The sequence below is a fragment of the Salmo trutta genome, chromosome 4 (genome assembly GCF_901001165.1).
Source record: "Salmo trutta chromosome 4, fSalTru1.1, whole genome shotgun sequence".
NCBI classification, from domain to species: Eukaryota; Metazoa; Chordata; class Actinopteri; order Salmoniformes; family Salmonidae; genus Salmo; species Salmo trutta.
The window spans coordinates 25097988-25159557 of NC_042960.1; the positions used below are offsets into that span (position 1 = coordinate 25097988).

Below are 61570 nucleotides of genomic sequence, written 5' to 3' on the forward strand. Positions count from 1 at the left end.
AGAAATAGGGATGAGAGACAGAAATAGTTAGAGATGTTGAAATTGATTGATTGAAAGACTGATTGATCTAATGAGTGTTCCTATCCTACCTAGACTAAGTACGCTCTATTCCAACACCCACACTAGCGCACTAAAGTTGCGTTTACACAGACAGCCCAATTCTGATCTTTTTTTCACTAATTGGTCTTTTGACCAATCAGATCAGATCTGAACAAGATCTAATGTGAAAAGATCTGATGTGATTGGTCAAACGACCAATTTGTGGGATAAAGATCCGAATTGGGCTGCCTTTGTAAACACAGCCTACTTAGAAGGAAGCAGACATGCATTTTAAGTGGCATGCTAGAATAGCCATTGGAAGGTAGCCATTGTTTTTCTGTTAATCGGAGCAATCCCTCACCTTCTCAGTGACATACTGGCAGCGCTTCAGGTCATGGTCTCCGTCTGGCAGGATCTCGGGCTCCACGATGGGCACGATGCCATGCTAGAGAAGGGCACAGAAGCATGGCAACCAACGTCATGACTACAGAACAGACAATAAAATCTTATTGGCCGGGGGGCCTATGCCCGGCATATCAATGGCACCGGATTTGGCTACTTGGCACTCAAGCTAATATGGCTAAAATAACTACAACTCCTTGATAAGTAATTATAGTGGTGATATTGTTTTTTGAAGCAGAGATGTGAAACATTTATAATAAAAAAATTACAATTGTGGAGATTGAGTGGGGAATGGCCAAGTGTGTGCCAACTCATTTTATGTGTGCAATATGTTCACACATGTTCAATGTATGTTTCTTGCTCTTTATGTGTGTGTGTGTGTGTATATGTCTCACCATCTGGCAGATACTGGCGTAGCGGGCCAGCACATTGGCATTCTCCTTGATGGCCAGCTCTGAGGGGGTGGTGTCAGTGATCTTCAGCACACAACGCCACTTAGCAAAGTCAGCTCCGTCCTTTTTGTACTGGGCACACCGCTCGTACAGCCCATCCAGACCTGAGGGAGAGAGACAGAGAGACATACAGAGAGAGCGAGACAGACAGGCAGAGAGAGAGAGAGGAGGGAAAGAGAGGGGATGGATATGTGTAACATTATGAAATAAACATGACTCGACACTTTGTTCCAGTTTTTCTTCAAACAATCCCCTGAATAATATCTGCATTCATAGCAAAGTTGAGCTCAATACTACAGGTCAAAGGTTACTTAGCCCCGGCCCACTGTTGTCTCTCACCCTGAGTGGTGGTCTCTCCGTTGGTCCCGGCCAGGGGGACGACACCTTTGTCCACCTTGATGCCCACCACCATGTCCCTCTCCTTGATGAGCTGGGGGAACAGCTTGCCGTCGTCTGTCTTCTGGTACAGGGTCTCATGGAAGAAGATGACTCCGCCGATGCATGGCTCTACGCGGTCGGCCGTGAAGAGGAGCTGGCGGTAAAGACGGCGGTTCTCCTCAGTGTTCTCAGCATTGATGCTTTGGAAGCGCTTGGCCACGCTGCCTACAGGTGGGTTGGAATGGGGTTAAATATTAATATATATAAATGTAAAATATTTATATATTCAGACCCCTTCCCCTTTTCCACATTTTGTTGAGTTACAGCCTTCTGCTAAAATAGTTTTTTTTTTTTTTTTTTAAATCATCATCAAACTACACACAATACTCCACAACGACAAAGCAAAAACAGGTTTTTAGAAATACCTTATTTACATAAATAGACCCTTTGCTATTTGAGCTCAGGTGCATCCAGTTTCCATTGATCATCCTTGAGATGTTTCTACAACTTGATTGGAGTCCACCGGTGGTAAATTCAATTGATTGGACATTATTTGGAAAGGCACGCAATCTTGGTTTCATCAGACCAGAGAATCTTGTATCTCATAGATGAGAATCCTTTAGGTGCATTTTGGCAAACTCTAAGCGGGCTGTTATGTGCCTTATATTGAGGAGTGGCTTCAGTCTGGCCACTCTATCATAAAGGCCTAATTGGTGGAGTGCTGCAGAGATGGTTGTCCTCCTGGAAGGTTCTCCCATCTCCACAGAGGAACTCTGGAGCTCTGTCAGAGTGACCATCGGGTTTTTGGTCATCTCCCTGACTAAGGCCCTTCTCCCCCGATAGCTCAGTTTGGCCGGGCGGCCAGCTCTAGGAAGAGTCTTGGTGGTTCCAAACTTTTTGATGATGGAGGCCACTGTGTTCTTGGGGACCTTCAATGCTGCAGAAATTTTTTGGTACCCTTCCCCAGATCTGTGCCGCGACACAGTCCTGTCTCGGAGCTCTACGGACAATTCCTTCGACCTCATGTCCTGGTACTGGGCCGTACGCACTAACCTCTGTAGTGCCTTACGGTCAGATGCCAAGCAGTTACAATACCAGGCGGTGATGCAACCGGTCAGGATGTTCTCGATGGTGCAGCTGTAGAACTTTTTGAGGATCTGGGGCCTGTCAGGAAGTCCAGGATCCAGTTGCAGAGGGAGGTGTTTAGTCCCAGGGTCCTGAGATTGCGTCATCTGTGGATCTGTTGGGGCGGTATGTGAATTGGAGTGGGTCTAGGGTCTCCGGGAGGATGCTGTTGATGTGAGCCATGACCAGCCTTTCAAAGCACTTCATGGCTACCGATGTGAGTGCTACGGGGCGGTAATCATTTAGGCAAGTTACCTTCGCTTCCTTGGGCACAGGGACTATGGTGGTCTGCTTGAAACATGTAGGTATTACAGATTCGGTCATGGAGAGGTTGAAAATGTCAGTGAAGACACTAGCCAGTTGGTCCGTGCATTCTTTGAGTCCACGTCCTGGTAATCCATCTGGCCCCGCGGCTTTATGAATGTTGACCTGGGGGAGAGCTTTGTATGCATCTCTGTGTGTGGAGTAAAGGTGGTCTAGTTTTTTCCCCTCTGGTTGTACATGTGATATGCTGGTAGAAATTAGGTAAAATGGATTTAAGTTTGCCTGCGTTAAAGTCCCCGGCCACTAGGAGTGCCGCTTCTGGACGAGCATTTTCTTGTTTGCTTATGGCCTTATACAGCTGGTTGATTGCGGTATTAGTGCCAGTATCAGTTTGTGGTAGTAAATCGACGGCTGCGAATAATATAGATGAGAACCCTCTTGGTAGATAGTGTGGTCTACAGCTTATCATAAGGTACTCTACCTCAGGCAAGCAATACTTCGGGACTTCTTTAATATTAGACATCGCGCACCAGCTGTTATTGACAAATAGACACACACCCCGCCCCTCGTCTTACCAGACGTAGCTTCTCTGTCCTGCTGGTGCATGGAAAATCCCGCCAGCTCTATATTATCCGTGTCGTCGTTCAGCCATGACTCAGTGAAACATACGATATTACAGTTTTTAATGTGTCGTTAGTAGTATAATCTTGATCGTAGGTCATCCATTTTATTTTCCAATGATTGCACGTTGGCCAATAGAACGGATGGCAGTGTGAGTTTACTCACTCGCCTACGAATTCTCAGAAGGCAGCCCGACCTGCGCTCCCTTTTTGTCCGTCTTTTCTTCACGCAAATTTGGGCCCATTCCCGAGACAGCAGTATATCCTTCGCGTTGGACTCTTCCAGTTCGAGTTGAGTAATCGCTGTTCTGATGTCCAGACGTTATTTTCGGTCCTAAGAGACGGTAGCAGCAACATTATGTACAAAATAAGTACAAAAATAAGTTACAAACAACGGGAAAAAAACGAACAAAATAGCACAGTTGGTTAGGAACATGTAAAACCTCAGTCATCCCCTCCGGCGCCATTCTACACGCCATTCTACATGACATATCTTTGATATGCCATGTATCTATGTAGGAGTATCTATGTAGGATATGATATCTATGTAGGATATGCCATGTAGGAGTGTGTTTAGCGGGTGATCTGATCCGTGTGTGTGAACTCATCGGCAGTCCCCTACCTGTGGACTCATCGGCAGCAAGGATTCCTTTGCCGGGAGCGACGATCTTCTGAGCAATATCACTGAGCTCCTTCTTCTGCTCCGTAGAGAGGAATGGGAATGAGTGAGGCATTGTGTTTCTGAGAGAGAGAGAGAGAGCGAGAGTGCAAAAGCGAAAGGGGAGGTGGGATTGAGGGGGGGTGAAGGAGAGAGGGGGATGAATGAGGGAGACATGGAGGGAGAGAAATCATTGTTATAAATCATTCTGTTGAAAGGATTATAGATTCAGTGTTTGTAGCATGGATGGTTTATCGCCACGGACTCAATCAACTGTCATAGCAGCATCATAAGGTATAGGCCTGGGCCTATGCTAATAAATTACCTATGTGTATTATGTTGAATAAATAGATGAACATTGGTAATCATAACCATACTGACATTCTTGACAGCCCTCGCTAGCTTAGTGTCTATTCCAAGCGGTTATCATGTAGCATGGCAGCCACTAGTGCGCTTTATAGATCTCCACTATCTTCTGAGCTTGACGTGCATAGCCGGTAATCACATGCGGAGCCAGAGGGGTGTCCGGGGTGGCACTGGACACCCCTGACATCTGATTGGCCACCCCGGGTGCCACCCCAAAATTTCATTCGCTACTGGCAGTTTGATGCTGATTGACAACTCATTTCACCTCTTGTTGAAAGAAGCATTTATTTTGACTTTTTCAAATCGAGGAAGAGAGAATATTAACGTTGGTTGCGAGATACAGAAGAATAAGAAGAAGAACATACAGAAGAAGAAGAGAGAATATTTCCAAAGCTCCACAAGCTTTATTTGAGATTGGCGAAAGCATTATATTTGAAGCAAGTTTTAAAGTTTAGCATCAGGTTTAGGTTTCCTGAACAACTTTTACGAAAGTTGAGTTGCTGTGTAAGTTAACGTTAGATCGTTGGCTCCATTAACAGACAGTTAATCAGATAAGAGAGATCGGTTCCCAATTTAGCCAAACATTATGTTTACATCTGTGCTAGTAATACACGCATATACAGTGCAGTGTTGTAAGTTACAGTATACGAATGTTTAGGGGTAACTAGTAGGCTACAGCTGTCAGTGTTCAGCAAGTTAACATTCAGCAATTTGAAATCCATTATCTCAGATTTTCGTACTTGAACTCAAAATGAACAATTGTTATTATAAATCTGTTAACGTTACTTAAAAGATCACCACAATTTGCAGATAGCCTGTTTGCTATCGTAAAGCTGTATGAAATTATAGCTAGCTAAATTACTTACTGCAGAGTAGGGCTAGCTATGATCTGACTAGTAATTTAGGCTGGCAGTTGATTTTAAGGTACAGTTATGATAATGGGGATTTGTAATTAAGATTGGAATAAAATGTGGGTAATTGGATGCTTAGATGTAGACTGTCTTATTTGTGTATAGGGTCAATTAAACATGAAAAGAAAGGGAGATATCAGACTTATGTTTAAAGAAGCACAAACAGACTGATCAGGTGCAAAACAGACCCCAGCCCTTGCATCACCACCGGATCCCAGAGCAGCTCCCTACCTGAGGCTAGTCAGAGTCAGTTGTGGTCAGACTTCACAAGGACCCAGTCTTCCACCACATGCCCAGTTTATTTTCAGCTTGTAATAGATGATTTTGTCAGATTAAGCCTCACTTTAAAATGTTGGTTGTTAATTCATGTGTGTTCTTATTTTGATGGCTGTGGCATTTTTATTTTGATTATACACTAATGGTTCTTGTGTTATTTTAATGTATTAGATGTATCAAGTAGAGGTTGCCCGATTAATCGGCATGGCCGATTAATTATGGCCGATTTCAAGTTTTCATAACAAGTGGTAATCGGCATTTTTGGACGCCGATTGCGGCCGATTACATTGCATTCCACGAGGAAACTGCGTGGCAGGCTGACCACCTGTTACGCGACTGCAGCAAGGAGCCAAGGTAAGCTGCTAGCTAGCATGAAATTTATCTTAGAAAAAACAATCAATCTTCACATAATCACTAGTTAACTACACATGGTTGATGATATTACTAGGTTAACTAGCTTGTCCTGCGTTGCATATAATCAATGTGGTGCCAGTTAAGTTATCATCGAATCACAGCCTACTTTGCCAAACAGGTGATGATTTAACAAAAGCACAATCGTTGCACGAATGTACCTAACCATAAACATCAATGCCTTTCTTATAATCAATACACAGAAGTATATATTTTTAAACCTGCATATTTAGTTAAAATAAATTCATGTTAGCGGGCAATATTAACTAGGGAAATTGTGTCACATCTCTTGCCTTCATTGCACGCAGAGTCAGGGTATATGCAACAGTTTGGGCCACCTGGCTCGTTGTGAAGTAATTTGCCAGAATTTTACATAATTATGACATAACATTGAAGGTTGTGCAATGTAACAGCAATATTTAGATAAAATATGGAACGGTTCCGTATTTCACTGAAAGAATAAATGGCCTAAAGGCTCGTTTTTCTGTCTGTTTATTATATTATAATTAAGTCTATGATTTGATATTTGATAGAGCAGTCTGACTGAGCGGTGGTAGGCAGCAGCACGCTCGTAAGCATTCATTCAAACAACACTTTCCTGCGTTTGCCAGCTGCTCTTCGCAATGCTTGAAGCACTATAGTGCCTATAAGAACATCCAATAGTCAAAGGTATATGGAATACAAATGGTATAGAGAGAAATAGGCGACGTGTCATAATTCCTAAAATAACTTGCAGCTGAACTTGAAAGGGGTTCCTTCGTTATTTTACTGTTCATGTCTTCCATAGAGAATGTCTTGATCTACTTCAAATAAGGTCTGTGTTTCGTGCTTAAACCGCCTCGGCATTTTGATACTCGTGTAAATCTCACTAGGATAAGGTAACGTTTGTCAACATATTTTCATAAATCCACTCTACAATTTGTTTTATCTTCGCTTAATATTTAGCCAATATTGATCAGTGTTACCTTGTCCTATGGATATCTACACAGTTATCAAATTGGCAAGGTAGTGTAAGCCTACACGAAACACAGACCTTATTTGAAGTAAATCTAAAAATATCCTATGGAATGAATGAAGGAACCGCTTTTCAGATTTTGCTGGAAGGTGTCATGGGGATTATAACTCACACTTTGGTAGTCAATTCGTACCACGCTCATTATTAAAATAGGATTTCCTGCATATAGAAATTACAGTTTCTGTTTTCAACATTCATCACAGGTCATTTAAACTCTATTTTTATTATTCAAACAGTTGAGAGTATTTGTGTCTCCTAAGCAGACTCTTCAGTATCCTTGTCACTTCAGAGAGCTGTGTGTGTGCGTGCGTACGATTATATTAATTTCACAGATGGCAGAGAAAAGCAGAGCACCAGTGTGGGACTATTACATTGAATTGGCACCAGGGAAAGCAAGGTGTCTTATTTGTGATAAAGATGTAAGCATGGGGTCAGCAAATGCTAAATCATAAAATACCACCAACCTGTGGAATCACCTTAAGAACACCCATCCAAAAGCCCATAAGGAATCACCTTAAGAACATTCACCCAAAAGCCCACAAGGAATCACCTTAAGAACACCCATCCAAAAGCCCATAAGGAATCACCTTAAGAACACCCACCCAAAAGCCCACAAGGAATCACCTTAAGAACACCCATCCAAAAGCCCATAAGGAAGCAATGATGAAAAAAGCAAACGCAAATTCTTCACAAGGAAAAAGTGATACAGACAGTTCACAGACATCGCAGGCTACAATCTTTCAACTTTTTAATAAACAAGCAAAATGGCAGGACAAAGACCCAAGGACCAAGAAGATGGATGAAGCAATTACTGAGATGATTGCCACTGACAACCAGCCATTCACAGTGGTGTCTGACGTTGGTTTTCAGAGGCTGATTATTCTTGCTGAACCCCGGTACAGGATCAAAGATGAAAAATTATTTTGCACAGAAATGATAGACAAAACACAGTTGTGATGAAAGTGAAGAATCTGGTGGCACCAGTGAACGCTCCACACATGGCATTCACAACTGACTGCTGGTCAGGCACCACAGAGTCCCTGATGAGCCTTACTGGACATTTCATTGGCAATGTCTGGACAAGAAAGCAGTTTGTACTGAATGTCAAGACTATGACTGGATCACACACAGGAAACTACATCAGAGAGATGTTTTTGACCATCTTGGAATACTGGGAATTACACACAGAACGTGTAGTGCTGGTCCTCAGGGACAGTGGGGCAAACATGGTGAAAGGTATGAGACTGGCAGAGCTTCCAGACTTCAGCTGCAGTGCACACACCATACAGCTTGTAATCAATGCCTATCCAGTCAGAGAACTAGCTAGACATTATTGGCATGTTGGAGAGCTGTGCAACTTACTTTGACCACTCTGTACTGGCCAAACAGAGGCTGAGGGCCATTCAGGAAGAACTTGGCCTTTCCAAACACAGCATAATGCAAGCAGTTCAAACTCACTGGAACTCAACACTACACATTTTGGAAAGGATGTTTGAACAGAGGCGTGCACTGAACGTGTATGCAGGTGAATACGGACACATCAGCAGTTTGTCTGCTGCACAGTGGCACATTGTCTCTAAACTAATTGAGACTCTGGCACCTGTGGAGGAGGTGACACTGGAGATGAGCCACTCCAACTCTACAGCCGCATGCATCATCCCCAGTGTGTCAGTGCTGAAGCTGATGCTGCAGCTGGAGGGTTCTTCTACTCAAGGCATCAAAACTTTATGGAAGACCATGTTGGACAGTCTGACAATTAGGTTCTCCAAGGCCGAGGAGACAAAGTGCCTGGTGCTGGCAATTGTCCTGGATCCGCATTACAAAAGCTATGCCGTCACCTCAGGGACAGCAATAGAGAAAGCAAAAGAGTGGCTGAAGGAGGAGTCTGACCTACTAAGGAAACCAAATCCCAGAGCCACAGCAGATTGGACGAATGAAGAGGAGGACCCAGATCCAGGTGCAAAAAGGCAAAGAGTCCGGGCAGATCAGCCACCCAGTCTGGTGGACAGCCTCTACGCTAGAATCCTTGGAAGCCAAGAGGGCAGGGCTGAAGTCCAGTGCAGTTTTGAAATTGAGTTGGAACGTTACCTCACAGCGCCTGTCACTGACAGAAAGAGCAGCTTGCCTTTGGAGTGGTTGAAGCAGAATGAGGACAGACTTCAAACACTCACTCCACTGGCAAAGAAGTTTCTCTGTCCCCCACCTTCTTCGGTCCCAAGCGAGAGAGTGTTCAGTGAGGTAGGGATCATTTATGATAAGCGGAGGAGCAGACTGACAGGGGACCATACAGACAAGTGCTGCTTTCTGCACTACAACCTAAAACTTCTTAAGTGGGAATATTGAAGACCCATGGTTCCTTTTAACATATGTTCTCATGTTCTGAGCAAGAAACTTAAACGTTAGCTTTTTTTACATGGCACATATTGCACTTTTACTTTCTTCTCCAACACTGTTTTTTTGCATTATTTAAACCAAATTGACGATGTTTCATTATTTATTTGAGACTAAATTGATTTTATTTATGTATTATATTAAGTTAAAATAAAAGTGTTCATTGTTCATTCATTGTTCATTCAGTATTGCTGTAATTATCATTATTACAAATACATATGTATAAAAATCGTCCGATTAATCGGTATCAGCTTTTTTTTGGTCCTCCAATAATCGGTATTGAAAAATCATAATCGGTCGACCTCTAGTATCAAGGGATGACACAGAGACCTCTGGCTCTGAGCAAGACAGTGAGCCAGAGCTGCCAGGAGATGTCATTGTGCCCCTCCCAACTGAATCAAGCACCAGATATGCTGTTCCAAAAGGAACCAATGGTAGGCCAGGCCTATACTTTAAACTACACATTTTAGTTAGCAGCTGTTAGTATCTAATCTTGTGGATCCCTTAATTATACATTTCCATAGAGATATGACACATTATTTAACGTGTATTTCAGACATTTCAAGATCCAGAGAAGAGGGTTCTCTTTATTTTCTGAAAACATTTTGGATGTTCAGACCCAGATTGTATATTCATGAAAACAGAGTGACCGAAGTCTCTCCAGTATGTGAGTACAGTGTGTGTGTGTGTGAGTGATTGAGTGAGTGAGTGTGAGAGAGAGAGAGAAATAAATTGAGCTGCAGTTCTGAGGTAGAGACACCAACTATTTATAGTAAGTTAAAGAATTCTAGTGAAGTAACCTTTTTGGACCACACTATCTGCCACATTGAAGAACTCTGGGTTAAGTGAATTATCACTTCTACCTCTAATCAGCAATCATAGGATTCATTCATGCTCCTTAGATGCCAGGTTAGGGTTACACACTCATTTTCTGTAGCCTTGGCCACCCCCTGTATAAAGCCACTTCCGGTAATACACTCCCCCAGCGACCGGTTTGTACATGGCTGAAAAGGCTTCAATTTCGTTCTTTACTAAATTTAATGGCGAGAAGGCGAAAAAAAGGGTGAAATAGACCTACTACGAACTTGTCGCCGAGGGACACGAGTGTATTACCTACCCCAGACGATAGAGTAGATATAACCCACTAGCAGCTGCCCAGGCTAGTTATCATGATGAGACTCCAATATAACCTTGGTCTGCCTATGTGCGCCATCGGAGGAGACCGTATGATTTCTCAAATAAAAGCATCTCAAATATGCTGGTGAGCATTTCAACCGTGAAAAACTCATTATACATCCAAATCTTCCCTTATAGCCAGTGCGTTGCGCTCTAGATTTTTCACATGCCGTACGTACGTGAGTGATTCGCTTTTGGCATCCGTTGATGTAGGCGTGTACACGATGTTCTGATCGTCTTTTGGTCAGCGCTTGTGTGATATTTCTGGATTTATTTGCGCGCTATGAACAGTTTACATAATATGCGCGTTATTACATCCCCTGTGAATTTGTGGCAAGCGTTACTTCCGCGTCTGTTCTTGCCATTGCATCCGTATGACCTTGTAATACATTGGGAGTTGCCGATAGGAAGTCACACAGTAAGTGTAATCCTTAAACAACTACAGACATAAAATACGACATCATTCATACATCATATTTATACATACACACATGTATTACCTATTCAGCTTGAGGCTTATAAATACAATAATACAGTAATATCTGCTGAAAATGACATCATCTATCATAACTAAGGATTAGTTGATGGAAAAGAACTTACTAGTTTATCTGCGCGATAGATAATAGAGCAAAAGCTGTACGGGTCTGAGGAGGAAGCGATGCGTTCTGTTGCAATATCAGGCAATGAAGGAGGATGTCTAGTATTGTTAAACGTCAAGTGACGAAAAAGAGAGCCTTGCCTCAGGCCACGTACAGAGATTGTCCAATCAAAATGCACCATGAAAGATTGACATATCATTCTAGCCATAGTCCGGAGAAAACGGTTTTTTTCTGTGACGGTGGTTGGCTCACTTCATTTTGAGTACTGGAAAAGAAAGAAGGCGTGTTTTGGGAATAACGGGGTGGAAAAGTGATAATGTACGTGACGGATCTCACGTGCATAATGCATGCTCTATACGTGCCCCTATATACAGCCACAGCAGAAAGGCATTGCAGTGGTGCCGCTGTGAGTCACGACTGCACCATAGATGCGGAATTATCCTCAATCTAGACCTACTATGAATGAATAAACCTATTCAATTGAAACCTCAGGGGCGTTATCAACATCAACTGTTGCTGCAGATTTGGCTTGAGACTGTTCATGACGATGATAGTTTACGTGGCGTAAGAATAAACCTTGGTCATAATAATCAATTAAATTGAATTACTAGAACTACTATATACAATACATACAATATGATTATACATACAAGATGTACGGAAGACTACTGGCAGCAAAGCTATTCAAAATACGTCCTATTATAGATTTACTGTAGCCAGTTCTAAACTCTCTGAATGCTCAGTGTTGCATCATCATCGTCTCCATTCATTACTTAATTGTCACCCTCTTTCGAATTTCATTTCTAACTCTGCTCTCCTTCGCTTCCTTCACCCATGTCACCCATCCCTCCCTCCATGATACTGGTGTGGAACATGATGTGCTGGTTTGGTTTGGCCATGTTCAGCCTTACATGTTGACCAGACCAGACACGTCGTGTGCGCGAGCGTCGCAAAATAAATGTAGAAATCCATGTTATTGAATTATTGCACCCACACTGCTCGCGCGTGCCAACGAGCGTCTGCAATGCCAAGGGCTAAAATAGAAGTCTGTCACGACTCCCGCCGAAGTCGGCTCCTCTCTTTGTTCGGGCTGCGTGACCGCCGAGCGGTCGACGTCGTTCTAGCCATCGCCGCTCCATTTTTCATTGTTCCATTTGTTTTGTCTTGTTCCCTGCACACCTGGTTTACATTTCCAATCACACTGCATGTATTTATTCCTCTGTTCCCCCCCCATGTCTTTGTGTGAAATTGTTTTTTTTTGTTACGTGTTTCGTGTGTACGCGCCAGGCTGGGTTTTTCCCAGTTATTTCCGTGGTTTTTCCACGAAGGATGTTTATTGTAAAACATTTGATCATTTTTGTGACTGTTTCGCGCCTTGCACTTTTACCTTTGGCTGGAGGTTTTGACGCAGTGGCATCTGTCTGTTTTATTGCCTCTGCCTAAATAAAGTGTGCGCCTGTTCACAACTCTCTGCTCTCCTGCACCTGACTTCTCCACCAGTAGCGCACACCTTGACAGAATTTCACACCAACCATGGAGTCAGCAGGAGCAGGAGCCCCGGTCAGAGGAGTCGAGGAGCGCATCCAGGAACACTCGGCAATGCTGCAACATCTCGGTGCCACAATGGATCGCGTTGTCCAGACCATGGACTGCTGGGAGAGACAGGAAGTCTATCCAGCGCCTCAACCAGCGCAACCGGGGTTACCTCTACCCGTCCCTCCTGGATCCAGTCCCAGTGGGATGCGTCTCTCCCTTCCCAGGGAGTATGATGGGACGGCAGCACGGTGCCAGGGGTTCCTATTACAGCTGGACCTATACCTGGCCACCGTTCACCCAGCTCCCTCGGGAAGGGAGAGGGTGTCCGCCCTTGTCTCCTGCCTCTCGGGGAGAGCTCTGGAGTGGGCAAACGCCGAGTGGGGAGAAGGAAATGTGGCGTTGGACCACTTTGAGGAGTTCACCCATCGCTTCCGGGCCATCTTTGACCATCCACCCGAGGGTAGAGCGGCAGGGGAACGGCTCTTCCACTTGAGGCAGGGGACGAAGAGCGCCCAGGAGTTTGCCCTGGAATTCCAGACCTTGGCCGCCGGAGCAGGATGGAATGGCAGGGCCCTTATCGACCACTACCGATGCAGCCTGCGCAAGGACGTCCAACAGGAGTTGGCCTGCAGGGATGCCACTATCACTTTTGACCAACTGGTGGATCTGTCCATCCGGTTGGATAACCTGCTGGTCACCCACGGACGTCCAGAGAGGGCTCTGTCGGTTCCATCTTCCAGCACCCCCGCTCCGGTGCCCATGGAGCTGGGAGGGGATGCGCTTAGGGAGGCTGGAGGAGGGGCCTTCACGTGCACCATTTGTGGCTGCAGAGGGCACACTGCCGGTCGGTGCCGGGTTGGTTCCTCTGGGAGTCGAGGCAGCAGGCAGGGCACTCTGGCGTCACCCCAGGTGAGTCTGCACCACTCTCATCCAGAGTCCTCTGTTGTCCACCTGTTTGTACCTGTTTGTTTTCCTGAGTTTTCCCCGCATTCCTAGCATAAGGCGCTCGTTGATTCAGGCGCGGCTGGGAATTTTATCGACAGAGTGTTCGCCCTTAGTTTAGACCTTTCCCGGTACACGTTCTGGACAGTCGACCATTAGGGTCCGGGCTAATCAGGGAAGCCACCATCTCCCTGGCCATAGTGACACAGGGGGGGTCACGAGGAGAAAATCAGTCTCTTCCTCATTGACTCTCCTGCGTTTCCCGTGGTTCTAGGCCTTCCCTGGTTAGCTCATCATGACCCCACCATTTCATGGCAACAGAGGGCTCTCACAGGGTGGTTGTGAGAGTGCTCGGGGAGGTGTGTAGGGGTTTCCGTTGGTGGAAAGTCCAGACCAGGTCTCCACCGTGCGCATCCCCCCAGAATATGCCAATTTGGCTCTCGCCTTCTGTAAAAAGAAGGCGACTCAATTACCACCCCATCGACGGGGGGATTGTGCGATAAATCTCCTAGTAGAAGCTGCACTTCCCAGGAGTCACGTGTATCCCCTGTCACAAGCGGAGACGGCGGATATGGAGACATATGTCTCTGAATCCCTGCGTCAGGGGTACATTCGGTCCTCCACTTCACCCACCTCCTCGAGTTTCTTTTTTGTGAAGAATAAGGAGGGAGGTCTGCGCCCGTGCATTGACTATCAAGGTCTCAATCAAATCACGGTGAGGTACAGTTACCCGCTACCTCTCATCGCCACGGCGATTGAGTCAATGCACGGGGCGCGCTTCTTCACTAAACTGGATCTCAGGAGCGCGTACAACCTGGTGGGTATCCGGGAGGGAGATGAGAGGAAGACAACGTTTAGTACCACCTCAGGGCATTATGAGTACCTCGTCATGCTGTACGGGTTGATGAATGCTCCATTAGTCTTCCAATCCTTTGTAGACAAGATTTTCAGGGACCTGCACGGGCAGGGTGTAGTGGTGTATATCGATGACATTCTGATATACTCCGCTACACGCGCCGAGCATGTGTCCTTGGTGCGCAGGGTACTTGGACGACTGTTGGAGCATGACCTGTACGTCAAGGCTGAGAAATGCCTGTTCTTCCAGCAGGCCGTCTCCTTCCTAGGGTATCGCATTTCCACATCAGAGGTGGAGATGGAGAGTGACCGCATTTCAGCCGTGCGTAATTGGCCCACTCCCACCACGGTAAAGGAGGTGCAGCGGTTTTTAGGGTTTGCCAATTACTACCGGAGATTTATCCGAGGTTTTGGCCAGGTGGCGGCTCCCATTACCTCACTGCTGAAGGGGGGTCCTGTACGTCTGCAGTGGTCGGTTGAGGCAGACAGGGCTTTTGGGCACCTAAGAGCTCTGTTTACCTCGGCTCCCGTGCTGGCCCATCCGGATCCGTCTTTGGCGTTCATGGTGGAGGGGGACGCGTCCGAGGCTGGGATAGGAGCCGTGCTCTCTCAGCGCTCGGGCACGTCACCAAAGCTCCGCCCCTGTGCTTTCTTCTCGAAGAAGCTCAGCCCGGCGGAGCGGAACTATGATGTGTGGGACCGGGAGCTGTTGGCTGTGGCTAAGGCTTTGAAGGCGTGGAGATGTAACAGTGTAGGTTCCGTCCCTCTCTTCGCCCCAACCTGGGCTCGAACCAGGGACCCTTGCACACATCAACAACTGACACCCCACGTAGCATCGTTACCCATCGCGCCACAAAAGCCGCGGCCCTTGCAACGCAAGGGGAAACCCTACTTCAAGTCTCAGAGTGAGTGACGTCACTGATTGAAATGCTATTAGCGCGCACCACCGCTAACAAACTAGCCATTTCACATCGGTTACACTCACCCCCCCTTTGACCTCCTCCTTTTCCGCAGCAACCAATGATCCGGGTCAACAGCATCAATGTAACAGTGTAGGTTCCGTCCCTCTCTTCGCCCCAACCCGGGCTCGAACCAGGGACCCTTGCACACATCAACAACTGACACCCACGAAGCATCGTTACCCATCGCGCCACAAAAGCCGCGGCCCTTGCAACGCAAGGGGAAACCCTACTTCAAGCCTCAGAGCGAGTGACGTCACTGATTGGAATGCTATTAGTGCGCACCACCGCTAACTAACTAGCCATTTCACATCGGTTAGAGACATTGGCTTGAGGGGGCTAAACACCCTTTTCTCATCAAGACTGACCACCACAACCTGAAGTACATCCGGGCAGCGAGGAGACTGAATCCTCGTCAGGCAAGGTGGAACATGTTCTTTACCCGTTTTGTGTTTACTCTGTCCTACAGACCAGGTTCCCAGAATATGAAGGCAGACGCACTGTCCAGGCTGTATGACACAGAGGAGCGACCCATAGATCAGACTCCCATACTCCCGGCCTCCTGCCTGGTAGCGCCGGTCGTGTGGGAGCTGGATGCGGACATTGAGCAGGCGGTTGCGTACAGAGCCTGCTCCCCTCCAGTGTCCCGTCGGGCGTCTGTACGTTCCGTCTGCTGTCCGTGACCAGTTGATTTATTGGGCCACACGTCACTCTCCTCTGGTTATCCGGGGATCGGTCGGACGGTGCGCTGTCTGACTGGGAAGTACTGGTGGTCCACCTTGGCTAAGGACGTGAGGGTTTATGTTTCCTCCTGCTCAGTGTGCGCCCAGTGCAAGGCTCCTAGGCACCTGCCCAGAGGTAAGTTACAACCCTTACCTGTTCCACAACGACCGTGGTCACACCTGTCGGTAGATTTCCTGACCGATCTTCCTCCCTCACAGGGTAACACCGCGATCCTGGTTGTTTTGGATCATTTTTCTAAGTCCTGTCATCTCCTCCCTTTGCCCGGTCCCCCTACGGCCCTACAGACTGCGGACTTGTTTACACACGTCTTCCGGCACTACGGGGTGCCTGAGGAAATAGTGTCTGATCGGGGTCCCCAGTTCACGTCGAGGGTCTGGAAAGCGTTCATGGAACGTCTGGGGGTCTCGGTCAGCCTTACCTCGGGTTTTTAGTAAACCAGGATGTGGGTTGGTTTCTGAGGTCCTATTGCCAGGACCGCCCGGGGGAGTGGGCAGTGCCCTGGGCAGAGATGGCCCAGAACTCGCTCCGCCACTCCTCCACTAACCTCACCCCCTTCCAGTGTGTATTGGGGTATCAGCCGGTTCTGGCTCCTTGGCATCAGAGTCAGACCGAGGCTCCTGCGGTGGACGACTGGTTCCGGCACGCGGAGGAAACATGGGACGCCGCCCATGTCCACCTTCAGCGCGCCGTGCTGCGCCAGAAAGCGGGTGCAGACTGTCAACACAGTGAGGCACCGGTGTTCGCACCGGGGGACCGGGTCTGGCTCTCGACCCGAAACCTGCCCCTCCACCAGCACTGCCAGAAGCTGGGCCCGTGGTTTGTGGGGCCATTCAAAGTCCTGAGGAGAGTGAACAAGGTGTGTTACAGGTTACAACTTCCCCCCGATTACCGTATTAACCCTTCGTTCCATGTGTCTCTCCTCAGGCCAGTGGTGGTTGGTCCACTCCAGGAATCTGAGGTGCGGGAGGTTCCTCCACCCCCTCTGGACATCGAGGGGGCCCCGGCGTACTCCGTTCGTTCCATCCTGGATCCGAGGCGTCGGGCCCCCCGCCCGACGCCTTCAGTACCTCGTGGAGTGGGAGGGGTACGGTCCGGAGGAGAGGTGCTGGGTTCCAGTCAGGATGTGTTGGACCCTGAACTGCTGCGGGAGTTCCACCGTTGCCGGTGAGGCCGGTGTCAGGGAGGGGGGGGGGGTACTGTCACGACTTCCACCAAAGTTGGCTCCTCTTCTTGTTCGGGAGACGTTCGGCGGTCGACGTCACCGGCTTTCTAGCCATCGCCGCTCCATTTTTCATTGTTCCATTTGTTTTGTCTTGTTCCCTGCACACCTGGTTTACATTCCCAATCACACTGCATGTATTTATTCCTCTTTTCCCCCCATGTCTTTGTGAAATTGGTTTTTGTTACGTGTTTCGTGTGTACGCACCAGGCTGGGTTTTTCCCAGTTATTTCCGTGGTTTTTCCACGAAGGATGTTTATTGTAAAACATTTAATCATTTTTGTGACTGTTTCGCACCTTGCACTTTTACCTTTGGCTGGAGGTTTTGACGCAGTGGCGTCTGTCTGTTTTATTGCCTCTGCCTAAATAAAGTGTGCGCCTATTCACAACTCTCTGCTCTCCTGCACCTGACTTCTTCACCAGTAGCGCACACCTTGACAAAGTCATTCCTATTTCTGACGCAGATCGCGCTGCAAGTCCTGCCTCTCCCATCTCCTCATTGGTTATACCCACGTGGGTGATTGAAAGACGAAATGTTTTGCCGGTCGTCGTGGTAATACTATGAAAGTGTAGATGCCAATCACCATAAGTTCAAAGATGAAAAAGCCTGGAAGGAGGAGAGATGACTAGAAACGATTCAGTTGGCCGTTTTATGTGTGGATTAATTGTCGGAGTAGAGGACCTTGTGCATTTCAGGTAAAATAACAACTCAATGTTTATATCCCAGGACAAATTAGCTAGCAACAGCAAGCTAGCTAAATAGAACAAATTATCTAGCAAGTGCAAGCTAACTAGCTAAATTGCCATACATGTTTAATGCTTTTCGACCTGTCCCCAAATTAATGTCATTGGTTCAGAGTTTGTTTTGATATTTTAACAAAATAAATGTATGCACGATAGCGCACGATGGCGCATGCGTGCAGCCGGTTTGGGTTCCGTATTAGCCTCCATTGGTGCAACGACTTGGAACACAGCGAAGGGTTCACATTCAGCACCATCATTACACATTGGAACAGCGTTTCCTAAAAATTTCAGAAACTGCATTGGTAATATTGAATTCAGTCTGTGTGTGATGTGACCTTCCTCTGGCACAGTCAGACCACCATGTTACATAATACACCCTGGCTCACTGTGCAACCCAGAGGACCACAGACTGACTGATTCTGGTTCCACAAGGGACACACTCTTTTCAAGGCATTTTGACGAAGTTATTTTTGTAGCAGGTTAGGAGAGCATTTTTGCTAACCCTAACTTTTTACCTTACCTTAACCTCAGTCTCCTAATCTTGTACGTTAATTCTCCTAACATGCTGTGTAAATTCTCCTAATCTGATACGAAAAATTTACTTCGGAATCGAAGTGCTGTGAAAAGAGTATTTCCCGTTTCCACAGAGGACGAAAGGTGGAGTTTGTCAAACACCAGAGGCCAGAATATAGCAGATTTAATGGGAGCGATCCTTGAAGTATCGCTGTTCCTGTCACGTCCTGACCAGTAAAAGGGGTTATTTGTCATTGTCATTGTTTATTTTGTTCAATTAAGAAGATGAGCACTTTACCCGCTGCGCCTTGGTCCAATCCTTACGACGCACATGACAGTTCCTCATAATGTATATTCTGTGTTCTACTAGTACATTCTACTGTTCCAATGGAAGGTCAGGTGGTTTGTCAAATATCTGCTAGGTCTATAGGATAACACCATAAGCCTGATTAAACAACAGTACGTTTAATACCAAGTGGCATATGAAAGCTTTCCTGTCCCACATCAGGATGACTCAGTAACAGCATGAACTTAATCTCATATCTATTAAATAGAGTTGCCTCAATGCTGCATAGTAACAAGGGATTTTAACCAGTTTGGGAGAAATATCTTAATTACATGTAACAGCTAAAAGTTAATGAATGCAACCAAAGTAATTATAACATACTTAGTAACTACCGGTACATTTTTTGCACAATAAAATGCAAAGTGTTGCTAAATATTGGAAAACAACATCCGGATAAGCAACATGGCAAATCAAATCAAATTGTATCACATGTGGCGAATACAACAACCTTACTGTGAACTGCTTACTTACAAGCCCCTAACCAACAATGCAGTTTAAAAAATATGAATAAGAATAAGAAATAAAAGTAACAAGTAGTTAAAGAGCAGCAGTAAAATAAATGGCAAGACTATATACAGGGGGTACCGGATACAGAGTCAACTATATACAGGGGGCACCAGTTAGTCGAGGTAATATGTACATGTATGTGGAGTTATTAAAGTGACTATGCATAGATAACAGAGAGTAGCAGCGGCGTAATAGAGGGGTGGGGGCAATACAAATTGTCTGGGTAGCCATTTGATTACATGACTTGGAGGTAGAAGCTGATAAGAAGCCTCTTGGACCTAGACTTGGCGCTCCGGTACCACTTACTGTGTGGTAGCAGAGAGAACAGTCTATGACTAGGGTGGCTGGAGTCTTTGACACATTTTAGGGCTCTGACACCGCCTGGTATAAAGGTCCTGGACGGCAGGAAGCTTGGCCCCGGTGATGTACTGGGCCGTACGCACTACCCTCTGTAGCGCTTTGCGGTCAGAGGCCGAGCAGTTGTCAGGATGCTCTCGATGGTGCAGCTGTAGAACCTTTTGAGGATCTGAGGACCCATGCCAAATCTTTTCAGTCTCCTGAGGGGGAATAGGTTTTGCATGCCCTCTTCACAACTGTCTTGGTGTGCTTCGACCATGTTAGTTTGTCGGTGATGTGGACACCAAGGAACTTGAAGCTCTCAACCTGCTCCACTACAGCCCCATCGATGAGAATGGGGGCATGCTCGGTCCTCCTTTTCCTGTAGTCCACAATCATCTCATTTGTCTTGATCACATGGAGGGAGAGGTTGTTGTCCTGGCACCACACGGCTAGGTCTCAGACCTCCTCCCTATAGGCTGTCTCGTCGTTGTCGGTGATCAGGCCTATGACTGTTATGTCATCGGCAAACTTAATGATGGTGTTGGAGTCGTGCCTGGCCATACAGTCATGAGTGAACAGGGAGTACAGGAGGGGACTAAGCATGCACCACTGAGGGGCCCTCATGTTGAGGATCAGCGTGGAGGATGTGTTGTTACCTACCCTTACCACCTGGGGGAGACCCGTCAGAAAGTCCCGGATCCAGTTGCAGAGGGAGGTGTTTAGTCCCAGGGTCCTTAGCTTATTGATGAGCTTTGAGAGCAATATGGTGTTGAACGCTGAGCTGTAGTCAATGAATAGCATTCTGACATAGGTGTTCCTTTTTTCCAGGTGGGAAAGGGCAGTGTGGAGTGCAACAGAGATGGGTCTAGGATTTCTGGTATAATTGTGTTGATGTGAGCCATGACCAGCCTTTCAAAGCACTTTATGGCTACAGACGTGAGTGCTACGGGTCGGTAGTCATTTAGGCAGGTTACCTTAGTGTTCTTGGGTACAGGTACTATGGTGGTCTGCTTAAAACATGTTTGTATTACAGACTCGGACAGGGAGAGGCTGAAAATGTCAGTGAAGACACTTGCCAGTTGGTCAGTGCATGCTCGCAGTACACGTCCTGGTAATATGTCTGTTGACCTGTTTAAAGGTCTTACTCACATCGGCTGTGGAGAGCGTGATCACACAGTCGTCCGGAACAGCTGGTGCTCTCATGCATGTTTCAGTATTATTTGCCTCGAAACGAGCATTGAAGAAGTTTAGCTCGTCTGGTTGGCTCGTGTCACTGGGCCGCTCTCGGTTGTGCTTCCCTTTGTAGTCTGTAATAGTTTGCAAGCCCTGCCACATCCAACGAGCATCAGAGCCAGTGTAGTATGATTCGATCTTAGTCCTGTACTGACGCTTTGCCTGTTTGATGGTTTGTCAGAGGGCATAGTAGGATTTCTTATAAGCTTCCGGGTTAGAGTCCCGCACCTTGAAAGCGGCAGCTCTAGCCTTTAGCTCAGTGTGGATGTTGCCTGTAATTCATGGCATCTGTTTGGGGTATGTACGTACAGTCACTGTGGGGACGACGTCATCGATGCACTTATTGATGAAGCCAATGGCTGGTGTGGTGTACTCCTCAATGCCAACGATATTTTGGAGATTATTGCGATTATTTTGTTTTTTAAAAACCCAGAAAGTAAGCGATTGTAATCTGAATCAAGAACAAAATAATATTTGTAAAGGCCAAGACATTTATTTCTGTTTTTAGAGGGAGAGAAACGCTGGGCCAATTGTGTGCCGCCCTATGGGACTCCCAATCACGGGCGGGTGTGATACATAATAATAATAATAATGCTTTTCTCCCTTCCACATGTTAAAAGTTCCAATTGATAAATGTTTTTATCAATTAGGATATTTGAGTTTAACCACAATATTTGTTGTATTATTTATTCTGTCTTTTCTGCTGGATTAAACCAAAATTGCTTACAATAGGCCATAAGTATACAGCAGATCGCCGATTGGCCTCACTTTGATTATGCTGTAACAACATACTGTAGCACCATGACCAGGATCTTTATTTATTTAAGTGAGCAGATTAGGGCTTTCAGGAGGAACGGAAAATCTACTGGAGACATTTCAAAAATACTGGTAGACTTGTGGATTTTGGTCACGGAGAGTACTATTCGCAAACACTATCATCAGATGCCTGTGCTATGCCGAACGCGAAGCACAGGAAAAGGAAGAGGTACAGTAGGCGACAATACTGTAAAGTAGGCCTAATAATGCAAAAAATAATGCTTAAATAAATCACTGTTGCCTCCTTTTTCAGGTATTATGGCTCGAGATTTCTTTGAGGAAGAAATCATCAAGATATATGCTGGACCCTATGTCAGAGAGGTGTTTCTGTTTTCTTCTTTTCTTTATTTCTGTTTTTAGAAGGAGAGAAATCAAAAGCCTACCATCACCTCATGGGTCTCCCGGTCGGCACAGGTATTGAACCAGCATCTGTAGCTGCGCCACTCGGGCACTGTACAATGTGATTGGAGCAAAATAATCCTAACATTTCCACACCCTAATTGTAGTCTAAGTTTCTCTTAGATTAAAAACCTTAGTGTAACAACAGTTTTAACAAGTAATACTGACAAGTAGTAACAAATAAGTGTCAGTTAGAGACAGAGTAGCGCCTTGGGACCCAAAAGCATAACCAGTGCTCTAACTCCCCCTTGCGCTGGTCTGGAGCAATGAAGTAGTGATGCAGGCTACCGTACTAAACCACAAATTACCTCTAAATCCCGCAGCATAATAGCAAAACTTTTAGTTGAGCAACCACTGTATGTGAAACAATGCTACAACCATTACATTATGAACCACTAACATGTAAGTTGACATTGACTAAAACCAACTAGACTAGAGATAACTAGCACTTAGCCAAGCTAAATTTGGTTAACATAAATCTAGCGAACAGTTAAACGCTATTTTCGTACCAATACTAACACATTTTATTGTGACATCACAAATGTACATATATTACCTAAGGTAAACTGAGCCTTTGTTCATAGAAAATAAAACAAGTTGGATCTAAAACGTTGTTGAAAAAAAGTACAGAAAGTTTGGACGCCATCTTAATCCCTTCTCTTAACCCAGGAAGAGTAGCTGCTGCTTTGGCAGCAGCTAATGGGGATTCATAATAAATACAAATACAAATCCCTTCTCTTACATGTAAACTATTAGCAACCTAGCCTAACTCCATTACTTACAATGGGGAAAATACCAAACAGTTTTTTACTTGGTTAAAACTCCCTTCAATTGCCTTCAAACATCACCAAACTCATGGACTATGTAATTAACCATGTTATCTCAATATTTTGAGTCAAATTCCACTTTTGCACATTACATACCTGAATTAATAGGGTAAAATGATGAGACATAAAAACGTTAGTTTTCAGTAGTACTCATTCTCCAAGATTGAAGAAGAAATCTCCAAGACCTCACGATCTCACTAACGCACTCCATTGATGTCACAGCTTCCCTAGCTGTTACATCTGCTCCTGCAACACCCTCTACTGCTCATCCTGTGTCTCCTTGCTGCCACTCCCCCAGTGCTCGCTCCCTCTCCTTCTCCCTCTCTCTCTGTGATTGTGTGGGCGGAGACAGGTGTGCTGGAGTCAGACCAGATCCCCACCAGCTGCAATCTGTTCCATAATCTAGACCTCTACAAATACTCAGTCCTGCCACACTGCCAGATCGTAATCTCTGCTCATTCTGCCCGCTCTGACTCTGGTCCCTGTCTCCAGTCCCACGGCTCCTCATCCTACTACTCTGCCCTGGATTCCCCACTTTACTGCTCCCTTGGATTCCCCTCCGGACCTGCTTACCCTGTCCCAACCCTTCTCACTCCAGCCTCAGCCTCCGCACCTGGTTTCCTGCAACCTGCCCGAGCTTCCCCTGGCCTGCACTCCATCTTCCCCTTGTGTTTCAATGACTACCTTGGTTACTTCATCTCAGTCTCCTCGTCTGAGAGGATTATTCTGCTGTCGCCATAGGAGAACTCCTTATGGTTCCAGGTTGAACTCGTTCTGTGTCTAGGAAGAACCCTTTTGGGCTCCATTCCACAGAGGGTTCTACATGGAACCAAAAAGTGGAACCCCTTTCTCAAAAAGTGTACTCAACAAGTTTAGCCTGTTAAGTATACACCATTTCATTCTGTACTCAAACATCTGCCTGGTATTCAAGATGACACGCAACATAGCACCACCACCTTCGAAGGTTTTCATCAACCTCTGCTCAGACTTAAATAGTAATGTTCCAAGAACCTCCACCAGGGGTGACTGTAGTATCCTCAAACGGACAAAAAGGAGACACAAGAGGGCGCCCCACATTTTAGATCCCAAGAGTCTTTATTTTCATACTGTATGCTCTCACTCTCATCACTATCTCCTTTGCCGTCTTCTAATGTCTTTTCTTGGAACTCCATCTATACACAGACACACACACACACACAATACTGTAGCATCTTGTTTACATTTTTCATATTTTAGGTGTCCAGCTTTAGCCTTGGATGGATCATGTTGCAATGACATGGGCACAGAGGTATGTCCTTTTCAGTGTGGTGGCAAATTAGTTGAACAGGAGAAGAGGATGTGGCTGCTTGTGGAGGGAGAGCAGTGTGGGTGGTGGGTAGAACAGCTACAGTGACGCTGATTGGTTGCTCTGGCTCATCACTTCTTGACTAAAAGAAAGATAGATTTAGAAATAAGTTAGACCTTGCCATAGTTCAACAGCTGAAAAGCCTTCATTAACATAGTCGCAGAGATAGCAAGACATACAGTATTCTCTGAATGAAGTAGCCTACCCATCCCCATTTACAATTTCATTCATCAATTAAATAAATTATACTATAGCACATTCAATGACATTATTATTGTAGACTATAGGTTACTCCTGTATCTACCTTGTACAATACCGTAATCATTAAATTAAGTAGCGTACCCATCCACATTTCCAATTTCACTTATCAATTAGATTAATAATACAAGCACATACAGTTACATTATTGTAGAATAGGCTACTCCTGTATCCACACTATATTAGGACACCGTTATGATTTTGTTGGTCTTGTCAAGCATGATTTTAAGGTCTTTGATCGAAGTTGCATGTTGTACCTCGTTCCCTTCTTCAGTGAAAAGTAGTTATGCATCCCCCATTACAATTCAGTTCGAGTGCGAATGTGTAGGCCTAGTGACAATGGAAAAATAAACCCATAGCTCCAGCACACAATGGCATGTAGAGATAGTGTATTACAATGTAAAATATGTATATATCCTATAGCACTACGTGTGTATATTTTCATTTACAATTTAATTCATCCATCAAATAAATAATACTAGCACATCAAATTACGTTATTATTGTACACTAGCCTACTCTCCTATCGACACAGTAAATAATATTGCCTACGTGCTTTTGACAATATATAATCTACTCGTTATCAACAAAAAGTAATTATTTTCAAATAAATCAAATTTGCCTTATCAACACAGTAGGCCTAAATATTTCCTAACGATATCACAATGTAAATATAGCCTACTTACTACTGAATTGGATCAAGGACATATTGGTAATTCTTTTCATAGTTTCCTTACAGACTATCTGGGGCAGACACTCTCGAAAATTGCGTCTGCCGCTAGTAAAAAAAACAAAACAACTGAATGTCCGTGTTGCCGCCGAGCTCTCAAATACCGTGCCCGTCTCTCACTCTATGAACGGTCCCTACCCTGGGACTACCTATAGATTGGAAATAATCTTTTCTAGGCAATTAGCAATAGCAGTAAATACACAATAGCTCAAGGTGGCTACTTTGGAATGTCGGCTTGCATGGGAAAACTGTACATTTCTAACACTTATGGTTGAGATTTAATTAATATAAATATGAACTATGCACCTTATGACTTTCATTAACACGTAGGCGTTGGTATGACGACATGTTAGTACACGCAGGCGTCACGTAGACGTTAGTAAGGCATTGGTATCATGTCATGTCAGTTAGACGTTCAATGGTAGGCAACAGCCACATGGTGGTACGGTTGCCTAGGCTTAATTTCATAGTTTTATGCATTCTCCACACTAATCCTCACAAGAACTTACTCAAGAGAAGGATGCACTCGGAGCATGACAGTGTGGAGCATGGTTGTATGCATATTGAGTAACACCCATGGTTTAAAACCTGTTCGGGATAGGGGGCAGTATTTTCACATTCGGGTGAAAAGCGTGCCCAGAGTAAACTGCCTGCTACTCGGGAGATTTGGATATAAAACACTCTGAAGTTTCTAAAACTGTTTGAATGATGCCTGTGAGTATAACAGAACTCATATGGCAGGCAAAAACCTGAGAATAATCAAACCAGGAAGTGGGAAATCTGAGGGTTGGAGTTTTTCTTTCTAATCCCTATTCAAACTACAGTGCCTGTGGGGTCATATTGCACTTCCTAAGGCTTCCACTAGATGTCAACAGTCTTTAGAACCTTGTTTTATGCTTCTACTGTTACTGGGCAGAGAATAGGAGCTCAGTCAATCAGTGGACTGCCTGGGAGCAGTGAGTTGTTTACTGCGTGAGCACACAGGCGTGCCTCTCCTTCTTTTTCCTCTGTAATGAATACGCTATTGTCCGGCTGGAATATTATCGAAGATTTATATTAAAAAGACCCTAAGGATTGATTGTAAACATCGTTTGACATGTTTCTACGAACGGTAATGGAACATTTTGACTTTGTCTCTGGTTTTACGCTCGCGCATTTTGCCTTTGGATAGTGATCTGAATGCGCAAACAAAAGGAGTTATTTGGACATAAATATGGAGTTTTTCGAACAAAAATAACATTTCTTGTGGAAGTGGGAGTCCTGGGACTGCATTCCGACAAAGCTCAGCAAAGGTAAGTGAAGATTTATAATACTTTTTCTGAGTTTAGTTGACTCCAGAACTTGGTGGGTAACTGTATAGCTTGCTTTGATGGCTGAGCTCTGTACTCAGAATATTGAAAAATGTGCTTTCGCCGTAAAGCTATTTTGAAATCTGACACAGCGGTAGCATTAAGGAGAAGTGTATCTATAATTCTTTCAATAACTGTTGTAAAGTTTATCAACGTTTATGATGAGTATTTTTGTAAATTGATGTGCTCATTCACCGGAAGTTTTGGGAGGCAATACATTTTCTGAACATCCCGAGCCAATGTAAAATGGGGTTTTTGGATATAAATATGAACTTTATCGAACAAAACATACATGTATTGTATAACATTGAGTCCTGGGAGTGTTATCTGATGAAGAACGTCAAAGGTTAGTGATTCATTTTAGCTGTATTTCTGGTTTTTGTGATGCCTCTCCTTGCTTGGAAAATGGGTGTGTGGTTTTCTTGTCAAGTTGATGTCCTAACATAATCTAATGTTTTGCTTTTGCCATGAAGCCTTTTTGAAATCGGACAATGTGGTTGGATTAACGAGAGTCTTGTCTTTAAAATGGTGTAAAATAGTTGATTGTTTGAGAAAATTGAATTATGGTATTTTTGTTGTTTTGTTGTTTTGTATTTCGCGCCCTGCTATTCCATTGGCTGTTGGCTAAGGGTCCTGCTAGCGGAACTCCTGTCCATAACAGGTTTTAACTAAAACACCTTTCTTTTAGGATAGTATGTTCTTTTTCAGATATTTGCATGGTAGTGTTTATATTTTATCAGTGTCAGCAGTTATTTCTTTATTACACAGCACTGTAACTGCAGTTACACTGCAACATTACTGTAGTAAAAAAAATTATTTTGGATGCAGTATTTGAAGCATACTGCAGTTATACTACACTCTAACTACAGTAAAACTGCAGTTATACTCCACACTGACTGCAATCTTTTTTCGTAAGGGTATTTAGTCAACGGAAGTAGTACGTTTTATACATTTAGACTACAGTTGTTTGGTTTGTTACAGGTTTGTTGTAATAGAGTACCACAGTATGAGTCATAATACCCATAAACCTAGCAGTCTAGCAGGGAAATGGTTCCGGAAGAGCACAAGGTTACAATCTAGGTGCTCTGGAACGCACACTAGGAATAGGAGGCGGAAAGGAGCAGAAGTCTATGGTGGTGCATTTGTAGCTAAGACCAGCTGACACAAGCGTAGTCAAGTTTCAGTTTTTCTATCAAGATATCATTTTGCAGGTCTTGTCAGAGGAGAGTAATGATGAGGTTCAGTTCGGTTCCCAGTGTTGTACTGAGAGAAGTGGATTTCAAGGTGTTGGTGAAAATAAATGAACAATGTGGAGTCACAGCGGTGAATCCGAATGCGTATTTGTAGAGTAAAGTAGGAGAGGTCGTGTCTGCTAAAGTTCTTTGGGATGGAAGTTTGGTGGTGGTGTGTTTCAATGCTAAACAGTATGAGAAGGCACTCAAACTCAAGTAGGTATGTAAACATGTGGTTGATAGTAGCCTGCCGGATCAAACTGGATGGCAGTGGGTGAAGGAAGTTATTGCAGGAGTTCCAGAAATTGTTAACATGAAAGAAATGAAGGACCACTTGAAGGGAGGCTCTCTTATTGAAGCAAAGCGTCTCCAGATGACACGAGAAGGAAAGAAGGTGGATAGGTTGTCAGTGCTACTAAACTTAGATGATCTGGTACTGCCAGAAAAGTTAGTATTGGGTATATGAGTTACTATGTGTGAGCATAAGTTCCGAAGCCATTGCGTTGCTATAACTGTCAAAGGTTTGGGCCTGTGGCGGCAGTGTGTAAAGGCAAAGGGAGATGTGCGAAGATGTGGGGGAGCACATGGGGAATGTGGAGAAGGGGTACAGTTAAAGTGTTGTAACTGTAGTGGGCATATTGGGGTTGTTCAGTGATGAAAAGACAGGTGGAAGTGCAGCAGGTGAGGAGTGAGAGAAAAATCTCATATGCAGAAGCAGTGAAGGTAGTTCACGCAAAAACAATCAGGGCACCTAGAAGAACAGGTATTCCAGGGCAGATCGGTATGCAGGTTGGGCATGATATGGGGAGCTTAATGGGGGAGAACACAAAGAATGGTAGTAGACATAAGGAAGGCTGTTATATTTGTGACAGCAGCAATCAAATGCACAGAAAAATTACAATCAAAAACTAAGAAGATACAGATCATAGTGGAGCATGCAGTGAGGTATCTTGGGATCACAGGACTGACATGGGAAAATGTACAGTATGACCTCAATAAGATTGAGAATCAGTCCAGCCAGGAATCATATATTGGTTAATTTTCATTATGGTATTAATCCTTCAATGGAATGCCAGAAGTTTTATGGCTAATGGGCAACAGTTCAAACCGTTTCTTGAGGAGTTACCAGCCAAACCTGATTTGATATGTCTCCGGGAGAAATAGCTTAAACTTACTCTAGATTTTGTGTTACAAGGTTATGTTGCTGTCCGTAGAGATAGGGTGGCAGGGGGAGGAGGAGGGTGTGCTACCTCCATAAAGCGGGGAATCCCACATAGGTGTGTGTGTGGGGGGGTGTAATAGGGAACTTTTGCAACCCGGGTAAGAGAATAGAGTTGATGGCCCTTGGGAATGTAGATGGTCATGGAGATGTCAGGAGATGTCTCAGGTTGATCTCAATTCAGATATAGAAACAGTGAATGAAGAATTAAGAGGAGCAATAGTAGGGGCCGCAAGGAAGGTGATTCCTATGGATACAGGGGGGAGAAAGAGTTACGCAGTTCCCTGGTGGACTATAATATTTATTAAATGTCTATTTTAAGTTTCATATGTAATGCTTTGGAGGGATCGATACGTATTAACTGGGTTGACATTGTCTTAGTCCCCAGTAGATGGCGCGCTCCGTCCATAATAAGACTAGCACCTGAGACAGCATAGACAGGGAAACAGATGCAGTCTCCATTTTGCCTACTCACAAATTGGTTTAGAACGTCATCGTTTGGGATATCAACAAAAACTCCACTGGGAGTACAATAAATTGTCGCCTTTCATGTTTAGTTAACAGAAAATCATGTTCAACATTCATTAGTTCAGGGTATGAGGTTTATTTCTAAACGCATTACCAGGGTGGAGGAAATCTTCCAAGGGTTTATAGTTTTATTGGTTAGGGGTAAGTCAAGTCCCATACAATGCTCTAACCTTAACATACCTCAAATGATCCATAAAGGAACCACTCGGAACATTTCTCAGAATACTTTTTACACCACTTACGTACATCTACGTGTGGGTGTGCAAGATGTATATTATTATAATTTTTCTATTCTTACTTCATCAGATCATCATAATAACCCATTATACTCAATATTATGTTACTTTATCTCTAGTAACCCATTATACATTTGTGTTACATCACAAATTCCTCCTTCAGACTAGTGTTCTATTCATACAGGGGTTTAGATATTTACACTAGTTCTATTTGACAGCATATTCGGAAATAGTTCTCTCTTCTTTGATATCTCTATACATAATAACGTTATACATCAAACTCCACTGTTAAGACATGTTATCGTCATATAATCAAAATGAGCCATGTCACCCTCAGATGTTATCCTCGTTATTAATCGAGACATGTAATCTAAACATGTTAACCTCATTACTAATCGAGACATCCCCTAAAAAAAAGAGGTCAGCTACAGGACTGTTTTGCTAGCACAGACTGGAATATATTCTGGGATTCTGCCAATGGCATTGAGGAGTACACCATATCAGTCACTGGCGTCAATAAGTACATCGATGACGTCGTCCCCAGAGTGACTGTATGTACATACCCCAACCAGAAGCCATGGATTAGAGACAACATCCGCACTGAGCTAAAGGTTAGAGCTGCCGCTTTCAAGGAGCAGGATAAGTTGTGAAGAGGGCATGACAAAACCTATTCCCCCTCAGGAGACTGAAAATATTTGGCATGGGTCCTCAGATCCTCAAAAAGTTCTACAGCTGCACCATTCAGCTGCATTCAGCTGCACCAGCCGTTTGGATAAGGGGATTGCAAATATAAATGACAATTATTTTAGATCTATTTTACCTTATGATCGCCAGAGACAAATGTGAAAAGTCATACGGCAGCAAACTGAAGCATATCAACATATCATAGTGGAATGCTCTGCCACCAGAGGTTATGCAAACAAAAATCAAGTTTTAAAAAACAATTAAAAAAACATATTGTATCACAGCGCCTCTCCTTTCTTTAAAGATATAATTTAACTGTACTGTATATAAGAATATGTACAGTGCCTTCAGAAAGTATTCACCCCCATTGACTGTTTCCACATTTTGTTGTTACAAATTAGCATTAAAATTGATTTAATTGAATTGTTTTGTCAACGATCTACACAAAATACTGCAATGTCAAAGCGGCAGAAAAATTCTAACATTTGTAAAAAAAGATATATATATATATTGTTAAAAATAACGAATATCTTGATTATATAGGTATTCAACCCCCTTAGTTAATACATGTTAGAATCACCTTTGGCAGCGATTACAGTGGGATCAGAGCGAGAGAGAGACACAGCTGCATCTGAGCTCCCACATTTTTCAGCATGTTTTTACAAAAATATCAATTTAGAGTTCTATGAACTTGGATTTTTCAGCAACGACATATACAGGATACTACCCTCCACAACATAACCTACCCTCCAAATCAAAACTCCCACCCTACAACCTGATTTTGGATAAAATTACCTGGAAGGATTCCTACTACCAAAGATTCCTATTAGATTCCCATGCTCTGGCAAACAAACAACAGGAACCTGAAAACACCATCCAACCTGGAAGTGAGTGAGCAATGTTTAGTCTGAAGCCATTTTGAAAGCCAAAAAGAAAAATACATTACAATTATATATTTTACTTTATAAAGCTGTCTTAGGTCAGTTAGGATCACCACTTTAAGAATGTGAAATGTCAGAATAAGAGTAGAGAGAATGATATATTTCAGCTTTTATTTATTTCATCACATTCCCAGTGGGTCAGAAGTTTACATACATTCAATTAGTATTTGGTAGCATTGCCTTTAAATTGTTTATCTTGGGTCAAACATTTTGGGTAGCCTTCCACAAGCTAACCACAATAAGTTGGGTGAATTTTGGCCCAATCCTCCTGACAGAGCTGATGTAACCGAGTCAGGTTTGTAGGCCTCCTTGCTCACACACGCCTTTTCAGTTCTGCCCACACATTTTCTATAGGATTGAGGTCAGGGCTTTGTGATGGCCACTCCAATACCTTGACTTTGTTGTCCTTAAGCCATTTTGCCACAACTTTGGAAGTATGCTTGGGGTCAGTGTCCATTTGGAAGACCCATTTGTGACCAAGCATTAACTTCCTGACTGATGTCTTGAGATGGTGCTTCAATATATGATGCCATCTATTTTGTGAAGTGCACCAGTCCCTCCTGCAGCAAAGCACCCCCACAACATGATGCTGCCACCCCCGTGCTTCACGGTTGGAATGGTGTTCTTCGGCTTGCAAGCCTTCCCCCTTTTCCCTCCAAACATAACGATGGTCTTTATGGCTAAACAGCTCTATTTTTGTTTCATCAGACCAGAGGACATTTCTCAAAAAAGTACGATCTTTGTCCCCATGTGCAGTTGCAAACCGTATTCTGGCTTTTTTATGGTGGTTTTGGAGCAGTGTCTTCTTCCTTGCTGAGCGGCCTTTCAGGTTGTGTCGATATAGGACTCATTTTACTGTGGATATAGATACTTTTGTACCTGTTTCCTCCAGCATCTTCACAAGGTCCTTTGCTGTTGCTCTGGGATTGAGTTGCACTTTTTGCACCAAAATACGTTAATCTCTAGGAGACAGAACGCATCTCCTTCCTGAGCGGTATGACGCCTGCGTGGTCCCATGGTGTTTATACTTGCGTATTATTGTTTGTACAGATGAACGAGGTACCTTCAGGCGTTTGGAAATTGCTCCCAAGGATGAACCAGACTTGTGGAGGTCTACAATTTTTTTCTGAGGTCTTGGCTGATTTCTTTTGATTTACCCATGATGTCAAGCAAAGAGGCACTGAGTTTGAAGGTAGGCTTTGAAATACATCCACATGTACACCTCCAATTGACTCAAATGATGTCAATTAGCCTATCAGAAGCTTCTAAAGCCATGACATCATTTTCTGGACTTTTCCATGCGGTTAAAAGGCACAGTCAACTTAGTGTATGTAAACGTCTGACCCACTGGAATTGTGATACAGTGAATTATAAGTGAAATAATCTGTCTGTAAACAATTGTTGGAAAATTACTTGTGTCATGCACAAAGTAGATGTCCTAACCGACTTGCCAAAACTGTAGTTCGTTAACAAGAAATTTGTGGAGTGGTTGAAAAACTAGTTTTAATGACTCCAACCTAAGTGTATGTAAACTTCCGACTTCAACGGTACCTACTGCAGCCCTCATCCTCCACATACAACACCCATTCTACCAGTCACATTCTGTTAAAGGTCCCCAAAGCAGACACATCCCTGGGTCATTCCTCTTTTCAGTTTGCTGCAGCCGGCAACTGGAACGAGCTGCTACAAACACTCAAACTGGACAGTTTTATCTCCATCTCTTCATTCAAAGACTCAACCAAGGACACTCTTAATGACAGTTGTGGCTGCTATGAAATCATGTAACCAAAAAAGTGTTAAACAAATCAAAATATATTTTATATTTGAGATTCTTCAAATAGCCACCCTTTGCCTTGATGACAGTTTTGCACACTCTTGGCATTTTGATTTCAATCAATTCTTCCCATTAACTAGTACAGTCAAGACCAAATTAAAACCAAATATAACTATACATACATACATACATACATACATACATACATACATACATACATACATACAAAAAGTATGTAGACACCCCTTCAAAATAGTGGATTCGGCTATTTCAGCCATAACCGTTGCTGACATGTATAAAATCGAGCACACAGCCATGCAATCTCCATAGACAAACTTTGGCAATAGAATTGGCCTTACTGAAGAGCTCAGTGACTTTCAACGTGGCACCGTCATAGGATGCCACCTTTCCAACAAGTCAGTTTGTCAAATTTCTGCCCGGTTAGAACTGCCCCGGTCAACTGTAAGTGCTGTTATTGTGAAGTGGAAACATCTAGGAGCAACAACGGCTCAGCTGCGATGTGATAGGCCACATAAGCTCACAGAACGGCACCGCCGAGGGCTGAAGCGCATAAAAATCGTTTTTGGTTGCAACACTCACTACCGAGTTCCAAACTGCCTCTGGAAGCAACATCAGCAACTATTCGTCATGAGCTTCATGAAATGGGTTTCCATGGCCGAGCAGCCACACACAAGCCTAAGATCCACATGCGCAATGCCAAGCATCGGCTGGAGTGATGTAAAGCTCGCCGCACTTGGACTCTAGAGCAGTGGAAATGCATTCTCTGGAATGATGAATCACGTTTCACCATCTGGCAGTCCGACGGACGAATCTGGGTTTGGAGGATGCCAGGAGAACGCTAGTGAAGGGAATACTAGACGATTCTGTGCTTCCAACTTTGTGGGGAAAGCTCCCCGTGTACAAAGCGAGGTCCATACAGAAATGGTTTGTCGAGATCGGTGTGGAAGAACTTAACTAGCCTGCACAGAGCCCTGACCTCAACCCTATCGAACACCTTTGGGATGAATTGGAACGCCGACTGCGACCAAAACCTGAATCGCCCAACATCCGTGCCCAACCTCACTAATGCGCGTAGCTGAATCGAGTAGTAGAGGCTGTTCCATATTAATGCCCATAAATTTGGAATGAGATGTTCGATGAGCAGGTGTCCACTGGCCCCCCATCTGAATGTCCACCTGCCATGGCCATGCTCCTTCTCGAGCTGCGCTTCCTCCCACAATGCGATTGCCCAGGGGAGGCTGTCCACACGCTGAAGGGGACAGAACTTTGGTACAAGGGGTGGGGTAGGGTGGGATTAGGGGTAACATACTTCTCCCCGCTTGCCCCCCTTTTGTCACACACAACACCAATATTCCTTCAACACAGTTTATACAAATGCTAAGAGGAGCCTATAATTTACAAACAGATCAGGGCCGGCTGAGGGTGTACTTCACTCATCACAACACACCAGTTGCAGTCATGGCACAGTCTGCATACATTATTCAACAGTAATAACAGAGCAAAGCCCAGACAGCATTAAGCATAGGGTAACCTGTTCACCTTACTTTGAGCTTTACCTGTCCTCAAACCTGTGGAAGAGAAGTGAAAGAAAGCAAATGTGAATTTCCTGATGATCACCTCTGTAGTAAAGGGTTTCTTTACCGAGAGATATTAAAAAAGTAGAACCTTGTTAGATCTTTTTTTATGTGGTTTTAGAACTGAAGGCGATGGGATATAGTGGATCAACCTTGCTATTGCACATCAAATCAATGTGTTACAAAAGGTATTAGCTCAGCGTTTATCACTTTTTTTATATCAAAATGAGGTCACAGGCAAGAAAAGTTTGGGAACCCCTATATGAGCCTACTGTAATAGCCTATCAGCATCTACAAGCTTAAAAGGAAGTGAAAAAATAATAGGCTTACTGGTGAGTGACAAAACAATCTAGAACTGGTTGCCTGGATTCACTATCCCGTTTCAAAATCATTACATTGTTAGGAAAAAAATGTTCGGAAAATAGAATTGAGTAAAAGCCTACTCAAATTCCCAACTCCGTGTTGTTCACATCAAGTCATTGTTCTTCAAAGCGAGCAGAACGGAAGCGTTGGTCTTTTGCTGGGTGAATGTAGTATCCAGTGTACAAAAGGAAAGATCTGCTGAAAAACAACATATTGGGATAAAAAAAAAATGTTTTAGCTTCTTATAACTAATGCAATACAGTCCATAACCGGCACAGACTGAGAAGAGCTGTTGAGGGAATGAAACCAAAAAACTTGAATTATTTCAGAATAACTGACTATCCGTGACCGCTAGTTGAGTCCGTTTCCGGGTGAATCTCAGAAGAATGTGGTTGAACCAGTACAGGAGGCAGGAAAGGAAGGGATAAGGGGGGAGCATGTGTAATTACCTGCATATTCTAACTGAGCGGAATTAGCCAATCAGAACTTTCTGCTCACTCTCCTCTTAGCAAAGAGCAGAGGTTATCGATAAAACTTGGCCAAAATACAGGCCTAAGGATAACGAAACATGTCATGAAATTTAACTAGTCTCCCTGTGTCATCTTCACTTTGATTCTGTGCTAGAGGTTTCTAAATTACGTGCTTTTCCTTTAGGCTGGGAGAGTTGTGTGCAGGCCACACCCGGTTAAAGGGATACTTCGGATTGCGCAATGACTGGTCTACGGATAACGCAATGACTGGTCTATGGGTAACACTGCCTTCAGAAAGTATTCACACCCCTTAACTTTTTTTTCTCCACATTGCTGTTACAGCCTGAAAATAAAATGGATTAATTGAGATTGTGTCCCTGGCCTACATACAATACTCCATAATTTCAAATTAATAAAAAATGAAAATCTAAAAAAGTCTTGAGTCAATATTTCTTCAACCCTGTCTTATGGCAAACCTAAAGTTCAGGAGTAAACATGGACTCACTCCATGTGCAATAATAGGGGTTAACATGATTTTTCAATGACTACATCATCTCTGTACCCCACACAATAGAGATAATTGTAAGGTCCTGCAGTTGAGCAGTGAATTTCAAACAGATTCAACCAAAAAGATCAGGGAGGTTTGCCAATGCCCCGCAAAGAGCACCTATTGGTAGATAGGAAAAAAAGCAGACACATCCCTTTGAGCATGGTGAAGTTATTCATTACACTTTATCAATACACCCAGCCACTACAAAAGATACAGGTGTCCTTCCTAACTTATGTTGCCTTAGAGGATGGAAACCACTCAGATTTCACCATGACTTTAAAACAGTTTGAGTTTAATGGCTCTGATATGAGAACGTCTCAACAACATTGTAGTTACTCCACAATACTAACCTTAAATGACTGAGTGAAAACAAGGAAGCCTGTATAGAATATAGATAATCCAAAACATGCATCTTGTTTGCAATAAGGCACTAAAGTAAAACTGCAAAAAATGAGGAAAAGAAATGAACTTTATGTACTGAATACAAAGTGTTGTTTGGGGCAAATACACCACTTGGTATCACTCTTCATATTTTCAAGGATGGTGGTGGCTGCATCATGTTATGGGTTTGCTTGTTAATCGGCAAGGACTAGAGTATTTTTTTTTTTTAGGGATAAAAAGAAACAGAAGAGCTAAGCACAGGCAAAATCCTAGAGGAAAACCTAGTTTAGTCTGCTTTCCAACAGACACTGGGAGACAAATTCCCCTTTCAGCAAGACAATAACCTAAAACACAAAGCCAAATATACCCTGGAGATGCTAACCAAGATGACATTGAATGTTCGAGTGGTCTAGTTACAGTTTCGACTTAAATCAGCGTGAATATATGGCAAGACTTGAAAATGGCTATCTAGCAATGATCAACAGCCAACATGACAGAGCTTGAAGAATAAATCATCCCAATAAAATGTGCAAATATTGTACAATCCAGGTGTGCAAAGCTCTTAGAGACGTACCCAGAAATACTAATTGCCAATGGTGATTCTAACATGTATTGACTGAGGGGTGTGTATACTTATATTTCTGGATTTCATTTTTCAATAAATGTACACATTTCTAAAATCATGTTTTCACTTTGTCATTAAAAAAGGTAGTGTATAAATGCATACATTTTTTTTATTTTTTATATTTGGGCTGTAAGAAGTCAAGGGGTATGAATACATTGAGGGCAATGTAGTTAGCATTGGCTCGCGAAACAACCTCTTAACTCCCTTCATACTGGACACAGAGAAATAAAAATGGTATCCATGAGTTCATCTGACTCTGGGGAAGTTGCTAAAGGGCATCATTGTCAAAATCACTAAGTATTCCTTTAAGACGGTCCTGAAACAGTGCAGCTCAGCTGACTAGTAAGTGTTTGCCTGACAACTCACCCGGACTTTAATTCTGTTGCTCTATAGATTGACTGAATGTATGTAGCAATCTGAAACTGACTTCAAAATGAGGGGCGTTGTACAAAACAAATTCATCAGCTATTGGATCGTCTAACAAATCTAACCAATAAGAGTATCAAAGTTGAAAACATCATGTAGGCCGGCTTTGGCCAAACCCATCGGTTTCTGGGACCAATCAGAATGTGCTCGCATTCTAGAAATTGCCGAGGAGGCAAATCCAGACTCATCGTGGAGAAGTGTCAGTTGGCCGGAGCGATGTGGATGAGTAGCCAGGCAAAGTAAGTCTACCGGTATTCAGGTAGGTTTGCAGGCTTTTTGCTCTAACACAACACTCTCCCATTCAATTCCTTTAAAACGTCTTATTATCACCATGACAATATAGACAAAGTCGTCAAGGCAAGAGCCTTATGGAAATTTGTTGAGAAAATACTTAAAGCCGCCATGTGAAATCTAATACCAACTGCCTTCTCTCACTTCATGTCATATCACTTTACACAATTGAGTAACAACTGTGCGCCATATAATACCATTGTCATTTAAAAAAAAAAAATCAATAACAATACTGACCGTTTTTTTATTGCATCCCTGATTGTTATTACCAGCATTTTCAAAGCATATAGGAGTAGTCTTCACTCAGTCTTCATAGTAGTTGCTTCAGGTGCCTTTGCACCCCACCAAGGGAAAAATATATCTAGGAGAAACACTGCTATTGAGTAGAAATTGTCAGTACAAATCACTAAGTTAAAGGAAAGAAAAAAGACCACCCAAGTGAATCAATATTCTTGTTTATTTAAAAAAGCAGAAAAAAGACGCTAGTAATGTACATATTGGTTCCTCTTCACAACAAATAGTTTAAACTGGGGACAAAGAACAAGTGGAGGGAAGAAGGGAATTGGAGAACGAATACCATGCGTGTGTTGGTTGGTTGGGTGGTCTGGTATGATGTCACTAGCACCTTCCCTCACTTCTTGGAGAACTTGGCTTGCTTATGTTTGGGCGGGGCCCACTTCAGACACACGGTGTCAACTGAGGAGACAGAAACATTCTGGTCAGGGTCTCTCTCCCTCTCACACACACACACGTGACGTACATGGACGAGCCCCGCATACACACACATATTGACAGAGAGTAACACTATGATATCCCTGTAGCTCAGTTGGTAGAGCATGGTGTTTGCAACGCCAGGGTTGTGGGTTCGATTCCCACGGGGGGGCCGGCACAGAATTTTTTTTAATGAAATGTATGAAATGAAATGTATGCATTCACTACTGTAAGTCGCTCTGGATAAGAGTGTCTGCTAAATGACTAAAATGTAAATGTAAATGAAATGTAAAATGATATCCTCAAGAGACAACTGTATACTAGTGCTGAGCGATTACTGCTTTGAGGTTGGTTTGGTTTCGGTACTATTACAACAACAAAAAAATACCTTAATTTTTTTTTTTTAACTTTCAATGCACAATGCACAATGTGGGTGGAATGCTGTAACAGAATAAAACAATTAATAAAAAGTCCCATGATGGTAGTGACGGCCCATTACTGCTTATCACACACATCATTTATTCACTTCAATAAAATATTTCAGCTGTGAATATTACATTTGTTTTATGACTTTATCATTTCATTCCAAGTCGTCATCTTATCTCTAAAGTGCTGCTGCCTATGCGATCTGACAAAAATCACTATTTTACATGTGTGCTTAGGGTTGTTATCCTTTTGGAAGGTGATTCTTCACCCCAGTCTGAGGCCCTGAGCACTCATTAAGGATCTCTGTACTTTTCTCCGTTCATCTTTACCTCGATCCTACTAGTCTCCCAGTACCTTCCGCTGAAAAACACCACACAGCATGATGCTGCCACGACCATGCTTCACCATAGGGATGGTGCCAGGCTTCCTCCAGACATGACGCTTGGCATTCAGGCCAGAGTTCAATCTTGGTTTCGTCAGACCAGAGAATGTTGTTTCTCATGGTCTGAGAGTCTTTAGGTGCATTTTAGCAAACCCCAAAGCAGGATGTCATGTGCCTTTTACTGAGGAGTGGCTTCCATCTGGCCACTCTACCATAAAGTTCTGATTGTCGGAGTGCTGCAGAGATAGAACCTTCCAGAAGGACAACCATCTCCATTGAGGAACTTTGGAGCTCTGTTCTTTGTCACCTCCCTGACCATGGCCCTTCTCCCCTGACTGCTCAGTTTGGCCGGGCGGCCAGCTCTAGGAGGAGTCTTCTTCTTCCATTTATAGCAAAGGGTCTGAATACTTTTGTAAATAAGGTATCAGTTTTTATTTTGAATACATTTGCAAACATTTCTAAACCTGTTTTCGCTTTATCATTATGGGGTATTGTGTGTAGATTGCTGAGGATTTTAATTTATTTAATCCACTTTACAATACGGCTATAACATAACAGAATGTAGGAAAAGTCAAGGGGTCTGAATACTTTCCGAAGGCACTGTATAACCACAGTAGCATGATTTATGGCCAAGGGATATAGGAGATCAACTTTATTCAGTCAGTTCGACACCCTTTAAAAACTAGTCAACACTTGCTCTTCAATTGTCAATCAATGCATAGTCAATAACCTACTATCCACCACGATGTTGATTGACTCATCATTACATGGGACGTGCAAATTCAAGAGCATCATGCCTTCTCCCTTCGCTGTGTAAAGAAATTTGACTGCAATTGCAGATCTGTAAATAATGATGAAATGCTCATGTCTCCGCCCTAACAATGGGGGTCGTTGTCCCAAAGGCAGGAAGGCACGCGACAAGCTTTGCTCCAAAATAAGCCCATAGACACGCATATTTTGGAGAGAGTGAACTCTCTCGCTTCCCCTCCTCCGCATTTCCCTGTCATTGCTCAATTTGTTCCTGGTCAGGCACCAATCCTATCAACAGATCACTAGAATATGCATATTGTTCATTCTAGCGGGAGAACGCTCGACGGACTAGCAAATTGAAACTTTACTTTTCATTTGTCTAGCTAATATGAAGTGGAAAATACCGTCTGTCTCTTCCCTCCCTCTACCACATTTTCTGCGCTAAACTATGTAGAATATTGGCCTGTTGAAAACTACAACCCCCTACTACATCGCACAGTTCAGGTTTGATCTGATTTATCTCTAGACAAAACTGCGCATTCAGCGCACATACAAAAACCCAACTAAATGAAATCCAAATAATTGAACCGACATCTGTCAATTAGCTCCGCACTACTTTATACACATTAATGCAAACACACACCCTCCCCCCAGCTGTGCCAAGTCAAAGAGAACTGTGAGAAACAGGAGTGTGTGTGACTGGGAGAAAGAAGGAGAGAGATGTGGCTGTGGTGGGACCCACAAGTCTTCAAAATCTGTTTTCCTCCTAGCTTTCACTTATCAAGTCCTTTCAGATAAGTACTCAGTAAGGAGGAGACTAGGGGTTTGTCCCAAATGGCACCCTATTCCATATATAGGGGATGATATTATTATTATTATTATTAACAGTGGGTGCTTACATTTGTTCTATTTTACACATGTACTGTGTATTATACGCATGTTAATTGGACATTTGTTTTCTGCATGTCCCTGAAACACCCTCGGAGAGTGGGATCAGAGCTTGCCATTATTGACTGCAACCCTGGAGCAATTAGTGCCTTGCTCAAGGGTACATTGTCAGATTTTTCAAGTACTCATATCAGGGAGTCAAACCAGCAACCTTTTTTGTGGGTTCGATTATTAGCCTTTTAAAATGATTAACTTGGATTAGCTAACACAACGTGCCATTGGGACACAGGAGTGATGGTTGCTGATAATGGGCCTCTGTACACCTATGTAGATATTCCATTAAAAGAAATCTGCCGTTTCCAGCTACAATAGTGATTTACAACATTAACAATGTCTACACTGTATTTCGGATCAATTTGATGTTATTTTAATGGACAGATTTTTTTGCTTTTCTTTCAGAAACAAGGACATTTCTAAGTGACCCCAAACTTTTGAACAGTAGTGTAGGGAATAAGGTGTCATTTGGGATGGAGCCTATGAGACGTCAAAAGGAAACATGTCTACCTGTGATTGGCGGCTTCTTGTACTGGGCGCTCTTGAGGTGTTCCTCAACCAGTTTGGGCGTGACACAGATGACGTGCTGGCCCTTCCAGTATTTCACCATGTTGAGGGACTGCAGCGTACTGATGATGTCACCCTGGGTAATACTGGTCATCTGACTGTGGAGGGAGGAGAGCAATGATAATCTGGGGCTGAGTGTGTGTGAGGTCAAGTGAATGCAGGTGTACCTATGTTGTGGATGTGCAAGTGGATGGATATTCACATACAGTACCAGTCAAAAGTTTAGACACCTATTCATTGAAGTTTATTTATTTATTTTATATCTATCTATATATCTATATATCTATATATATATATATATCTATATATCTATATATCTATATATCTATATATATATATATATATATATATATATATATATATATATATATATATATATATCTATATATATATCTATATCTATACACTATTTTCTACATTGTAGAATAATAGCGAAGACTCCAAACTATGAAATAACACATACGGAATCAGGTAGTAACCAAAAAAGTGTTAAAACAATCAAAATATATTTTATACTTGAGATTCTTCAAAGTAGCCACCCTTTGCCTTGACGGCATTGCACACTGTGGCATTCTCTCAACCAGCTTCATGAGGTAGTCTCCTGGAATGCTTTCCCCAACAGTCTTGAAGGAATTCCCAGAGATGTTCGTCCTTTAAAAGTTGCTGCGTACTGCAGCACAGCTTGCGTGGTGCCTCAGAATTCTATGGCATGTTATTTAAGTGCCAACCACTGGTACCATTAATGCAAGTTAGTGCTAGTTTGACCACCAGAGGGCATCTTTGACTGGCATTGGATGGCCTTCAGTAGTGGCTGTACTAGAGAATTTAAAACATTTTTTATAAGAACATAGTATATGGGACTGATTTTAAGAAATGTTGCTTAACCTCTTGACGGTCGCCTAGGATAGGGGGCGCCACAGCGCATTTAGAAAAAAATTAGTGCCCATTTTAAACGGCCTACTACTCAAACTCAGAAGCTAGGATATGCATATAATTAATACTTGTAGATAGAAAACACCCTAAAGTTTCTAAAACTGTTTGAATGGTGTCTGTGAGTATAACAGAACTCATATGGCAGTCAAAACCCCGAGACAGATCGAAACAGGAAGTGGAATTCTGAATTGCGGACTCAACTTCATCACGTTGCCTATTAATCACACCGTGAGCTATGGTTCATTGAGCACTTCCTATTGCTTCCACTAGATGTCCCCAGTCTTTACAAAGTGATTTGAGCCTTCTACTGTGAAAACTGACAGAATGACACGCTGTGGAACGTGGTCACACGGAGAGGGCCATCACCATTATGACGCCGGCGCCCCTAGCTACCCTCCCCTTTCGAAATGTTTTGAAACACAATGCAATCGTCCCCCTCGAATCTTATTGGAGCTCTAGTTGAAAAACGCCCTAAAGATTTATGTTATACAACATTTGACATGTTTGAACGAACCTAAATAAGAAAAAAATGCATTTTGTTGAAAGAGTAGCCCCGTGCACGTCGGAACTTTTGGTGCAGCCTTCAGAACGCGCTAACAACAACAAGCTAATGGAACATAAAGGATGAACTTTTTCGAACGAAAACACATTTGTTGTGGGCCTGGGATTCCTGGAAGTGTCTAAGGATGAAGATAATCAAAGGTAAGGGATTATTGACAATAGTATACAAGACTAGATTTGATATGCGATTGTTCCAAGATGGCGCTGACCAGTATTGCTAGCCTATTGTTCTGAGTATCGCATCCCCTTTTATCGCAAAGTGTGATTACCCAGTAAAGTTATTTTTAAATCTGGCATTACAGGTGCTTTCAAGAGATATTCATCTATAAATCTTAGAATGACAATATTACATTTTAAAAATGTTTTCGAATAGTAAATTTAGTAAATTGTAGCGCTGTTTCATCGGATGCATTGGAGGGAAAATAGTTAGTCAACGTTACGCACCGATGTAAAATGCTGTTTTTATATATAAATATGAACTTTATCGAACAAAAGAATGCATGTATTGTGTAACATGATGTCCTAGGTGTGTCATCTGATGAAGATTGTCAAAGGTTAGTGCTGCATTTAGCTGTTTTTTTGGTTATTTGTGATGCATGTGGTTGGTCAGAAAATGGATGTGTGGCTACTTTTACGATATACTCCTCTAACATAATCTAATGTTTTGCTTTTGCTGTAAAGCCTTTTTGAAAATCGGACAACGTGGTTCGATTCAGGAGAGGTGTATCTATAAAACGATATAATTTGAAAAAAAATTGAAAAAAAAAAATTATTACATTTTGTTATGCTAATGGCGATAAGATTTTTCGCTGGATGTCCGTCGCCGCACAGGGGTTAATATTATGGTGTTTTTATTCCAAGAAAAACGAAAAACCCTCCTGGGTTTCCATTAGGATGGAACGGAAAATATGGCGCTGTACAGCGTTGGGAGTAGAAAACAGTACTTGGCTATTTAGCTAAAGAATCTCGTGTCGTGCGGGCACGCGGGAGACTGGGATTGAATTCCCCGACGGGGAGGAAGGAGTAGGCTGTCCTTGTAAATAAGAATTTGTTCTTAACTGACTTGCCTAGTTAAATAAAAGGTTACACTAAGAGCATAACATTTCTACACCATAATTGTAGTCTAACCAATACCCAAATGGAGATGCAGTCAAAATAAAAATCGCATTGATTTATCAAGACCAGTGACCATGCATGTCTCAGAGCAGCGTGAAACGGTGCTAAAATAGTTGTAGGCTATTGCTTCAAATCCTATTGCTTCTAACTTCAATATGCTCTTTAAATAAATAAGACCTACACCACATTTAACAGTACATTACTCAACACTAGTGAGACTCATATCGCCTATGGTAGGCCTACAGTATATCAAAAAATATGACCTGACTCTCCTCCAATAATTACATATAGAGGATTGGAGGATTTTAAATTAAAACCAAAAGCCGTCTCATGGGTCTCCCGGTGGCGGCCGGCACGGGTACCTGTAGCAACGCATTTTGCATTGTGATGTGGTGACTTAGCTACGCCACTGGGGAGGCCCCATCCACAAAGTATCAAAATGGGCTATTATAATACTGTACATGGTGTCCAGGTCAGGATAACCAAAACATTTCTTTATTAAAGACTCAGAAAGAATGTTGGTACTTATTTATTTTGATCCAAAGCCATGAATGAGTGAGTCACTCAGTTTTGTGTAGGTGCCGGCTATATGACTGTCATCAACTTGATAATATAACAATATTTTGTTTGTTTGTTTTTTTTTTTTTTAAATGAAAGAGCGATTGTAATCTGAATAAAGGCCAAAATAATATTTGTAAAGGCCAAAATATTTAATTCTGTTTGCAGAGGAAGAGAAACACTGAGCCAATTGTGCGCCGCCCAATGGGACTCCCAATCACGGTCAGATGTAATATATAAAACAAATAATACAACAAAAAGTATTATTATTGTCTTTTCTGGTGGATTAAACTGAAATTGCAACCAATCCCGGCCAGTTGTGATACAGTCAACCTAACTAAGAAATACATTTGAATACATAGAATTACATAGAATAGAATACATAGAATTCTAACCCTACCCAACTTCTAGGCAAGTCTATTGTCCAGCTACCTGCTAATAGCCATAATGGTGCTGTGCAACGTGGCCGTGTGTGTTTGAAAGAGTATTTTTTCCAGTAAGCAACAATTTGTTTACCTTCATTAGACAACTTTGTTCCAATATTTCTGTAATTCAGTGATATTTATTCCCATAGTAATTCGTTATGGAATCATAACTAAATATTTTTAGCATAATTTTATTAACGAAAGCATGAAGATGTCATTATTAGTTACATTGTTTTAGTTTGAACGTGCAGACTGGCACTAAGAACAGCGGCAACGTTTCCCTAGTCAGCGCCATTATTAGTGCAATGCCCCTTAAAGTGTTGCTCTGTGCTACCCAGTGTGGTGGTGTGGGGGTCCACCCCCCCTCCCTTCTCCATGGGCTAGGTCCGTCTCTGTGCGCAGCTCTGTGGCCCATCCCGTGCCCCCTGCCCTCGTGCCTTGAACACTTTCAGTGGATACAGCTGAAGAACTGCAAGGCAATCCCATTGTGCAAAACTCGGGACCAATATATATTGTCCTGCTAATAACAGGGTTAATAATATAATCTGTGAGAATATCCAAGGGGCTTTAAAATAATTATAAAATAATAATCACTGTTTAAAAAAAAAAATATTTTGGACATGATTTAGTTTTCAAATACTGTAAAATGAGCGAGAAAAAGGCCATTCTTGAACATGGGATGTGACAATGTTACTAATTTGGAAATAAATCCAGTTTGTTATTTAGAATTATTTATTTCTGTTTTTAAAGGGAGAGAAACCAAAAACCTACAGTCATCTCATGGGTCTCCCAGTCGAGGCCGGCACGGGTATTGAACCAACATCTGTAGTAACACAGCTTGCACTGCAATGCAGTGTCTTAGACCGTTGCGCCACGCAGACGCTGTACAACGTGACCGGTCGGGAGTGGGCTACACTACTACAGTAAGAGCAAAATAATCCTAACAAAATAAAAACCTTAGTGTAACAACAGTTTTAGTAAGTAATACTGAAGTCGTGCACAATTAACAGTTTCTATTTAGGTTTATGTTACCCATTCATTGTCAAGACACAGTTGGACCCAAAAGCATAATCAGCGCTCTAACTCCTCCTTGCGCTGGTCTGGAGCAATGAAGTGGTGGCGTAGGGTATCGTACTAAACCACAAATTACCTCTAAGTACCGCAGCATAATCGCAAAACTTTTAGTGGAGCAACCACTGCATGCGGAGCACTTGTTGGCTGCTTTTACTTCACTATGCGGTCCAACTCATCTCAATTGAGTTGAGGTCGGGTGATTGTGGAGGCCAGGTCATCTGATGCAGCACTCCATCTCTCTCCTTCTTGGTCAAACAGCCCTTACACAGCCTGGAGGTGTGATTTCGGTCATTGTCCTGTTGAAAAACAAATGATAGCGGAACTAAGTGCAAACCAGATGGGATGGCGTATCACTGCAGAATGCTATTGTAGCCATGCTGGTTCATTGTGCCTTGAATTCAAAATAAATCACTGACAGTTTCACCAGCAAAGAACGCCCACACATCCTCCAAGCTTCACGGTGGGAACCACACATGCTGAGATCATCGGTTCACCTACTCTGCGTCTAATAAAGACACAGGGGTTGGAACCAAAAATCTCAAATTTGGACTCATCAGACCAAAGGACAGATTTCTACCGGTCTAATGTCCATTGCTCATGTTTCTTGGCCCAAGCAAGTCTCTTCTTTCTATTGGTGTCCTTTAGTAGTGGTTTCTTTGCAGCAATTCGACCATGAAGGCCTGATTCACAAAGTCTCCTTTGAACAATTGATGTTGAGATGTGTCTGTTACTTGAACTCTGAAGCATTTATTTGGGCTGCAATTTATGAGGCTGATAACTCTCATAAACTTATCCTCTGCAGCAGAGGTAACTTTGGATCTTCCTTTCCTGGGGCAGTCCTCGTGAGAGCCAGTTTCATCATAGCGCTTGATGGCTTCTTGAAATTTTCCGAATTGACTGACCTTCATGTCTTAAAGTAATGGACTGTCATTTCTCTTTGCTTATTTTAGCCGTTCTTGCCATAATATGGACTTGGTCTTTTACCAAATAGGGCTATCTTCTGTATACCACCCCTACCTTGTCACAACACAAGTGATTGGCACAAACGCATTAAGAATGAAAGAAATTCCACAAAATAACTTTTAACAAGGCACATGATTCCATATGTGTTATTTCATAGTTTTGATGTCTTCACTGCTAGTCTACAATGTAGAAAATAGTCAAAACAAAAAACCCTGGAATGAGTAGGTGTGTCCAAACTTTTGACTGGTACTGTACATGAAAATGTATTTATGGTGAGGTGAAAATAGTTACTTGTCTGTGTGTACCTGAGGTCCTTGATGGAAAGCGTGCCCCTGAAGTCCCTGAGGATCTCCAGCAGCACCCAGGACCAGTAGCTCCTGTAGCTCAGCTTGCCCAGGTCTGACAGGGGCTTCTCCGGAGAACCCACCGTACTCTCCAATTTAGACAGCTCATAACCTGGGGGGGAGAGAAAGAGAGAGAGCACGTGTGATAGTGTGTGTTAGAGCTGGGACGATAAACCAAAATTGATCGTCACCAACCAAACCAGCCATGTATAAACAACATTTTACGAATATTGATAATAATGATAAGTAGCCTTTACTAGAAATGTGAAGTTTGAAATGGAATAGGCCTAAGCTGGCGGGAAAATTGTTAACATTCAAAGTAGTAGTTTAAGGGGTATAATAAAATAAATGGTGCTTAATAATTGTATTAACTTAACGCACAATTTATCGTTAACCTGATAATTGTCAATTTAGAATAATATTTTGTCCATATTGCCCAGCTCCAGTGTGTGTGTATCCCACTCACTGAAGGCTATGAGGAACTTTCCGTATCCTCTACGCTGGTAGGGTGGGAGGGTGAGGATACACGCCACGTTATTCCCATCTGGAGACTCTTTCTCCTGTGGAACAGACAACAAGCTCATCTTTTATAGGCCTACACTATACCAGTTATCCGTTCACCTAAAACAATGAACAATTTCATTCAGATTTGACATGAGAGATTTTTAGGTCAAAAGGGATTCTTAACAGCTTCTACCTTCAAGCCATAAGACTTCTGAACAGATAACCAAATGGCTACCCGGACTATTTGCATTACATGTACACATTACCTCAATGTGCCCCAGCACATTGATTCTGTACCGGTACCCCCTGTATATAGCCTCGTTACTGTTATTTTATTGTTGCTCTTTAAATTGTTATTTTCTATTTTCAATTTTTTAATTTTTTTTATTGTTTACTTCAGTTTATTTAATAAACAAGTTCCACAGACATGTGACTAACAGAAATGTGACTAACAGAAATTGAATAATCTGTACCTGAACAAAGGGGGGTCAAAATCAAAAGTAACAGTCAGTATCTGGTGTGGCCACCAGCTGCATTAAGTACTGCAGCGCGTCTCCACCTCATGGACTACACCAGATTTGCCAGTTCTTGCTGTGAGACGTTACCCCACTCTTCCACCAAGGCACCAGCAAGTTCCCGGACATTTCTGGGGGGAATGGCACTAGCCCTCACCCTCCGATCCAACAGGTCCAGACATGCTCAATGGTATTGAGATCCGGGCTCTTCGCTGGCCATGGCAGAACACTGATATTCCTGTCTTGCACAAAATCACACACAGAATGAGCAGTATGGCTGGTGGCATTGTCAAGCTGGAGGGTCATGTCAGGATGAGCCTGCAGGAAGGGTACCACATGAGGGAGGAGGATGTCTTCCCTGTAACGCACAGCGTTGAGATGGCCTGCAATGACAACAAGCTCAGTCCGATGATGCTGTGACACATTGCCCCAGACCATGACGGACCCTCCACCTCCAAATCGATCCCGCTCCAGAGTACAGGCCTCGGTGTAACGCTCATTCCTTCGACGATAAACGCGAATCCGACCATCACCCCTGGTGAGACAAAACTGCGATTCGTCAGTGAAGAGCACTTTTTGACAGTCCTGTCTGGTCCAGCGACGGTGGGTTTGTGCCCGTTGTTGCCGGTGATGTCTGGTGAGGACCTGCCTTACAATAGGCCTACAAGCCCTCAGTCCAGCCTCTCTCAGCCTATTGAGGACAGTCTGAGCACTGATGGAGGGATTGTGCGTTCCTAGTGTTGTTGCCATCCTGTACCTGTCCCGCAGGTGTGATGTTCGGATGTACCGATCCTGTGCAGGTGTTTTTACACGTGGTCTGCCACTGCGAGGCCGATCAGCTGTCCGTCCTGTCTCCATGTAGCGCTGTCTTAGGCGTCTCACAGTGAAGACATTGCAATTTATTGCCCTGGCCACATCTGCAATCCTCATGCCTCCTTGCAGCATGCCTAAGGCACGTTCACGCGGATGAGCAGGGACCCTGGGCATCTTTCTTTTGGTGTTTTTCAGAGTCAGTAGAAAGGCCTCTTTAGTGTTCTAAGTTTTCATAACTGTGACCTTAATTGTCAAACGTCTGTAAGCTGTTAGTGTCTTAACGACCGTTCCACAGGTGCATGTTCATTAATTGTTTATGGTTCATTGAACAAGCATGGTAAACAGGGTTTAAACCCTTTACAATGAAGATCTGTGAAGTTATTTGGATTTTTTCAAATTATATTTGAAAGACAGGGTCCTGAAAAAGGGACCTTTATTTTTTTGCTGAGTTTATACATTTTTTACTTTGGACAAGCAGCCACAGATATCCCTATCCCTGTACTGGGACCAGTACTTACTTTGGAGAAGTATCCCACTATGTGTGCTCCCTGCCTGTTGACTTCAGTCAGAATGTAAAAGACAAAAGGCTCCACGTCAAAGTACAGCGTCTTGTGGTCCAGGAAGAGCTTGGCCAGTAGACACAGGTTCTGGCAGTAGATCTACAGAAAGAGACAAGGGTCAGTATTACCGTCAGTGGGTTTGTTCATTTTAATACATCTTGCAGATGCTCAATGAAGATGAGTCAGTTATGTTAGTGCTGGAACAAACATATGCAAATTAGGGGTACCCCCAAGACTTAAGTTGAAAGGTCTAGGTTGTTCTTGTTCCCAGTTAACTAAGACCTGTTTAAATTGCTTTCGGGGCAGTTTGGGGTAATTCTCTGTGGTTTGGTCCTGTCTCCTGTGTTCTTACCTTGTGGTCGCGTCCGTCCACTTCGTACACAGAGATGTTGCTCCGCCTGTAGATCTCTTTCCCAAGAGGCTGCCTCCACTGACATTGGGACTGGAGGAACAGATAGAGTGAGGAGGAAAGGAAAGGTAGAGAGGAAATTGATAAAAGATTTTATGTTTAAAGAAAATGTATAATGAATAATTAAAGTATTAAACATAAGTCCAACTAGGTTGGACTGGGAGGGAGATAAATGTGTGTATGCGTGTGCCGAAGAAAATACCGAGAACAATAGAGACTGTGTTTGGCTCGACCTGGCTAGGACTCTGAGAAACTTATGATAGGACAGGGAGTACTTCTCAAGGTTTCTCTAATCTCTGGGGAATGGAACGGACAGCGCTGGGTAGTGATACACAGTGGTGAGAACTGTGGAGAAGCACACAACTCACCTACTGTTTGTGTGTATGTATGGCGTAGGATATCTACTGTTTGTGTGTATGTATGTGCGTAGGATATGAAGTGAACTATAAAATGGATGTCTTTGTATAATGGACTTCAGAGCCCTCGTGAATAAACATTTTGACTATTGTAAGCTGGGACTCCGTCTGTTTCATTCAACCAGAATCTTACAAATTCTGGAATGCAGACTGAGTAGTTTAATTAAAGTTCAGTTTAAGAACATTGAGAACAAAATTCTCTTAACAGAAATAGAGGTGGAGAAGGATGAAACAATAGTATATGGTTCAAAGCTTTTGGTAAAATAGAAGTGCTAGTCTCCAATGGTAGATGGTAATGAAAGACAACAGCAATGCTGAAGCTAACAGTGCTTTTAAGCTGTTGAAGCTGACAGTCACCGACCAGGTGGTATCTGAAGGTCTTCTCGTACTTCATGTACTTGAGGCAGTACTCGCAGATCCACAGCTTGGGCTGCTTGCCGTAGTCCTCTGGGAATGGGGAGAAGTACCAGGCGTCAATCTCAAAGTTTCCAATCTGGATCTTGTCCACGTACTTCACTTTAGTGATCTGGGAGAGAGAGGCAAGGACACATTTTTACTTCCCCCCCTTCTCTAGGAATTGTATAGTCTTACAACTACATACAGTACGAGTCAAAAGTTTGGCACACGTACTTATTCAAGGGTTTTTCTTTATTTTTACTATTTCCTACAATGTAGAATAATAGTGAAGACATCACTATTATTTTCAATCGTCCTGTTGAAAAACAAATGATGTCCCACTAAAAACAAACCAGATGGGATGGCGTATTGATTGACCAGATTGACTGACCTTCATGTCTTAAGGTAATGATGGACTGTTGTTTCTGTTTACTTATTTTAGCTGTTCTTGACATAATATGGACTTGGTCTTTTACCAAATAGGGCTATATTCTGTATACCACCCCTACCTTGTCACAACGCGGAGTCAATCACCACCTTCCGGAGACACCTGAAACCCCACCACTTTAAGGAATACCTGGGATAGGATTAAGTAATCCTTCTAACCCCACCCTCCCCCCAAAAAAGATATAGATGTACTATTGTAAAGTGGTTGTTCCACTGGATATCATAAGGTGAATGCACCAATTTGTAAGTCGCTCTGGATAAGAGCGTCTGCTAAATGACGTAAATGTAAATGTAAACAACACAAGTGATTGGCTCAAACGCATTAAGGAGGAAAGAAATTACACAAAATTAACTTTTAACAAGGCACAACTGTTAATTGAAATGCATTCCAGGTGACAACCTCATGAAGCTGGTTGAGAAAATTCCAAGAGGGAGCAAAGCGGTCATCAAGGCATAGGGTGGCTACTTTGAAGAATCTCAAATATAAAATATATTTTCATTTGTTTAACCCTTTTTTGGTTACTACATGATTCCATGCATGTCATTTCATAGTTTTGATGTCTTCACTATTATTGTACAATGTAGAAAATACAAAATAATACCCTGGAATGAATAGGTGTCCAAACTTTTGACTGGTACTGTATATCAAAAAGTGCATAACATTATAGCTACACACGCTTACCGCCTCATGCTCCTTTTCCAGGGCAGCTGTGGTGGGGTCCATCTCTGCGTACGTCTGGCGGGAAAGAGGAGTTCGATTAGAAAACAGAACAGAGGGAGCCCATTTAATATCGGAATCTAACTAATCTGACTGACAGAAGAACAGTTTAGAAATTGACAATGGGGATATGATCCACCGCTGTTGGGGTATGTAGTCTAGAACCTCCTGCACTAGCCTACCTTCTGCACATGGTTGATCTCATCATGTTTGCGTTTCTGGTTGCGGGTGATCTTCCTTTCGGGCTGCTCCCCCAGGTCGCCCCCTCCACCACCCTCAGCGATTTTTGTCACTGCGTCCTTCGCCGTCTTGGTCAGTGCCAGGCGAGCCTTGCCCACCCACTCATCCAGACGTCTGTTAACTACAGGCCCAGGGGAGAGATAGAGAGAGGGTTGGCGGAGAAGGAAGAAATGATAAAAGGGAGGTGGAGGAAAGTAGAAGGAGAGGTGTATGAAAAGATGGAGGAGAATGGAAGTGCTGTGTGTGTCCCACTCACATCCAACATAGTGTACGTAGAACTCCTCTCTGCCCTCCTGTTCGTTCAGCCTGGACTGGATAACCTCAGCAGAATCTGAAAAAAGAAGAAAAGAAAAAGAGGTTGAGTTTTACTGATTTAACTGTAGCTATCTCTGGAAAAAGCACATCTAGCTAGATATAGTAGGGCAGGACACATTACATTTTTAACAATGCTTTTTTTTCTGATAAAAACGAGTACATTGCATCTGCCGCAGAGCCCAGTTTCATAATATTACCATATGTCCCAGCTGTTTGCTGTAGTTTTGAAGAAATCATGAAAAAAACTGCCTTATTTTAGGGAATTGTTCACCGTTCCAGCTCCTATTAAGCACCGTGGCACCAACTCACTTTCCGAACGTTCTATTCCCAGCTTATTGTGCTTTGCTATTGTTGGTAATGAGACCTGCCCACATTGCTGGTAGTTAGAATGTAAACAATAAAAAATGTATCATGGAACTCTGAGGTCATCCCATTGTTTACTATAGGGAAATATACAGTTGAAGTCGGAAGTTTACATACACTTAGGTTGGAGTCATTAAAACTAGTTTTTCAACCACTCCACACATTTTTTGTTAACAAACTATAGTTTTGGCAAGTCGGTTAGGACATCTACTTTGTGCATGACACGTAATTTTCTAACAATTGTTTACAGACAGATTATTTCACTTATAATTCACTGTATCACAATTCCAGTGGGTCAGAAGTTAACATATACTAACTTGACTGTGCCTTTAACCTGTCTGGGCTAGGGGGCAGTATTTTCACAGCCGGATGAAAAACGTACCCAATTTAAACAGGTTACTACTCTGGCCCAGAAACTAGAATATGCATATTATTAGTAGATTTGGATAGAAAACACTCTGAAGTTTCTAAAACTGTTTGAATGGTGTCTGAGTATAACAGAACTCATATGGCAGGCAAAAACCTGAGAAAAATCCAAGCAGGAAGTGAAAAGTCTGAGAATTATAGTTCTTCTTTTGATTCTCTATTGAAGCTACAGTGTCTGTGGGGGACGTTGCACTTCCTAAGGCTTCCATTGGCTGTCTAAAGCCTTCAGAAAGGCTTTAGACTGGGCAGAGTATAGGAGCTCAGTTACTGAGTGGTCTGCCTGGCAACAAAGGGATTGGATATGCGCGGTCACGCGAGCACACCGTTCCTTCTTTTTCTTCTTGAATGAATATGCTATTGTCCGGTTGGAATATTATCGCAATTTTAAGTTAAAAATACCATAAAGATTGATTTTAAACAGCGTTTGACATGCTTCTAAGTACGATAATGGAACATTTTGACTTTTCGTCTCTCGTTCCACTCTCGCGCGTTATGCCTTTGGATAAGTGATCTGTACGCACAAACAAAATGGAGGTATTTGGACATAAATATGGATTATTTCGAACAAAAACAACATTTCTTGTGGAAGTAGCATTCTGACGAAGATTAGCAAAGGTAAGAGAATATTTCGAATACTAATTCTGAGTTTAGGTTGCCCCGAACTTGGCAGGTGTCTGAATAGCTCGCCGTGATGGCTGAGCTATGTACTGAGAATATTGAAAAATGTTCTTCCTCCGTAAAGCTATTTTAAAATCTGACACAGCGGTTGCATCCAGGGGTAGTCTATCTATAATTCTTAAAATAATTGTTATATATTTTGTCAACGTTTATGATGAGTATTTTTGTAAATTGATGTGCACATTCACCGGACGTTTTGGTGGGAACACATTTTCTGAACATCACGCGCCAATGTAAAATGCTGTTTTTGGATATAAATATGAACTTTATCGAACAAAACATACATGTATTGTGTAACATAATGTCCTAGGAGTGTCATCTGATGAAGATCATCAAAGGTTAGTGCTTCATTTAGCTGCGTTTTGGGTTTTATTGACACATGTCCTTGCATGGAAAATGGCTGTGTGATTATTTTTGTCTTAGTACTCTCCTAACATAATCTAATGTTTTGCTTTCGCTGTAAAGCCTTTTTGAAATCGGACAATGTGGTTAGGTTAACGAGAAGTTTATCTTTAAAATCGTGTAAAATAGTTGTATGTTTGAGAAAGTTGAAATATGACATTTTGTTGTTTTTGAATTTTCCGCCCTGATATTTCCCTGGCTGTGTCCTGCTAGCGTCCCACCTAGCCCATAGAAGTTAAACAGCATGGAAAAGTCCAGAAAATGATGTCATGGCTTTAGAAGCTTCTGATAGGCTAATTGAAAAATGCCAAGGGGGTGAACACTTTCGCAAGCCACTGTAGGTATGCACGTCAGCTTTGACATCAGTTTTGCACATCGGCGTTAAACTAGACATTGGGCCGATGCCGATGTTGGCATTTTTAGCTAATATCGTCTGATTCCAATATGTTCACCGATATATTGTGCATCCCTAATTGTTTCCCTACTTCCTCGTTATGCAGACATAAACACACATGGCACCATCGAGGTGCGGATGTTTCCTTTCTACACAAGTTGTTTTTTTCCAGTTTCATCCTAAGAACAGATTGTAGTTGTAAAATAAAAAGGGATAGATTTTTTGGTGCCATTTTGGCTAAATGGAATTCTAATCGTCACTCTAGCCAAAACAGGCTCTGCGAGCGTTCGATTTCATTAATTTGCTATGGGCTCGCGCTAGTGTTCCCAGCTTAGCCAACGCTCCTTTGCCATTTTTCAGCCTTGGGTGAATTTTGACTCGTTCTATTGTCCAGCCTAGCTATCGCTTACAGCTAATAGAGCTTGATGGCCTTGAATGCAAACAATAAACAAAACCACAATTTCACATATCTAATGTTCAAAAAGCAAACTTGATCTTGAGATCACCAACAACAAGTAGATAAAAACCTGCATAGTTAAACATTGTGACTATCTCTATCAGTAAGCTGGACAATAGAACGAGTCAAAATTCACCCAAGGCTGAAAAACATCCAAAGAAGGTTGGTTGAGCTGGAACACTAGCGCGAGGCCATAGCAAATGAATTGGAACAAACCTTCGCTGAGCCTTTTCTGACTGCAATGATCCTTAGAATTCCATTTTCCTTAAATGGCACCAAAAAAGGTATACCTTTTTTATTTTACCACTACAATCTGTTCTTAGGACGAAACTGAAAAAGAACTTGTGTAGAAAGTAAACATCCGCACCTCAATGGTGCCAAGTGTGCTTATGTCTGCTTAACAAGGAAGAAGGGGAAAAAAATGGCAACTTGTGACTATTTCTGGTCTTTATCGATCAATGCCAGCAGAATACACTGCCCGGCCTTATATAATTAGAAAGAGGATATGACCATGATTAAAATGGTGTACGACTTGAAAAACAACAATAGGACGACCTCAGTTCTATGAGTAATTTTGTTGTTGATGTTTTAACTACCAGCAACGGGTAACATCATTATACAGCTGCAAAAACATGCATCATTAGAAATAATAGGTTATCCTGATTAAAATGGTGTGGAACTTCAAACCATTAAAATACATACATTGAGATATTTGACGAAATAGACAGACATGTCCCTATTTCCCCAAAACAACGACAGTCTGAAAGTTCTAAGAACAGTCTTTTATTTAACCAGTTTACCATTTATCTACTACCATTTGCCTTTTTGTGTTTAAGATTTTGTGATTTGTAATCTAGCAGTTAAGAGCGTTTGGCAGTAACTGAAAGGTGGCTAGTTCGAATCCCCGAACAAACTAGGTGAAAAATCTGTCGATGTACCCTTGAGCAGGCCACTTAACCTTAGTCGCTCTAGATAAGAGCGTCTGCTAAATGACTAAAATGTGAAATGTAAACTAGGCCTCAATGTGAAAGCGTGGCAAAAATGTATTCAATTTCATTATTCACAGATCTACTCCTCTGATGACATGGCAGGCAGCACACTCATGAAAACGAACTGCTCAGCAAAGCAAAGGCTCTTTTGAGAGCTACCAGATTTATCATTTTAAAAAAGCAACTTTTTTAGTGTCTGTGTCCAGTGTCTGTAGTTATATGTTAAGGGGTTAAGGGGGTGTTACTTTCGCAGATAATGGCACCCATACCTAAATGTATGGTGTTTATGACAGTTTCCTTGTTATGGTTTAAATAGTTATTTTATGGTTGTACGTGATAAAATTAACTAGAAAATTGTGAGTAATTACTATTTTAATAAGGATATTCAATTTATTCAGTACTACTGCAGTTGCTAAATAATTCCAATAGATGGCAGTATAAGACCACAAATTAAATTTCAGAAGATTAGTTCTCTCCTTGGATACACCACTCCCCTCACAGGAAAACTAATGCGGGCACTTTGTCCCTTTCCACACTGCTAGTGCAAGAGGCATTTAACAGATTGATGTGAAGAAATATAATGATAATTCATGTTTATTATTACTTGTTCATGTTTTGAAATTATACTTCATTACCATAACAATTATCAATAAACCTGAACATCAATTCAGTCACCTCTGGTCGACAAAAACGTATTTTCCTAGTACATTCATTGTCAAATTCGTCAACCATCATCGACCCGCTCTGCCTTCTCGCAAAAGTAGCCAACTCAACAAGCCCCACCAAAAACTTGTGCTGTCAGAGAGCACTCTGCCTTCTCGCGCGAGCGGCATGTTGGAGGTAAGTTTGCTAACCGTGAGGGTGCATGATGTAATTTGTTGGCGGGCTGGAAGAAGCAGTCAGATTTTCTATTCGAGGCTGTGTACTCATAATATGATACGTTAACTGAGCTTTTTATTATGCATGTCTACTAGGGTTGAGGTTAGCGCACCCGACTAGTGATTATTTGGCCAGGGTTCAATGCCTGCTATATTCACTATTTTTTTGCTCTCCCAAAAGCAACACAGGCCTAATACGAGATAAATAGCTACCTGTAATGTAATGAGTGACCATTTTAGAAAATCATGGGACATATAGTCTTTGGTTGCATGCAATTTTATGTCAATCTTATTACTGCTATAGCCTATAATTGATGCTTTGTGGTTTTATGCTGCCATCTATTGGAAATAGTTCGCAATTAAAAGTTATTAATTCACATAAAGTCACTGGTGAGGCAGCTGAGAAATAGTGTATTTTTCTTATTAATTCCTGAGATCAGTCTCAAACCTGCCCCACCTATCCCATCCAATTGTTGGACTTTCACATGTCACACCCAGTTCAAACCACATTTGAAAAATAAAATGTGGCTTGTTTATCAAGTGTTCTGCCTTACAATAATAAATATCATAAAAGAACAACAAAAAAACAGCTAAATGCTTGCATAGGTTTTGATTAACAAAATAACAATCAAAATGCTATTTAGTACTATAATGGTATTTACTAACAATATTATAACACAAATAGTTTAAAAGTATTCTAGGCTACCCTACCCAAGGGTTAAGGGCTAAAACAGTTATACCTAGGGTTAGAGTTTAAGGCTGTGGCCTTCTGTGGTTACTAAATAACTCATTCGTGTCACTTTCTAGGCTAATAATCTGAGGTAGTTTTTCTACAGATCTACATTAACATGGTTATTTCTTAATTAAAACATTTCCTCTGGATGTTTAAATCGACCACATCTTGAAAAAGATGACAGGGACATGTTTTTTTTTAGGTTTACACCATCCACGAGCAGAAAATGTTTAACGTTTGATGGCTATGCGCCAGCCATCGTTAGCTCTGTGGGTCAACAACAACTTGTACCCAGGCGAACAGCGAGTTTGCTCACCAAGTAGCCCCAACCTTGTTAATTATAATAAATTACTGAGGTAAGCCTACGAATTTAATATGGGCAGGTCTCTTTGCCAACAATAGCCAGGCAGGAATTGTGACCTAGAACAATGTGGCTGAGAATAGAACGTTCGGGAAGCGAGTTGGTGCCACTGTGCTCAGTAGAACTAATAGGAGCTGGCAGGGTGAAAAATGCCCTAAAATGTGTTTTTTTCGCGATTAATTCAAAACTACGCCAAGCAGTTGGGACAGATAGTAAAAATTAAGAAACTGGGCTCCACGGCGGATGCAATGAACTAGTTTTAGTTGTAAAAAAAAGCGTTGTTAAAAATGTCACGTGTCCAGCCTAGTATCAGTCTGAAGATGTATGCAGAACCAGTCAGGACGCACTGATGATAAATAGTGTTCTGCCCCACAGCCTTTCAAACGTAGCTAACTATTATTGGCTTATAAACAAATACTTACGCCATGTCTTGTCGGCTCGCTGACATAAATACGTCTCTCCGATTTCGACTGAGACCTCTTGCTCCCTGCCCAACAACACCCCTCCCCCGTTGCGCTGAGGAATCGAGCCCCCGGCTTCTCTTTCCCGATCAATGGCCTCCGACTCATCCTCCTCCCCGCCACTGCCGTTAGATGAACAAGTGGCTTGTATTCCAGTGTCCAACTCTTCCCGGTCCGTTACGTTGTGTCCTGTGTCAAGTTCAACGTCCATTCGGTCCTCTGGCAGATTGTTGTTGTAGTTATTGTCTCGAATATGACGCTCGGTCGTCGTTAGCGCTGTTCCGGCAGACATCGTGTGTTATTTCAAAACACTGCCTGCCCCCGGACGATGTGAGTTTGCGCAGTGCAGAGGGGGGCGTTCTCGACTCTTCTAAACTAGTTGCTCTTCTAACAGATCTAGGATCAGATTATATACCCACAGTAACAGTAATGTAACTTTGAGATTACCCAAACTCAGTAACGTAATCTGGTTACATTCCGTTACTAATGCCTCTTACTTTCCCCATAAGAGGCATTAGAAGACAAAATTGTATGTTACCAATTGACGGACATCTATTGCAGGATAAATCAATGTTAAAGTTTACACAGCTGGCCATATATGGATGTTAAATTTTACTTTATGAGTTGGTTATGTAGGCTTTTCTAACCCATCACTTTCTACTACATATAATACGATTAAATTATATATTTACCTTAAAAACCAAAGTCTATCAGAATTCCATTCATTCCATTAAATGTTATACCCCTTGATCTTCAAGAATAGGACTTGGAAATATGGAAGTATTGATTTTCCAAATTGTTTTACCTGAGCATGACCCCAAAACTAAGGACTTATTAGCCACCCCTCCTCGTAATTTATGCTTTTGTTGTCATAGAGGACTGATTGGGCTCATTGATTCGAGTTGAAAAATAAATGCTGCGCTCATGGAATGGAATTCTTTGAGCACTACTGAAAAGTGCTATTTACATGTGAAAAAAATTAATGCCATATGCTGCATTTGCTATAGGCCTATTGTTTACCTTTTTGTTGGTGACACTTTGATAATATGCAGTTTTTAAAGGGCAAATCCACAGATGAAATAATAACAAAACGGTCGCCCCGCCTCTGTTTTGGTAAAAAGCTGAGGGATGGGCCTGGAGAAATGTAACCACTCTCAGACTAATAGACAGAGCTATGGATGCAAGCCCTGACCATCCATGATATTTTTATTAATTTTTTTATTTCACCTTTATTTAACCAGGTAGGCAAGTTGAGAACAAGTTCTCATTTACAATTGCGACCTGGCCAAGATAAAGCAAAGCAGTTCGACAACATACAAAAACACCGAGTTACACATGGAGTAAAACAACATACAATCAATGATGCAGTAGAAAAAAATAAGACTATATACAATGTGAGCAAATGATGTGAGATAAGGGAGGTAAAGGCAGAAAATGCCATGGTGGCAAAGTAAATAAAGTATGGAAAGAAAAACACTGGAATGGTAGATTTGTAGTTTGAAGAAAGTTAAAAGTTAAAATATAAATAATATGGTGCAAAGGAGCAAAATAAATAAAATAAATAAATACAGTAGGGGAAGAGGTAGTAGTTTGGGCTAAATTAAAGATGGGCTATGTACAGGTGCAGAGATCTGTGAGCTGCTCTGACAGCTGGTGCTTAAAGCTAGTGAGGGAGATAAGTGTTTCCAGTTTTAGAGATTTTTGTAGTTCGTTCCAGTCATTGGCAGCTGAGAACTGGAAGGAGAGACGACCAAAGGAGGAGTTGGCTTTAGGGGTGACCAGAGAGATATACCTGCTGGAGCGCGTGCTACAGGTGGGTGCTGCTATGGTGACCAGTGAGCGGAGATAAGGGGGGACTTTACCTAGCAGGGTCTTGTAGATGACCTGGAGCCAATGTGTTTGGCGACGATTATGAAGTGAAGGCCAGCCAACGAGAGCATACAGGTCGCAGTGGTGGGTTGTATATGGGGCTTTGGTCACAAAACGGATGGCACTGTGATAGACTGCATCCAGCTTGTTGAGTAGGGTATTGGAGGCTATTTTGTAAATGACATCGCCGAAGTCGAGGATTGGTAGGATGGTCAGTTTTACGAGGGTATGTTTGGCAGCATGAGTGAAGGATGCTTTGTTTCGAAATAGGAAGCCAATTCTAGATTTCACTTTGGATTGGAGATGATTGATGTGAGTCTGGAAGGAGAGTTTACAGTCTAACCAGACACCTAGGTATTTGTAGTTGTCCACAAATTCTAAGTTAGAACCGTCCAGAGAAGTTATGCTGGATGGGC

The 61570-nt window shown here is 42.6% G+C and overlaps 2 protein-coding genes and 1 long non-coding RNA gene across 4 annotated transcripts in view; all 3 read right to left on the minus strand.

Moving 5' to 3' along the window:
- LOC115192128 (fructose-bisphosphate aldolase A) overlaps nucleotides 1–11214 on the minus strand; it is a 14611-nt gene extending 3397 nt beyond the window's left edge. Inside the window, exons 1-5 of the mRNA XM_029750289.1 lie at nucleotides 11085–11214; nucleotides 3903–4021; nucleotides 1233–1496; nucleotides 837–997; nucleotides 401–484 (exon numbers count right to left, since the gene is read on the minus strand). Of these exons, the coding sequence (XP_029606149.1) occupies nucleotides 401–484; nucleotides 837–997; nucleotides 1233–1496; nucleotides 3903–4014 (621 nt within the window). The 5' untranslated portion in view covers nucleotides 4015–4021; nucleotides 11085–11214. The remainder of the gene's footprint in view (nucleotides 1–400; nucleotides 485–836; nucleotides 998–1232; nucleotides 1497–3902; nucleotides 4022–11084) is intronic.
- Nucleotides 11215–24136: 12922 nt separating this feature from the next.
- LOC115192129 (uncharacterized) lies at nucleotides 24137–36329 on the minus strand. Its single transcript, XR_003877881.1, has 2 exons — nucleotides 35283–36329; nucleotides 24137–24489 (listed from the first exon to the last, which is right to left on the minus strand). It is a non-coding gene; the product is annotated as an uncharacterized LOC115192129 (long non-coding RNA).
- Nucleotides 36330–38497: 2168 nt separating this feature from the next.
- Nucleotides 38498–59626, minus strand: LOC115192130 (histone acetyltransferase KAT8). 2 transcript variants are annotated; one of them, XM_029750290.1, is made up of 11 exons: nucleotides 59247–59625; nucleotides 53085–53159; nucleotides 52771–52949; nucleotides 52553–52606; nucleotides 51389–51553; nucleotides 50555–50644; nucleotides 50161–50301; nucleotides 48277–48370; nucleotides 47772–47922; nucleotides 41780–41934; nucleotides 38498–38754 (listed from the first exon to the last, which is right to left on the minus strand). In XM_029750290.1, exons 1-11 carry the CDS (start codon nucleotides 59575–59577, stop codon nucleotides 38690–38692), a joined length of 1500 nt encoding a protein of 499 aa, XP_029606150.1. In that variant the 5' UTR covers nucleotides 59578–59625; the 3' UTR covers nucleotides 38498–38689. The 2 variants fall into 2 exon arrangements, with proteins under 2 accessions (XP_029606150.1, XP_029606151.1); XM_029750291.1 differs by lacking the exons at nucleotides 38498–38754; nucleotides 41780–41934 and adding an exon at nucleotides 46740–46799 and having other exon boundaries at nucleotides 59247–59626.
- Nucleotides 59627–61570: the final 1944 nt, after the last annotated feature.

Excerpts from the sequence above, each read along its gene's own strand:
- LOC115192130 (XM_029750290.1), bottom strand. The coding sequence starts at position 59,577 with ATGTCTGCCGGAACAGCGCTAACGACGACCGAGCGTCATATTCGAGAC. Across the intron at positions 48,371-50,160 it reads TAGTGGGATACTTCTCCAAA|GAGAAAGAGTCTCCAGATGG; the intron begins GTAAGTACTGGT and ends TCTGTTCCACAG. Across the intron at positions 41,935-47,771 it reads CTTTCCATCAAGGACCTCAG|TCAGATGACCAGTATTACCC; the intron begins GTACACACAGAC and ends CTCCCTCCACAG.